Raw genomic sequence first — 72,089 nt, 5'->3', positions numbered from 1 at the left:
ATAATTCAGGGTTTTTTTTGGTGACTTAAGTGTATTGGTGCCTTTTATGTTCTCTACCAATTGGCAGCGAGCTGTTGGTTAATGAATCCAAGCAGAAGAGGTTAGTTTATTTCTTGCCTGGCAAACGCATAGTTGTCCCGAGCCAACACAAAATCGTTTTCGCTGGAAACTCCACTAAACTAGGATAGATATTAGCTGTTCTTATATCATTTCTAGCACAAGAGTGACATGAGATTCTGAGTTTAACTAAGCCTACAAATATAAGCACTGTCTTCAGAACAAGGTATATACAACACTCAGGCTTCCTTCCTCCAGGCCTCACAACCTGGTTTTAAGCCTCAGAAAACCCTATACTCAGAGAAGATAGGAAACGTGAAAATATTACTAACTCGATAAGTGAGGTGATCTACAGCTGCTATTAAAAGATACTTTTCAAGCTTTATCTCTATTTTAACTTTTCACATGAAAGGTTTTTTTTTTATTGTTTAACCTTGGCAAACATGCATCGGGCCCACCTCCTTTTCTGCACAGCTGTCAGACTGCAGCAGTCCCTCTCACTCCACAACACTTTACTGGTTCCATTGTGTGGAAAAATTTAGGAACCACCCAGCAAAGGACATGCACGTAGCATCAAAAAATGAGCAGTATCGTTAACTTCAACAGGCAACCTGTGTGCTTGGACATAGGCGTGCATACGTTGCAGGATAAGACCACCAGTTTACTACCATCATTGTATTAGCAACCCCACAAGGCAAAGAGCAAAAAAACTGCACTACTGAATGTATTAAAGACACTTTTTACATAGCAATACTGGTAGGCTTCACTTCAGTGAAGATCCAAGAAATTCATGTACCTGTTTACCTTCCTAAATTAAAGCATTTTCATAATGATTTTTCTCCAGAAATGGGATTAGTTAAGTAATTAGTTCAGTAATTTAACATCAGGTTCATTCTCTTAGAAAATGCACGCATAAGGTACATCTAGTACTTCATCCTTGCTCTGTTTACACATGCACTCAATTATCTCCCACAATCAAGAATTACAGAACATTAGCAGGGTACTCTACTGTGCTGCGCATACTGCATAGTTTATCGCTTCACAGTTCACTCACTGGAAAGATGCTTTTGGGCATGTTTATTCCTTCCATCTATTCATTTACTTATGTACCAACATCACAGGCTTTACAAGAGAGACTTTAAATATCACAGGAAATCTGGTCAGTGACTTTCGCCTCAAAGAAGCCCCAAAAGCAGAGGCAGTGGGACACGCTGCTTGAGAAACTGCTCCCAGGTTGCACCAGAGAAAAAGACCCAAACCTGCAGCAGAATGCAGAACGACAGTAGATGCTCCATGGACAGTAATCTGATAACAGATATTCTATTAAACAAACAGAAACCAAATCCAGCTTTAGACATCCTAGAGCCACAATGGTTAGCAGGTGGGAGAATATTCTGTAAAATAATCATTATACGCTTGCGCTAGTCTTCTATTCTTCCCAAAGCTCTTTCTTCTAGCCACTGTTCGTGGCGGGGCAGGGGGAAGGAGGAGATGAGCTAGACACAGTCTCTGTACTGATATGTAGGTATTGCGTAATACAGTATTGTTACGCACGAACAAGACACTAATTTTAAGATCCCAACTTCTAGTAATAGGATACGGGGGTTTTGCCTTACACTATTAAAAAAAAAACAAAAACAAAAAAAACAAAAAAACAAAAAAAAAGGACCTCACACTACCTCACACTAGACTCTTTATTTAAAGTTGATAGAAAAAAATATAAACTGAATGTGAAACGAATAAAATCCAGAAGAAACAATGTAGTTTACACAGGTCTGACAGAAGCCAGAAGAAGATAAATATTTACTGGCTCTAAGATCAGGTATTCAGGCTAAAATTCAGCCCAAAGCAAGGTTTTTCAGCAAAGTTCGACCCTTCAGAAAGGGGTTTTATTGTTGAGAATTGCTGAAATAACCTAACCTACAGCTTTATAAATGGTGTTTCTGCAATCATCTTCTACCTCTGAAGGAAGTCCTATTGTACTACTAAACTTCAGAGCTATCTACTTCAACATCCCCTTCACTCCTGTAATTCCCTTGCATTTGAACAGTGCTCAGGGACTCTAAACCTAGCAGTGATTCTACCATCACAGTGAGTACTTGATGAAGGCTGTAGGAGGTAGGTAATGATTCAGGATATGCAAGTTCATTATTTGATTACTTCACATTTAGCTTCTATAGGCAATTCTACCCACATGCTGAGCCAGGGCAGTAATTTTCTAAGCAATCACTTTTGTAAGTGAAAGCTTTTGTATTTTCAAAACAGCCTTGTCTTGTTTTCTTTTCTTTTTTAAATAATTTTCTCTTAAAGGAAAAAACATACCCTGCAGAAAATTGTTTCTTCTTCTAAAAACTATTTCCAGCTGTGAGGATTTGAAAGGAAGTATAATTTCACTAATACAGCTAAACAAGCAAATACCATCCTCTAAATTCTTTCCAGTCACATTTTAAAATCTATTCTTTGTAGGTGCCTTCCAATTTATCTCCATCGCTCATGTTCCCTACTATTAAAAAAAGATTGTCCAGGTAAATATCTTTGTGTTATGGAAAAAAACTCATCCAAGTTTTAAGTCCAAGTCCAACCTTCTTTTGGCAGTTCAGTAAGAGCACAGCAGAGCAGAGAAAAATTTTTCTAAGTTCTCTTTAATGTATATAAATGTATAACACTATATTCCCAGGAAACACCATAATAGATCAATATTGGCAAAGTTTTCACCAAAATTAAAAATATATACGTATGTCCTGTAGGCTATTTTGACTTCTGCTTTTTAAATCCAGCTTTGATAATTTTGAAAATATCTTTCTGAGGAATTCCAAGATTGACTTCTTATGAGAGCTTGAGATGAAGCTGTATTTCAAGACTTTGGAATTTATAAAGAATTGAAATAGTACATTTCCATCAGGTCCACCTTTCCAGCATCCTGGCAGGCTCTTCTGAGCTATCATTCAAAATACCCTGCCTTTAATTGTCACTCATTTTATTCTGAAAAAAGCAGCCAGAACCTAGAGAAACTCACCTGGTTGAAGTCACAGAAAAAAAAAATGTTTGCATGTCTAAGCTGTCAGCATATTGATAGACAGGTAGAATATTTCTAAATTTTAGAAGTTACAAATACATTCTCGTAATGCAGACCTTCATCTGACACAGAAAGCAACTGAACATGGACATTTTACTGAGTTATTGTGCTAATCGAGTTTTTCAAATCAATCTGAAAAGTTTTGCCATTTCAGAATACTTTAAAGGTGGAGCTTCCCAATCTCCACTGAAGAATCAAAATTTGTCATGCTCTTAATATAGAGAAGCATCTGAGATTACAAGCAAAGTATTAAAAACTTAAATGGCAATTACAGTATATTCAACTTTGAGCAAAAATTAATATAAAACAGTGCAGTCTGGAAGGAAGTCTAGGTCTGGTATTTTTCCCTATTTAACATCAAAGTTGTCTCCATTTTTCGTATGAGTAAAGCTTAGTATCCTTGGTGAAGGAAGAAAAGTACCTTGCAGTCCCATGTATTCACAGGCAATCTAAGAAAAAAAGAAAATGTATAAGAAGTGCTGCAATACAGTGTGCCAGCAATATTAACTTAAATCAAGAGAGTAAAGGAAAGTGCCAATAGGAGAGAGTTCCAAGAGGAATTCATAATATTATGTGAAAGGCAATAAGACAGCAGATAACTAACAGAATGATGAAACAATTTAGATTGGAAGGAACCTCTGGAGATCATCCAATCCAGCTCCACACTCACAGCAGGGCCAGGCAGATCAGGCTGGTCAAGGACTTGCCCAGTTGAGTATCTCAACATAATTTCACAACCAGTTTGGACAACCTATTCAAATGTTTGACTACCTCATTGTGAAAAAAATCGTCTTATACTGAATTTGAATGTCCCGCATTTCAGTTTGGGACTGTTGCCTCCCCTCCTATCACTGAACACCTACAAGAAAAGGTACTGGCTCTGTCTCCTCTATATCTTCCAAGTAGATAGCTGAAGACAGCAAATAAGTCCTCCCCTGAGCCTCTTCTTCAGGCTGAACTAGCCCTATTCTCTCAGCCTTTCCCTTGTAACATCATGTGCTGCAGCCCCTGACCACCTCGGTGGCTTTTTGCTGGGTTTGCTTTAATATGTCAGTATGTATTTCAGACTGGGGAGCTCAAAACTGGGCACGGTACTCCAGATACAGTCTCACAAGTGCAAAATAGAGGGGATAATCACTTCCCTCAGCCTGCTGGCCATAGGCTTGCAAATGCAACGCAATACATGGTTCTGCTTTCTTCACCACAAGGCATGTTCCTGACTTAGTGTATACACTCAGTGCAAAGTGAGACACATAAGAAAAGTTATGCATACACAGTTACAAGCTCTGAACCAGTTTCACTCAGAAATGAGTTAGCTGCAGCAGAATCCATGTTTTCTATGAAAATATCAGCCCAATTCTTTCTGGCAATAAAATAAAAGCAAGCAAGTCAGACTAGCTTCTGATAGGGAGCTGAGAGATAACCACAAAATTGTGAATAGCATGAGTATAGTCTTCTTCAGCGCAGGAAATCTCATCATAAAATGAAATTAGCAGATGGCAAGTGCAGAAACAAATAAAGGAGATACCACTTCAGACATTGTGTAATTCAGCTGTGGAGCTTCTTGCTCCAAGATATTGTGGACCCTGAGAATCTGCATTCAATCAAAAACACAGTAGACAAACTCATGGTGGTGGGAGGGAGGAATATGTCCCATTTGGACTAGTAAATACAAAGACATCCACCTCTGTCTCAAGAAATGCCCAAATGCCCAATCAATGAAGCTTTGAAGAGTCTTGCTGAGAAGTATCATCAAACATTTGCCTTATTCTTAAAAACCTTACATAGGCATTTGGTATAAACAGTCTCAGACAGAATAACGGACATATGAAACTCTGGACACAACACTGATTTGCAAATATATATCTATATAAAGGATACCTCCTGATATATCTATCTTAAATACAGGTCTTAATCTGACAGTGCACAAGCACAGACAGGCTTGTGAGCTTGTGGCTACAAGGGAAATAGTGCTAAACTAGGAAGGACAGGAAAGGAGTAGAGGAAAAAAAATCTTAATCCAAGAGCAGCCTAGGACAACCATACACAACTGAGATATGTTCCATTTTTCTGTAACTCTGTCTAGTTTTTATAACCATTTGAATTCTTAATAAGAAAGGAGATGGAAAAGTTATCTGAGGAACAGAGAACATTGTGGATAAGCAGTTTGTGGACAGAGGACACACATGAAAAGTTATTTCAAAGGTTCAGTGAAGAAAGTAACCGTGACAGAACGATCTAAAATCGGAAGAGAACAGTCATCTAATGAAGTAATGGGAAAGAGAAACACTTTCAATGCAACTGAATGGAATAGCCACAGAGAAGGAAACCAGGAAAGACTTTTGGGAGAACAAGCTGGCTTACCTGAGAGATGAGAGAACGGGGGGCCCTGACTACTGCAGGAAAAGATATGTACATAAGACTGAGGAAAGAGATGGAAGTAGAGCAGGGAGAAGAACAGCACACTACCAGGACCACCATGCCATTTCTCTTCATCCTGTAGGATCCTGAAAACCAGATGATGTCAGTTTGCATGGACTGGGGTTTCAGAGAACTTCCAGTCCAGATAAGAGATTGCAAATATTTCTAGAGGTGGCTGCAAAAAGAATAATGCGACAGAAGCAAGTAGTTGTTTGAAGCGTTCGTTGTTAGAACAGCACAGATCACAGCTGGAGTTAAAATATGAGGGATACCTTAATATGCATAACTTCAGTACTTCTGTACATTATAAAAACTCAGGAATTCAATGATCTAATACTTTGTTTTCCCCAATCAACTGAGACAGAAAATTTTTTTTCTCCCTTCATCAGTATAATCTACATTGCCCTAAGTAATGATATGTCCATGCCACCTTACATATTTTATATTCAAGTTACTCTATTCTGATAATTAGCATCATCTAAAAATTATTGATGAGAAAAGTCATGTTGCATAAATAATAAACTGGCTCAGAAATCATAATTTCTAGAATTAGAACACTATTTTTTAAGACTAAAGTTCTGCCTTGCACTGGATATGGTTGAGTCCAAAACTATAACAATTTCATCTTAATTTGTTCATCTTGTTACAGAGGGAAAAATCGTCTTCAAACAGACCTTCATTGATGATACTCAGCAAGAAGTTCTGTTTGTTAAATGTGAGAATGGTATAAGCAAGCAGGATGATATTATCAGAAACTGAAAATTCAATCCCTACCAAGAACACTGAATAAGACTCCACTTGCATATAATGAAGATAATGCAGGGACACATTTCAATAGTGAGAAAAAATTTCTCATTCTGCAGGAAGATTCTGCTGAGGCCATAACATCTGACAGAGAAGGTCAGAGACTTCATGAAATAATTAGGCCTCAAGATGGAAATAATTTACAACACAAAAAATTGTATAATGAGTTATAAAACTGTGTAATAAGGTACTTCGTGAAGTCATAATCAATTCTTTTACATCAGAAAGTCATAATCCATCAATAGCATCAAAATGACAGATTGAAATTTATTTTGAGACTATTCAGATGTCAGCTTCCTAGGCGTGCTGGGAATTGTAGTATAAAACACCCCTCGGCTAAAGTATTAAAGCTGAGGTGAAAGTAAGAATGAAAGTCACCCTGAACACATGAATAAGTGCTATTAATGTGAAGAGGATTGCACAACAATCTTTAATTGGAGTTACTTCTCATATGGCCATCTGCATTCTAATAGGCTTCACAAACACTTCTGCCTGGAACACATATACTAATGAACATTTCCACAAATCCATTCTTTGTTTCCAACTTTTACAAAATAAAAATGACAAAACAGGAAACAAAAATTTATCTGCCTCCTGCCTCCATGAATCTACCACTATCTGCAACTAGGACCTAATCCTATAAGGTATTAGTCACTAAGAGAATCTGCCTAGATGAGGAAGTAAAGTAATGCCAAATTAAGCCAACCTAGAAGGGAATTTGCACCTATTCCACAGAAAGTAGCTTGAGTTGTAGATACCCTTAGGATGGTCTCTTTCTTTATGGATGATTAAGCACATTTGCTTTAAGATTTCTGTGGGCATTGCACTGATACTTCATTATTCTGTAAGTGAGTGAGAGAAGTTCAAAATGTAGTTAGGCTGTTGCAACCTACCTGCTTTGACCTGGATGTCAGCAGCCAATTTAGTTTTTTTGAGATACAAGAATTTCACTCCCTACTTCTGCTAAAATACTCATTTTAATTTGAGAGAAATATTGACCATGCAAATAGAGGGTAACAATACAAGTGATAAGAAAAGATTAGCAGAGTTGATGTCACGTACATCCTACTAGACATAGTAGATGTCACAGTAGGCAGGATTTTTATTTCCCTTCCAAGTAAGACTTCATAGAATCAATTCATCTCACCAGGAGAGTATTTGAAAGCCTTAATGAAGCTGATTTACTTCTATTATAGTATTTTTCTATTCTGGTTGCTCACATTTTACAGCTCATCTTTTGCCAGGTAGGGAAAAGACTACAAATGTATCTTCCTAGGGGTCCTTCTCTCCTTTAGATTCACTATGCATTCACATAGTAAGGAAGGAAAGGACTGCTCAGGAGATTTATTTTATACAGCTATGATTATTTACTCTGTAACAGTTATTTTGACTGAAAGATCATTATATTTCTCTTCAGTTATCCCATTAGCTTAGATGATGTTTTTTGTGTCCCCCGCCTGCTCTGCAAATACACCTTTTCGCTGCTGGCCAGAGATAAAACTGCAGCACACAACAGAGTATCTTTATTCCCATGAGTTACGATGCCTGACAACAGGGTTCGCAGACAATAACATCTACAAGATTTATGTAGTACAGATAATTAGAAAGACTTTACACTGCCTGTACCTATCCATTTATTCAAATACATACCAAAACTAACAGGATGCAGTAAAGAGCTCCAACTGAGTCTACAATAAAAATGCTGTTCTACATCCCCTAGAAGGAACATCTACTGCTGTGAATAATTCAAAGCTTTTAAATGCCATCAGCATGCAAGAAAATAGAAGATTACAGGTCAATTTACACCACAGACTCAAGTGCACTTTCCAGCTGTTATAATAAATTATTATTTTATGCATAACAAAGAGCATTTGAAGCAAACTATGTCCTGCAAATGCCTGATTAAAACCATCTCGGTTGAGTATAACGTACAGCATGCAACAAGTTCCAAACACTGGAACATCAAATGTCATTTGACGAGAAGCATTATGGCACAGAATGACCATAATTATTGCAATTTTCCTTCACCTTTTCTACTAAAAAAAAATTAAAGTTTACAAACCATTTGGCAGCAACAGCATTTTCCAGAACACAATAATGAATTTCCCCAGTTTCGATCTTACTAGAAGTTAGCTGCTGTAATGCACAACTTTCTTGACTCAGAGAAGTCTGTATTTCCCACTCTTCACTAGAATCATCTTTCAGCCGTCATGGTGGCACTGCATGTCAGGTCAAATTACTTACTACAAACAACAGCTACTTGCCATGTAATTCATACTGGCCGTGCATCTTCAACACAGGCTGAACTACCCTTGTCCATCAGATATTAGAAATGTTGTAGGGTCTCTATTACAGTTGTGTCTCATTTAACCTCATCCCACACAAAACAGACTGGCTCTTGGCTACCTTAGGATACTGCACATCAATTCCAGAAGCACTGCGCCCTGTAGATTTAATTTGTTTTATTTAAATTTATTTTATTTTAAATCAGGAGAAGGACTGTCTAACAATTGAGAACCTTCACAGACAGATTTTCAGCCTTGGAGCTGCTTTTTCTTTCTTTAATTAAAATATTTAACATTTTGTTGTGTGCTGTGCAGCAGCACTCAGAAAAATATTCAAACTAATACTATAGCTTCCAGTTCCAGAACTATCAACACAGCCCTACCTCAACACATTAGCCCTGTGTTGCTGTAGCTACTCTATTCTTTGAACCTGCACAAGGATTTCTGAATGTCCTTGCTCACTGCAGTTTTAATACCTATCTCAGAGTCATCTTTTGCATTGCATTGCCAAAAGCAGTAATGTATCACATGGTGCTAACGTCTTAAGGCAGATTTCTTTCTCTACCGCACAGTTACAACACAAGAATAGTGAATAAAGGATACACTGATGGTAAAAGATGTAGAACAGTTATTCATACTAAATCTCTAAATATAACTTCTCAGACATTTTTAGATAGTCAGTTCTCACAATCAAGATAAAAAAAATTGTCTATATAGAAGCACTTATCTTTTCTATAGACCCTGGCACTCCTTAGGATACCATTATACCTTGAAGAGATCTTAGGCTGTTTATTTGTTTTACTAACTGGTTAAATAAATGCAGCCAAGGTAAGGACATCTTCAATTATTTTCAGTTTCTAAAGTTTGGCACTTCAGCAGCTTTCACACATTACTTCATCATAAATAATAAGAAATAGTCCTAGACTTTTCTAAGATGCTGCCATTTGTACTGGCAGCCTGTTGACTCTCAACAGCTAACTGAAATTCCAGGTCAACTTTTAGGCAAGAGGGAAACAAGGTCATCACCTCCAAAACTAAGCACACGAAATGATTTTTCCAACAGTGACTGTGTAGCATCTCAATGAGCTACAATAGGCTTTGGAAATGAAACACAGGAAAAACACGAAATAGCAGAATGGAACAGATGAACCTGGAACAGGGCTTTAAAACACCAAAACTGCAACACTGTCAAAGGTATAAACACAAATGACCTGATCTTTTAAACTCTACATTAAAAATAATACAGGATTACTCCCTAAGAACTTTGCTGTTTGAGGTTTTTTGTTAAAAATGGAACATTTTCTGAATCTTTGCTACTTGAAACTGAGCAGTTCTAAGGGAGCAATGGACAATGACAGAAATTATTGCAAATTGTTATGATAGTAAAGTCAAATAGCTGTTTGTATAGTGTGGGTGACAGGTTTGAGATCTATACAGACTGTTGGGTCTCAGTTCCTCAATCAAAGGCTGCTGGCATAAGAAACTTACTTCAAAGCAATCTCCTGTTTCAGCTTAGATGAAGAGTTATGTTTTCAACAATAGAAATTAACCAAGAGGAACTGAACTATAATCCATTTTTAACGTATAACTTAGGAAAGTCCATCTGTGACCTCGTTTGCACGCTGTATGGTGGAACCTTCCTAGCTCTTCCATCCAAGAAAAGTGACTTTCTATGCACTATAGAAGTTAAAGCTGCAACGTATAGAGAGACTGGGATGGATGCAGGTATGATGAATACAAGGAGCCTGGAACATAATTCAGAGGAGAGACTGGAATTGCTAGATAGTAGCTAGAGTGCTACTGAAGAAACATTAAAACAAAACGTGCAGAAGCCCAGTGGCAAACGAGTATGACCTAGGACTGCACATTCAGTAGCTTTTCAATGCTTGACTCTAGGGCAGTGATAACCAAGCACATTAATCAAATTAATCCTGACCTACAAACTAAAGATTGCTAATCAGCATAACTACATGGGGAGAGCAGTTACGAGGAATGGATATTTGTGTGACTATCCCTAAACTTACTGCAACAGTTTCAAGATATGTTGGCTGGAGGGAGAAAAACAGAAAGGAAAGGACACAAACTTCATTCTGCTCGGTTAGGTCAGCAAAAGTGGCTCCATACTCCAGCTAGCTTGGAATTCTTTTCAACACCCTTTCAAATCATTTGTCAACCTTCACTTTTCAGAATAAATAGTTTTTGAGAGAGAGAGAAACTCACAAAATTATCCGTCACAGTAACCTGATTATGAACCATTCCAAGGAAATGCATTTTAGCGTTACATTTTAAAGTGCCTGCATGTTCTTTAACACAAGAACACTGCTTCTCATATAGTGCTGGAAAGACACAGAAAGAAATATTCAAGTGAGTGCACTGGATAGGAATAAACCTTCTCATAAAGTCAATGAGGGAAATGTGAATGCAAAAAGCAAATGATGCAGCGACAGAGATTTGGACTTTCTAATGCACGCTCACATGTTTAACTACTGTTGCCACCTAAGCCCTGCTGGTACCCAACCCCTTCCCACAGATAAACTTCTGTCAACATTCTCACTGAAAAATACAGGACTACAGGAGAAACAGGTGGTGATTTGATTCTCAAAAAGCCAAGGTGTATGTATGTATAGATACTTTAGATGAGATTTTGTAGTAAAAAGTATGTTTCAAGTCTGGTTAAAATTCAGTGAAAGGAATTCAGCATAGCCTTCTTCCATTATCAGATAAACTATGCTACCTTGTAGTTATTCCAAAATAGCAGATTACCATCAGCCACATAACTGGAAAGCAGGCAGCACGAATATAAACTGCTTGCATATTAAAACCTTTTTCTCCCCAGTTACTGAAGATTAACCTAATTGGTGAGTTTATCCCATTTCAGGATAGAATTGATGAATGATGATAATGCTAGCTCGTGGCATTATCCTGAGCATTTCTAGAGGCAGCAAAGCTGAAAGGACACGATGGCTGAGCTACTTGTGCATGCCCTGAGGCGACATTCCCAGAGTGCAGCTGCTGAGGGAACTCAGTGCCATCCATGCTGTGCCATTCTTGGTCTACTTAGAACGTCTCTGCCTCAAGGAAGCACTTTCCACAGCCTTAAATCCACTTAAAATGCAAACTAGGAAAAGTATTGCCTATAACATCAACATGAACTTTTTAAACTTAATGGATAAGATTAACCAATTTCAGGGCAAATTACAAAATTCTTTTCAGTTAAACTAACTCATTGACCTCCATTACATGCTAACATTTTTCTGGCTAAATATGCAATTTCTACTATTGAATCAGAAAGCCATACTATAAGTTTAGCTAAATATATCTACCAAAGCTCCCTCTCTTTTCCCCATTCCCCATTTTACATACTGAAGATGCTACCAGCTGGGACAGATCTCACATCTTTGCAATTTCTCTCACCACATGTCACAAGAGTGTAATGTGAAAATAAACATTAATGGAAGTGGTAGGGAAAGGTGCCGATTTATGATTTATGACCTTTACAGAATAGATGGCTAGAAAGTTCACTAAGTCCCTGTTTCCAGATTGCAGCTAACATACCTAGTATATATTAAATTCATGCTTCAGTTCACATTTTCCTTTCAAATAGCTGAAATCTGTTCCATAACCTGTTCTGTTTCTGCCCATAGTAAGTAGATGCTACCAGTGTTGATATATTTTGTATAAACCCTGCTGTTTTACAAGTTTGTATTATAGCTGGAATCCTCTGTCTCTGAATTGCTTTGACCTCTGGACTACTGGACAGTTACTGTTATTTTCACCAATGACATCAGGAATTGCCCACAGTATTATAAAATACCCAGTTCCATAATTGTGGGAAGAGATCAGACAGGATTTTTTGGAAACATTATTTGGTAATACCATTTGCCTGATACTGATGGAGCTAAGGGTCCTGGCAGTTCCCAGCAGCAGACTTGCAGATAAATGAAAGACAGACATCCCTCTAGTCCCCTCTGTGGTTTCCACTGGGGTTAAAAAAAGACAAAGGCAGTGCCAGAGGGTGAAAAGCATGGCAAGAAACAGGTAAAACAGAAGTTATATGACAAACAAAAGAAATAAGACAGAGGTTGAAGCCTGAAGTACAGAACTTCTTTTTTCACCTTCAACTCCTCCCCCTGCCTACCTTATTATGTACACTAACCTGTTTCTACTTCTACTTACAGTCTCCTGGTGCTGTCTCCAAGGAGGAAGATTACTATTTGTTGGCTGGATTTGCTGCACCAAACTTGCACTGCATTTCCTGAGTCCTCAGCAGTGGTCCACACCACAGGAGACTAGTAACACCACTAAAACAAATCACAGAAAGACCAGTCACAACGCCGGTTGTGACTGCCAGCTCACGAGTAAACTGTGCATTCTGAGAGATTTCCTGAAAATAAAAGAATTCACCTATGCGTAAGGATTACAGCTAACCAGCAGGTTCCATGGGCCATCCAAACCTACTTTCTGCTTCCTCCCCCAAACCATCTCTCTTTTGGGACTACTCATGACAATGTCTTTGACAAAGAAGATCCATGTTCTATCTTGATGCAAAGAGTATATGGACTCAAAGGCCTAGATTTGTCTCACCTGTTTCTATGCACCTAACTGAGGCATCTCGGGTTGAAATCTTGTTCCTGCAGCCTCTCACCACCTCCAGCAGCAGGAAGAGCAGAGGGAGGACACCACTTCATTTTCCTCCACAGCAGAACTCAGCACTGCTCTCCAGTTTCTGTGGATTTGAGACTTAGCCTTTGCCGTATGTGGCAAACAGCAGTAGTGACCAGTTCCTGAAAGTTACTGTTTTTGCCTGTCCTGTGCCCCTTAATATTAAACAAGTTCCCCCACCCCCTGTACAAAAACCTCTATGAGAAACACATACAGCAGGAGAAGGAAGGAGTGGAGAGAGCAGGTAAGCATATAAAAGACAGAATCATTCAATGGAAACTGATTACAAGGGCAGCCTGACTGCCAGTTATTTTGGTGCTTTGTGAAAAAGCAACCTAATTGCAGGCGAAAAAAAAAACCCACACACAACAAAGAAAGCTTAACAGCAGGTGACCTGGCACAAATTCCAGCTGCTGCCCACGCGAGAAATAGAATGAGCTATCATGGGCCATTCACTATGGACAAGACTTTGTGTGTGCTCCAGTTAGTGTGTGTTATTTTATACATTACACTGAAATGAGAAAAGGAAATGAAAGGAGTAAGATTGCTCTACACATGACCTGTCTGGAATGCCAAATGCACACAAAGGTTAGTAAAAGGTGATGTGTTCTGTGGAGCTGGAAAAAAAATTAAAAGGGATAAAATGAGAAACTGCCCTGTCTGATATCTGCTATAATGCTTGTGGTATAGGAATCAAGAAAAAAATTTGACATCAGGTCCTTAAAATCCTCTTTAGTCTTTTTGTTTCTAAACCTTTTTTTTCAAAAAGCTCAGTCCTTGGAAAAACATTCAAGTCATAAATTTAAAGGCGGCAGCATGTTATAACTCCAGCTAGTCATCATACATTTTCTATCTGGGAATAAATAAGTTTGCACACACACGCACACTTTCTACCTAGGTAAGTGTGTCTACATTATAATCTCAGGAATGTAATGAAATCCCTGCAAAAATTCTTAAGAAAAGAGGAAAGGGGTAAATCAACTTCCATTATTCTCATCCCTAAAGGAGAAGACATTACTGAATCTCAGAGGAACAAGTAGCTGCTAAGGCAGTCAAACCATTGCATTATTTTCAGTTAGATTAAACAGTCATATATTTGGTGCAGCCTAGTAAAGTCTGAGAATTAGTTTCAGTATAAATTTCTGGGAAAAATGCAAGAATGAAAACTGCTTTTATGCTATTCCCAGGCATTAGCTGTAGCCTGAGGTTATTTGATTAAACCAGATTTTTAACAGTCACGGCAAAACTATCAATATGAATCACAAAGCTTAAATTTTCTTCTTCCTCTAACTGAATTTACTTCTGCCCAGTGCCACTGCTAAAAAAATTACTGCAATTCTTGTAGAGATACTTTATAAGTGACATTTACATTGTAAATTGTTACTGCTGAATTAGTAAGAATGAACATAAAGAAATGAGCCAGATTAGAGTAAACCATCATAGACAAACTCCGGTTTTAATAAATCCTGGAATAAATGTCCTGTGTAACACAAATACAGGTGTGTACCCTGCTTTGCTGAAGGGTCTCTATTTGGACTTTAAATATGGAGAAATTTGATTGCTTTGCACCCAAATTTTATTGCACACAATTACCACAGGTGCAAAATTAGGGGCCAAGGCACAGTAGGAGAAGAGTTTCAGAGAGAGCTCTGTGACAGTGAATTAAAATTCCACCTACGAGCATTCCTCTATCATATCAGTAACTTACATGGAAAGCACCTCATCCATTTGAGATTATATTATACGTGCAAGCAGTCATTGTGGGAAGATGCAGCAAAAAAGTCTTTTTCTCTCAAGAGCAACCAGCTCTGCAGCAGTGGTTTTTTATTTCTGGTTTTGTTTGTTGGAAATGAGACAATGCATGAACATCCTCATCGGCAATGGATAAGTCTTTGCATTCATGCTTTTGAGAACGAACCCACTGTCTGGAAATTGGCTTTTAAAGGGATAGAGCTGCATAAAAAAATGCAAGCTTTTTTCACATACAGATGGGTTAACCAGCTCTTCAGTTCCAAAAAATATCTTAAACCAATCCCATACATAAAGGTCTTTGCCTGCACAAAACTGGAGCCCAGGGAGCTTTGGTCCCATGGGAATGCTGAGTAAGCTGGGCTGGAGTCCTTGTGCTCCACAAACCTACTGATACCAAAATTAATTTACAGTCCAAAATAACTGCCTTTTCCTCATGCTTTGCTGATGTCAAAGTCTGTTACCTAAATTTCATCTTTGGGTAACTAACTGCTGTGTCAGCCCCTCACCCCAATCCCACACCTTGCGCAATCTTTTATATTACACTAATCTCAAACTTCCCTTCCAGCAGGCTCAGACAAGTCACATGCCTATTTCCAATTAGCTCAACCAATTATTTCACATCACCTGAATCTTAATTCTGCAACAGTGTTGCAGATCTTTAACTGGGCCTGTGACTGGGAATATACTTATATGATTGATTTCTTCAGGAAGCTCCATAACAACCTACTGTGGAGAGAGAAATGGAACAGGAAAAGGATTGTTAACATCAGGACATCACCTGCTTAACATGCCACAGGAGGCAAGATTCAGACATAAATCTGTGGGTCTCATAGCAAGGCGTAGCTCAAGTTCGGTAACTTAAAGGCCTCTCCATGTAATTCGTACCATCTTTTTTTAACTTCAGAATGTATACAAGATGGCAAACTGAAATGCTGAGGAAAAAAGACAGCAGGATATCATTTTACTTGTGCTAGTTAGACTGTATTTCAAATTCAGCCTTCACCTTATGTCCTGCAATATGTGAAAGCAGATTCAAAGTTTAAAATAAAAAATTAATAATTGTATTATCTTATTACTTATTCATGAAATCACTTTTCAGTATAGCATAACAGTAACATTACATGCTACATAGTTCTTTTTCCTCACACACAAATACTCCATTCTTTTATTAAAAAAACCTCCTCTACAATAAAACTAAAAATAAGAAATTGTAAGATCCTTATACATTTGAAGAAAAATAAAATATGCTGGACATATAATTACTACAATATAGTTTTTCTCATAATGACATCATTTTACTTACCACACTTCATCAACAGCAAACTTTGAATATAATGACCTCATTTCAGAGTACCTTACCTCTCTTAAGGTTTTTGTCACACATTTTCACTCAGTATGCATGTATGTGTGTGTGCACACACACAAACACCATTTGCACATTTCTAACAGAAGAAAAATAAGGGAAACTATGATTCAAGGTCTTATAAAACAAATGAAACAACAATGAACAGAAGACCGTTGATAATCATGGAACAGAAAACTGACTTGACTCATTATTTCCAGATTTTTCACAGAATCACAGAATGGTTAAGGTTAGAAGGGACCTCTGGAGATCATCTAGTCCAACACCTCTGCTCAAACACAGTCACCTAGGGCATGTTGTCCAGGACACTGTCCAGACGGCTTTTGAATATCTCCAAGGATGGAGACTCCACAACCTCTCTGGGCAACCTGTGCCAGGGCTCAGTCACCCTCACAGTAAAGTTGTTCTTTCTCGTGTTCAGACGAAACTGCCTCTGTCTCAGTTTGTGCTCATTGCCTCTCATCCTGTTGCTGGGCACCACTGAGAAGAGTCTGGCCCCATCCTCTCTACACTCTCCCTTCAGATACTCATACACATTGATAAGATTCCCCCCTCAGTCTTCTCTCCTGCAGGCTGAACAGGCCCAGCTCTCCCAGCCTCTCCTCATAGGACAGATGCTCCAGTCCCTTCAACATCTTAGTAGCCTTTCACTGGACTCTATCCAGTAGCTCCATGTCTCTCTTGTATTGGGGAGCCCAGACCTGGACCCAGCACTCCAGATATGGCCTCACCAGGACTGAGTAGAGAGGGAGGATCACCTCCCTCAGCCTGCTCTTCCTAATGCAGCCCAGGATTCCATTGTGGCCTTCTTGGCCACAGGGGCACACTGCTGGCTCATGGTCAACATGTTGTCCCCCAGGACTCCCAGGTCCTTCCCCGCAGAGCTGCTTTCCAGCAGGTCATCCCCCAGCCTGCTCTGGTGCATGGGGTTATTCCTCCCTAGGTGCAGGACCCTGCACTTCCCTGCGGGAGATTAACGGACAGCACGCCAATCAATATGATTAAATGCTGACACTTTATTGAGCTCAAATAGCGTCTTTTATATGCCTTAACCGTGATCACATGAATCAAACTGTACAGTGATTGGTACATGTTCATTTAGCACGCACATCTGAACAGTATGTGATTGGATAGTATGTACTGTCCACGAGGAGGCAAAGAAACTCCCCTAAGCCCGTAAGTTTTTCACTGAACATCTGGGAGTTGTTTTTCTCGTTCCAAGGACAGTTTCTCACCACATTGCATGCCCTCTAGTAACCTTACCGGTAGGCCGCAAAACCTACTTTCACACTCTTGCTATTAGCATTAGGGCTGGATTACTCACATGTCTGTTTTCCTCTAGAAAATCCTCCACACTTCCCTTTGTTGAACTTCATGAGGTTCCTCTCTGCCCGTCTCTCCAGCCTGTCAAGGTCCCTCTGAACAGCAGCACAGGCTGCTGGTTTATCAGCCACTCTTCCCGGTTTGGTATCAGCAGCAAACTTGCTGAGGGTGCACTCTGTCCCTTCATCCAGGTCACTGATGAGTAAGTTGAACAAGACTGGAGCCAGTATTGACCCCCTGGGGGATACCGCTAGCTACAGGCCTCCAACTAGACTTTGCACCACTGATCACAACCCTCTGAGCTCTGCCTTTCAGCCAGTTCTCAGTCCACCTCACTGCTCATCTATCCTGCACTTCCTGAGCTTGCTTAGGAGGATGTTATGGGAGACAGTGTCAGAAGCCTTCCTGAAGTCAAGGTAGACAACATCCACTGCTCTCCCTTCATCTACCCAGCCAGTCATCCCATGAGAGAAGGCTATCAGGTTGGTTAAGCATGATTTCCCCTTTGTGAATTCATGCTGACTACTCCTGATCACTTTTCCATCCTTCACATGCATGGAGATGGCCTTGAGGATGAGCTGGTCCATCACCTTTCCAGGGATTTTTCGAAACAGTGAGAGTGTTTTTGTGTTTCTAAAAATTTAATTTTTATCTTTGGTAAGGAAAAAATAGACAGTACTGAACTCTGGTAAGCTAAGCATTTGGCCTTAGCTCAAGGGGTTTGTGGACATTTTTTTGTTTAATAAATACTTTCCTAGCCCTGAGGACTAAACTGATTTACGGTATTTCACCATTCAGGGAATAAATGGAACATTACCTAGCTATTACACATTCTTCCCTGTCTTGCATTTATTTGAATAAGATTTCATCAAGGCAGCTGAATTTAACTTTGTGCATGACTGATTCAGAGCAGAAAAAATTATTTTTGTGCATTAGAAATGGTCTGGATGCAGAACAAAAATAATCCTACTCGCTAACATATGATCAATAACTAACTCATAAGTGCATTTCCCTCTAAAGGTTCATAGGTCTGGTAAAGAGAACACGCTCTTGGGAGATAAACAACTTAAAATCAAATATAGAAAGCATAACTCTTCCATTTCAATTTTCTTCAATGTGTTTAAAAGTCTTATACTTTTCTACTTTATTATAATCACTTCTTTAATTTAAGCAGCAAGAAGTACAAACTAACATTACTCCTTTTTCACAGACATTTCAGAAAAGTCACAGCACGAGAAAGACTCCTAAACGGGCTTAAAGCTTGAGAGTAAGAACAGAATACGCGATGCTTTGACATTCAGTACATTCTTCCTCGTCACATACAGCTCACTGCAGCCATTCATGTCACCACCATCTCCCATTTTGATTCATGGCAAGAGCCATGAAACCAGCTGATGGCGTTTAACATGCCATCTCAATGTACTTCCAACCCACCACAAACAAACAGAGATTGAAGCGCATAGCTTGTTCTCATTATGATTTGTAGAAACACTGTTTTATTTGAGCAGTTTCTAAGGCAGTTATATTTGAGCTCAGATTCAGTCACCCTAGTGAATCACCACCTGTCAACTGAGTTGTAGTAATGTGCCAGACATGCAGAAAAACAAATGCTTTCGCCTGAATCTCCTGATCATTCGAATGTGTTGGAACACCCAGCCAATGCAAGGCAAGCTACTGCATGTTTGTTGTTGTGCAGTAACTTATGCAGATATAGTAATTTGATTATTCGTCTAAACCCTTAGTCTGAAATAATAGTAATCCATTTCAGCTTATGCTAATCTTAGTATACTATATTTTTTCCTTTTTCTGAGTACTCAGTCACGAGCATCAGACAGCCACGTAACTCTCTGAACAACAAAAAAGAGGCAGTCCTTGTCTCAAGCAGCATGCATAAAATGATACTGGGAGCAGTTTCACCAAAATTGAGACCATACGTAGATGAATGACGGATGAATCCAAATCAAAACCTGTCTGCTAAGTAGAGAGAGAGCTGTGATGAGGCTGTGTATCATAGAACTGCTTTATGCATACAATCAGATGTACCAAAAACACATGTGCAACAGAAATGCATTATGAAAGCGGAGCTGGTTCTCTATTAGCAATGGCAAAAGCTACGTAGAAAAAGCAAAACAACTGTAAGACCAGTTTGAGAAAGAAATACCACAATTACTAGCCTATACTACAAAGATTTCAGAAATATACAGCTGCTAATAGTTCCCCACTAAAGGAAAGTGACTGTTGTAAAGAGCACCATTCCCAGAGTGGCAGTATTACAATTAAAGACAATTCTTCAGATGATATAAATCAATATAGTTCCAATTCATATCAATGGAAGATCATGTTAAGAGTCCAAGAATATTAATGAATTATTTAAAAGGTTTGCCATTGCAAGGATCTCTTCCCCCCCCAAAACAAAACCAAAAAAAACCCCACAAGAACACAGAATAAAAAAGCATTTGTGTACATAGTAAACATCTAGCAAAGCAATGACAAATGGGAGAATTAACATTTTGATGTAGTTCCATTAAAAAAAGAACACTCCTCCACTGCTGGAATAAATTCAGAAAAAGCTCTTTCATTAAATCAGTCTTTCATACTAACAGATTCCTTCTCAATGCAATTTAAGCTCATTATGTTAAATGAACACTATTTTATGTGCAATAAAATAAACATAAGTATTATTTTTATGCTTGTCTACCAGGTAAATCACCCTTTTAAAGATCTTACAGTTCTATCTGATGCAGAGTAGATAAACATACATGTTTAAGAGTTGTTGGTCATTCCTCTCTTTTCACTTTGATGAGTTGGTCCCTGAAGCGTACACAAATTAAAAAACTAACTTTCACATTTCTTTCACTTACAAGTGCTTATACTCTTGAACACAGAAATTGTCCTAGTATTTGGCTAAATGATGCTATTAGGACCTAAGTCCTGTCTTCAGTATGGAATATTTACAAAATCATTAAAAGCAGCTGTAAGAAACCCTGAAATAGTTGGACAATAATATCGTGAAGGGCATAGTGTCACAGTTATGCATTTTGATCAATTTCAACTGGTATCTACTATTTTCCCTGTTTCCCCCTCCCCCCCCCCCCCCCCCCCCCCCGCTTACAGTCATTTGTTCACTTATTTTTTACACAGCAAAACTGTGAAAACACAGAGTGCAATCTATTCTACCCCATTTTATACCAGGTATATAAAATGAGGCTTTGACAGGGAAGAGTAGCTAGTAAAGACACTTGTCAAGACATGTGGGTTTTCTGGCATAGATGATATTTTCTGTTATTAAAAATGCCAGTGCAGTTACCCAACATCATTCCTTTTCTCAGTGCAGATTTAGCATATGTTTTCACTTACACAAAGCAAGACAGATACGGGCTGAAGAGATGGAAGTTCAAATGAAGCTGGAAATAACTTTACAGGTTCCAGATCCCAAAAGCTGTAACTACTGAATTTGTTTCTGCAGTGCAAGTTCAGAAAAACTGTCAGCTGAAATTAAAGCAGTGTACGCATGGCATAAAGCTACAGCAGATTTAGGTCAATCTTAGGTCTAAGTGGAGAGATGAAAATAGATTTTTTTAATCTTTGTATGTTCAGAGAGGACAAGACTATGATCCTGTACAAGAGCAGCTCTGCAACAGTCATGACATTTTTCAAACATGGTCAGAACTGCCATTTGTTTAGGTCTGCTGCATATGCACATTCTTGTTTGTGAACAGCGGAAATGACGAGTTAGCAATATATCCTGAGGAGAATTTGTTATACCTTGTATCACATTTTAGGTTGACAATATTGTTAAAGATTTATCCTATTTCTCATTAACCCAAGTAAACTTGCAGGCTGCTAGATTCCAGTGCTGGAGACAAGGACAGCATATTTTCTTGGTTCATTTCTAATAGCGACACAATTAATTTGTTATAATGCCGTTCAATCGTTGATACAGTCAAATGCTTTAGGACTTGAAATTGCTTTTTTTGTTTTTTTTTAAAAAAAAGGGAAGAACTTTTTTTAAAAAAAAACATTGGAAATGTAATGAAAATTCTGCTGGAGCGAGCAGCAACACTTACCATCGTATAGTTGCTGAGTGGCCAATAACATTGGTGGTTTCATAGCAGATCAGAGAACATACTTGGACATTACAAAGTGTAAATGCAGCTAGAACAATTCTACACCTTAGTTTACACGCTTGACAGTGAAGACAAAGACTGAGAGGGCCTTGGGACTGAACTACTACCATTTCCTTGCTAAAGACGGTCCCTTAAAGTCAGACTTCTGGCAAAAGAAAATATTGACTGGCTGCTTCATACACTGCACCTCTCTGTGCAGCATGAACTTCAGCATCTATTGTTCATCACAAATTTATCACACACACACACACACACACACACACACACACACACACCCCACACTTACTAAAATATTTACATTACTCTAAGGGATCACAGTAACCATCAGCAGTCAGGAAGAAAGGAGACAGAATGAAGCTAGTCATGCTTGTTACACTGGCTAGCCATCAAAAATAGAAATGTTTTTATTTCTTCGTTAAGCAAGATTATAAGTCAAACTGGAACTTTATCATCTTTGAAAGTTACATTAAGAAATAATCCATATCAAGTGCTTACACATAGACATTGTTTACATGAATGAATCAATCTACTTAAACAAATGAAAGAGAACACACACAAATTATCAAAAGGAAATCACTTTTGTAATACAGTCACAGAAAGCAACAACATAGTTGTGCTTTTTTTCTTAACAGCATACTGTGAAACTGCACAGATTTACCCTGGTTTGTAACACACCACAGAAACGAAACTGTCATTACTTTTTTTCATCTGGGAGTAGATTAGGTCCTAAAATTACTTTAAGCAACCAGAAAAATTAGGCATGTAAGCCCATTGTTTCTATGAATACCTGTTGTCAGATAAACCGTATCAGATAATTCATTGCTTCTGAAGCAACTGAATGTCAGCTAGGTTCAGGAGGACCAGATGTCAGCTCAGCCCTTCTGATAATCAGGACAATTATTCAAGGGCCAACACATGAGGCAAGTGCCTAAGTTTGAATTGGAGAGAAGGTCAGAACAAGGGAAAACAAACACAGCAAACAGAAATTTAAACAATTCACAAGAGATATTACACAAGAGATTTTCTTGACAAATGCCTTACTGCCCTATTATTCAGATCTGTGAGTTCTAGTCTACCTTTTAAATGCTCTACTATAACGTATTAAAGAATCTGTACTTTAAAAACATAGTATTTCTGCATTTACCAACAGCAGTCATTTATCAAAAATAGTTTAATGAATCAGAAGGGAACAGCACACATGCTGTTTTACTCCTTTAGGCGTAAAGTTCAGCGTTCTCAAAAACGGTGTAGCTTACATAAGGATAAGGCTTCTTCACAGTATGGTACTCAGAAGAAATTTATTCACATATATTCGAAAGTATCTATAAAAACAATTATTCCTAAAATAATTTGTATTATGTCCAGTACCAGAAACAGACTAACCACATGGTGTTCAACACGGAAGAAAACCATTAAACTATTAATTTATATAAACATCTCAATTCCATTCCTCCAATGCCAATTAAAATAAATATATGCAACTGTACTTCTGTTACTGAAAATCTGAAAGGCACAAAACTTGTGGCAGCAGTATTACTAATTAATATCAGTTTTAATCATCAAAAATTTAGCTTTTTTTTAAGCAGGGAAATTAACTACCCAATTAAATCAGTAATTTGTTCCATACCAGCTGTTAACCTTTTTGGTGCTTATGTAAAGAACCAGATTGACTACATAATATTCCTTGGTTTCTTCCAACCATACTAAGTCAACACTGACTTTACCCTCTGAATCTGCATACTCTGTGGTATAGATATGACCCATGTAGTCATAAAGGCCAGATGTCTTGCAAGACAGTTGCATGTAGACTGGGGCACTGAAACACCAGAAGGGCTTTCGGGTTTCATCCAAAACAGTAACATCCATCAAGTAACAGTCCTACAAGCACAAGCAGAATAGATTAATTTCCTATACCATGGCACAGTCAAGCAGATCTGTTACTGATTTTAGAAGAAATACTAGGGGTTCAACATACAGCAAATTTTGGTATGAAGGCTAAAAATTCAAAATGCTCCATAATGCTCCACTGACTACTGCAATGCAATAGATATTTACTTAGAAGTTTCCAATAGACTTCAAAAAATTGCAGCCCAAAGACAAAAAAAAAAAAAAAAAAAAAAAAAAGTGTCTTGTCAAACTGAAAGTGGCATTGCCAGTCTAGATCAGATGTTATTTCTAGAAGACTAAGCCTTGAAAAAAATCTGTATTTCTAAATAATTATTTACCTTACCATTGAAGTAATGATAGTCCTTTCAATACGAGTAAGAAAGCTAGGTTTAAACCCAGGTGCCAAGCTTCTACAAATGCAGCAATGCTTCAAAGAGATTCAGAGACCACCTCCACAGCAGCAGCAAAGAGATAAGCGTACGTATGCGCAGACAACAACTGCCCTTAAATACTAGCTGTAAGTGCATACAGCACTTTCTGAACTGACGTAGGCTTCAGCTCCCCAAAAGATAATATCAATACAGGTCTCCCCTCCAAGTAATTCTTCTTGACAAAAATTCTTTGCAATACTTCTTTAAATGACTACACAATGACATCATTTTATAATACTAAAGTCAGGCTGCCAATTCTAGGGCACTGCAACATAAAGGTTTCAAATATAAATATACAAGCTATGCACCATTGTTAACACCAGCTGTTACCTATTCTCATGAGTTCTGAGTCATTAAAAGAATAAAACTTAATTATGTTGTATATATGCATTATTCTCAGGAGTATCACTTGTTCCAAAGGTGTAAACTAACCAACATTGCACATTATATGCCAAAATATTAATTTAGAATATTTTATATCACTGTATTATAACTGTGCTTCTGTTGCTTTAACAATTCTTTCAATATTACTGTACTTCAGTCAATTAATACAAAGCACAAACAAAAGGTTATGAGATATAGTTTTCACAAATTTGATACTGTAGATTGCTGAAAATATGAAATTCAAATCAAACCTGTAGTTGAGCATAATAATTTATATGAGCTATAAATTAATTCATAACAAGAAAAAAAACCTACTATTCTCTGGTCTGACATCTTTTATAACAAAGGTCAATTATGAAAAGTAAAGCATGGCCTTGACTGAAGAGGGTTCTCTCTTCCCACATATCCCAGATTACCTGTACTTCAACAGTTAACTTTCATTAAAAAAATCCAGAATTACCAGAGGAAGTTTTTGGGTTGTTTGTTTGTTTGTTTGTTTGTTTTTAAGTATCAGCAAAATCCCAGGCCTTTTTATTTTTTATACATTATAAATTCAAAGTATTGGTATATTTTGCTGCTGTTGCTGATTTCCTTTGGCCTCTAGATGTGTTAAGAGGTTGATAGAGATTTATGTTAAAAGCTAAATTGAGCTCTACCTATAGCTATTTGTTGACATGCACAATCTTTCACCAAAACACAAGAGTTCAAAAAAAATGATATTGTTTATACTGAATACTTGTTTTGGGAAAAAATAAACAGCTTACAGGACAGAGATAAACTAAAGACTGCTGCCTTAGCACTGTTTCCTCTGACAGGTAATTTCTCAGATTTTTATGTGGTACTCATAATTATTTTCACAGAAGAAAAAAAAAATTCTGGCCAACCAACTGTCAATCACATAATTTTCTGATATCTACCTAGCACTGCAGCAAGTTTTCTTATCTCCTATTGTATTTTTTCAACTAAATGAAGCACTTTCTCTAGTTATGTGCTAATATCCTATTAACTTTAAGCACATGAGTAGTTCTTCTGATATTAATGAATGCAAAATAAATAAATAGCTCTGTATGAACTCTATTGACAAATAAAGCATCATTCTGCATTTTTTCCCTAAGTATTCACAGAAATAACAAAAGATTTCAAATGATTGTCTTTAAAAGGAATTCAGGCTAACAACAAAACAACACTTTACTCTGCAACACATGATATTTTTATTGACATGCATAGAGGAAGGATTTGTTCTTTTGAAAACAAACACCTAACTCAAAAAAAAAAAAAGTTTAGCACAGTTGAGAAAAAATGCAAACAAACTAGATTGTTCATAGCATTTTTTTCTTCAAATTCCCCTTGTTTACATAGAGACGATTATAAATGGAGGACTAAATGGGAATTGTAATTTGAGCTCAACTGTAAGTAATGTTCCCAACAGAAACAATAGTAGGTTACTAAGCTTTAAGATGAATTTTATATCCCCTGTTGCACAGGAACGCTAACCGATACTGTAAACCTTAAAGCAAGCATATTAATGTCACCGAACAAAATACTATGTTATTAAACATTATTTTGTTTTGCAGTTATACAAGATTATCAGAAAGGCAGTTCTATTAATTGTGTTTTTTTTTCCCCCCCAAAGTATTTTCAAAATGTCAAAGTTGAAAGCAACTCTAACAAAAACATTTTTCAGTAGGGCTTAAATTATGCTTATCAGATTTTTTTGATAGTTTTGAAGCATGCATGAAGCTGAAGTACATTTAAAAATATTCACTTTCAACACTACTGAAAATATTCCTGCAGATTTTACAATCTCTTAATCATTCTTGTAGGAACTTGATAAAAGAGAATGAATGAGCAGTTCTCTAGAATACGAACACTCAAATGGGACAGTGAATTTAGCTGTCCCATTTGCATGGCCCAGAGATAGCTGCTGACTGCAAGAACATGGGCCATAGTTTCTGCCCATGCCCACTGGCATTTTAATATTCTCCAGCAGTCCCCTGAGTTTCATTGCACATATACACTACAACAGAAATGCACAGTATTTCCCTGGGATTCAAGAATTATTGCCTGCACCAGAACAAAAAGCATATCTGCAGTACATTTTTTGTCCAGCATTTCCAAGAAGTGTTGGTCACACACAACATCTCTGATGAGCAGAAAGCACTACAGTCATCATGCATGCATGGGGGGGTCTATCATGCAATCTATCCTCTAAGAGAAAAAGGGCAGACACTACCGTTCTAGAAATTCACATTGTTTTAGCAATATTTGAATTTTAAGAGATTTTTCTGGTACATATACTTTCTCAAAGAAAAACAGTTAGAAAAATTTGCATAGTTAGGATGCATAAACATAATTCCATTTTGAGATAAGCATTTCAAGAAACAAAAAAAATTACTGACTGACCTTTACATTGCCTTTAAACACATCTGTTTTCCAGTATAAGCCAACTGTCCCAATAATAGGCAAATGTTTTGCATTATCCGTTACGCTTACAACCATTAGCCTCAAATATCCATTTTGAATGTCACCTGAAAATATTAACAATATACAGCATTACACTACTACAAATCAAACTAAGCCAATACACTCCGAATGTTCTGTCTGCTTTGCTGCCCATCTTCAGGTGCCTCACACTCGCCAACAAGGAATTCTGACATACACCAACAGCTAGGTATCCAGCACATTATTGAGAATTTGAGTCACTGTTCAGGGCTTTGATTTTGTGATCCACAGTAGAAGCAACAGCTAAAAAGAACTTGTTAGACTTGAGTACCAAAGTCTGGAGCCCACCGAGAAGACTTATACAAGGATGCAAGGAGTAGGTTCCATGTTTAATATTTCGATCCCATGCCACCAGTGGTTCCATCAATCACAAAAGTCAAACTCAACACACAACACATGAAAGAAAAGGAAGGATCCTTCACCTCCTCCCTGGTTTTTTTAATAATCTTTCTGCTCCGTCTAATAAGTCAAATAACCCTACACTCTAAACAATCAGTCCTCCCTAGAAAGTCTAATGATTCATTTAAATTGATAAGCAGTAAGTCCTGATTTGAATCAAGGTTTTAAATTGCAGATTTGTTGATTTTTTTTTAAAGTTTCCCAAAGAATCATTTTCATTTTTGGACATAATTATTAGAACTTCTTTGTTACTTCTTTACTGAACAACCTTCTTTGTTTGGTATGTCCTTCTCTCCTCCCAAAGGAGACCAATTTTTTTAATTGCTATTTTTTTCCTCTCCTACTGGATAAAGAAAATTAAACAGGGAATCCAAAGGTCTAATTATAAGTTGGGGTACATCAAAATAAACTAGATCGCTGACTACAAAAAAACCCCACCATATGATGACAGCAGCATGTTTCTTAATAGGACATTCCATAAACAAATTCCTTGACAAAAGATACTAACTCTCTTTAAAGGCAGAAAGAAGGCACTAGAGACGTGGAAGTGAAAGAGGACCAGAATTAAATATCTAGTGCTTGCAGGAAGCAGGTAGGAAAGGACAGAAGGAATTCCTCACAAAAATACAGCTTGCTAGGATCTAGTAGCAGGCCCTGGAGGATAACTTAAGGAGTTTGTAGAGTAAGGTGGTTTAAGATGCAAAAGTGAGTAAGAGAGAAATAGTTTGCTTCTGGTTCTCCTTCAATCTTCAGCAGCAAGAGACTGAAGGCAGATCAAGAGCAGAAGGGCTGGCTTGTTGTCTTCTTTTTGCTAAAAAGCTAAAGCCTACATGAAGGAGCAGCAAAACCTTTGCACAGCAGCTGCTGAAGGCAGCCAGCCAGAGGCAAAGTGCCACAGAAAGACCTAGCATGAAGCCTGCCATGGAAGCCAGAGGCTTCTCTGAATGGGCGCTGTGGGACTAAGCGGCACCCACAAGAGGCACACACCAGCACCAGGAAAGCATCACTCACAAGTAGGGGTCAAAAGAGCATTTGTTGTGTGAAGCAAGAGGGACGGGGGCGGGGGGGGGCCAGCACAGTGTTTGGAACAGGAGCATGAGTATAGCGGAAGACACTCAGCTGTAGCTAGGGAATATTTTGTATGGTTGAAGGAAAAACGTATCACTCGAGACAGTGATATTCAGTATCTTTGCCACAGTGTCCCAGAGAACTCAAGGAAAAAAAGAAGAAAATGCAAGCAGAATTCACATCCAGAATCCAGCTCAAAGTGCACTGATACTTTACCAGTGGCTAAGCATCAAACCTCAGTAAATTAAATCCAATGACAAGATTTCATTCAAGATAATAGATTTTAGATAAACAGTCAAGCTTTACTGAATGAATATTAAGAGCTTCCAAACAGAAGCAGCTATTGTTCTCACTCGCTCAAAATAAATGAAAATTTTAATCGAATTAAAAAAAACAGAGAGAGAGAGAGAGAGAGAGAGAGAGAGAGAGAGAGGGGGAGAGAGAGAGAGAGAGAGAGAGAGAGAGAGAGAGAGAGAGAGAGAGAGAGAGAGAGAGAGAGAGAGATTGGAAAAAAATACTGCTAATAAATTAAAGCAGCCCAGGACATCACCATTATTGCAAGATGTTAATAACATCAGCTACCACATTGCTAGATGGGCCGCCTGGCTAAGGTGCAAGTTATAAATCCCCTTTTGCAGTTACTTGTCAGCTTCAAGTTGGAAAGAGGTGACAGAACCAGGAACCTGAAGGCTAACTATTCATCCATTAACCTCATCTTTAAAACTTTCTTAAACATAAAAGCTCCATCCCAGTCCTAATACACAGAAGAAATGAAGGATGTATCTAGTAGTAACAAGTCAAAGTGCTGTGTAGGTAAGTACTGGGATCTCCCCTCCTCTTCTTAGTCTGAAAGCAATCAGAAATGAAAGGACAGAGCAAGCTATATTAAAAATACCAAGGGAAACATGGAGAGAGCAATCCAGCCAGGGCTCTCTTCAGCCTGACCTAGAATTTGCTTCATTAGCCCTATTATGATATTTACAGTTCAGAGCTTCTGCAAGACAGCAAAGAAGCCCTTTAATCAGTATTGTTTATAGGGAACAGGTATTTCCAAACAAAGGGAGTGCCAGTAAAGAAGATCACGTAGCCAAACTTCAGGGGAAAGAAACAAATAGTGCAATAGTTCAAAGGTACCAATTTATGCTATAAGCTTGATTTGCTAACCAAGGCTTTGTTGTAAGTTATAATTTGATTGTTATTTTCACAGGGAACGCTGTGGTTAACACTAATTCTGGCTGGCAATAACCAACCCTTCCATGATGAAATGAGTCTCAAATTTAAATGTCCAATCTTCAAAGTCAAACAAAAACATTTCAACTACACATGTGATATTTTGAAAACAGACAAAAGTCATCCTGCTACATTTTGCTAGCATAAACACATCAATTTATACTAATCAGGAATAACACTGGAAAGCTTAGACTACTATACAGCTATAAAGCTATGTTTAAGAAGTTAAGAAACTGGATAAACACATTTCAAGAATGTTTATTAAAAAGCTAGATGCAGTGTCCATTACTTTTGCATGAGTTGTATGAACAGCCTGCCACAGTTTCCTAAAAACAAGAAAAGTTTTCTAATAAATACATTCAATTTGAAAGTATTTAGCATATTCATCCTACATTATCTGCAAACAAAATATCACCAATTCTATTTAAATGGAAGGAAGCAAAAAAGAAAAAAAAATGCTAAAAACCTCAGCCAAAACAGAGTGCCAAAACAACTAGTTACAATATGCAAGTATTAATAACAACAACAAAAAAAAAGATATGAAGTCATAAATATTCTCTCTACTTGGTTCAATGAAGTGTGATATAGCTTCTTTCTAATTTAATGTTATGGATTTTGCAGAAAGAAATGAAAACAGAGCAGTAAGAGTGAAGCATAGTATTCATGAAGACTAATGAAAAACCAGACAAAAAACTAACTGATTTGTTTGTTTGCATTTATTTTTTTCTGGAGAGTAACATATGGCAATCCCCTAGTGACCTTGGAGTGTCTGAAGCTTTTTAATGTAAATAAATAACCCAGTGTGAAAGCTGACAACTGATCTGTGAAACAGGTGGTGAAACCTGCTAGTGGCACGTCACATTCATAATTTAAAACAAATCTGGATTGGGTAGAGTTTTAAGAAATAGCAAGGCTTCTCACTCCATGCTCAGAGAGCCTTGGAGAGTGGGACATGGAATGCTGTTAGAATGGAAACTAAAAGCAAAGCATAAACTAGCAAAACAACCACCTTGGGCAAATCCACCCTGTTGGCCACATTCAGAAATGCCCCATCTACAAGAAAGCAAACTGAGTGAACCAAAATGCAGAACTAAAATAACTTACTGCAAAGCTGTGCAACAGCAGACTGCCATCAAGTGCCTCACTACATCATTTTTGAACAGAAATTAAGGAGGAAAATGAGCATTTTCCAAAAGGGATTCTTAGGTAAGTACACGGGAGAGAAGAGATGATGAATGAGCTGATTGCCTGAAGAAACCATGGTCCAGACAGCTGACATCCTGTGAAGGAGAACCCCAGTGTGGTGACACACAGTTGAAGCACTCAAAATCAAGGCAGTTCAGCAAATGCTTGTGATCATAGAACAGATTCTCTATCATTCAGAGTGAGATGGCTTTACAACTTTACCTACTGAACATCTGCTTTAACAATCTGCCTAAAGATCAGCTTCATCTTTAACAGAAATAGCTTTTCAGTGGCAAAAAAGTGATATGGGCAAAGAAAAATGTGCCACGTATTGCCTTCTCTTGTACAGCTGTATTACTAGAAGCACAAAATTTTCATTTTAGAAAATAAACCATAAAATTCATCCTCTCTTCAAGCCCCCAAACAAGAATGCAACCCTCTGGCAATTCACAGCAAAAATGAGTTTGAGTGTATGAAGGGGGCTCCTGTATTGACTAATGCCTCAGGGGAGATCTCTATGGCTACAGCGGCAGAATTTCATTGAAGTTTTATCCTTGTGAGTGCTCCTCTATTTCAAGCTTGGAGGTTTTTTGAGAATCTGAAACATGTATGTTTCAAGTTCATGGGACTACAACACTCCACACTGAGCACAGATCTAGTCTAAATGACAGTTAGGGGAGTCAAGTACAGATGTTTAAAAAAAAAAAAAAAAAAAAAAAAAAAAAAAAAAAAAAAAAAAAAAAAAAAAAAGCAGCCTCAAGCTATGGAAAAATTGTTTCTAAACACAGGAAAACATTCAAGCCTGATAACAGTGCCCTCTGCTGTCTTCATCAAAAACAGCATTTTCTAAAATGAACAGATGGCTCATCAGTACTCTTACTAGAAAAACAGTGGAAAGCAATAATTGATTTATGATGTTTAAGATATAAGATTTGTAACAAACTATTTTTAAAACTTGAATAAATAACTATTTTCTGTGTTCTGTATAAATGCATTCAACACCTGTGCTGGGGAAAAGGCAAGATTTGGAGGGCTTACTTTTTAAAATAATGTATTCACAGAAATTGTCAAATTTAAACAATAAACCAATAAAATTTAAGTTTTCTAAAGCGTTTTATTGTTATTGTAATTTTAATTGTCTTGGGGCATTAAATTTTTAGGTGGGCATATTATGCTTTTAAAGCTCAGCTTTTAACTGTTACTATATTTACTTACAAACATGTACGTATCAAGACTTTGCATTAATCAGCATCTCTAGCCAGATCTTGACAAGTTTTTGGCATAGTTGTATCAGCATAAAATACAGCATGAAAAAGGATAAATACAAACCAACCCTGCCACCATGTCAATAGTGCCATGCTGGCAAAACTGCTGTCATGAATGTAGGATGCCAGCAGAAAAGATCTTTGTTGCTTAAACTTGTTCCGGATTACAACAGTTACTCCAGCAGAACTCCTGTTCCAAGACCACCACTTATATCCTCGGAGTCTTTGCTGCCATAAAGAGGGTTATGTAGTTTGAACTTAAGTTGAAAGAAAATCACTTAGTCCTAGTAGAATTAAGTTGAGTTGTACATGAACGATAAAGATGACTAATCATGTCTTACTAAAAGAGATGCCAAGAACTAGAGGAGAAAGGGGAAAAAAAAGGCAGTACAGCTAAAAACAATCCCTGAAATTGTTTAATAAACAATAAAAAGTGTCAGAATAGATGACCATAAGTTAACCTAAATAAAATCTATAAATCTTGAAGCTCACAGTATTTTGTATAAATATATTTAAATATTCAAACTGTCAATGTACCACAAGACCACAAGTATACCTCAGAAGAATTCTAAAAAAAAAAACCAAACCAAAAAAAAAACCCCACACAACACCACACACCCAGTGCCCAGAAGAGTACAAGGAAAAACTCACTCCCCCTTACAATGCTACAAATGGGAGGACATCAACCTGCCCCATGAGCTGTACCACTGTGTTATTAACTTAGCACTGAACCAAATGAAAATATCCTGACCATATGCATAACTGATAGCTGAGGTTTGATACTACATTAATGTAATAACAAATGTTTTTGACAGACTTTATATATAGTAAGCTTATGATACCTCATGATATATCATGCAGATATTTACTGAATAATGCAAAAATTAAAAACATAGCTTACTCTTTAAAAAAAAAAAAATATATATATATATATATCAGTTTCTCCCCTTAAAAGAGAAAATAGGTAACAGCAGGGATCATTCTAAGAACAGACATGACAGTTCTGTCAACTCTACCTTTTCTGCAGAAGAGGTTCTTGAATGTTCCACACATGCAAGTATGACTTCCACTGTGCATATCGAGATGTAGATTGTAGTCATGCAGTCCATATTCTGGGTCAACATCATCCAGTGTAGGTTTATTAGGTGAAAGAACATATTGTCTTTAAACAAAAAAATTATAGAATTAAGAAAGGGAAAATGACTTAACAGAAAGAGATATGGTAAGTAGCCAACACTAAGAAGATCATTTTAGAAGAGGCTACGAGATGGCAAAAATCATTAGAACACACCATTTATTCTTTACTAATGTTTTTGAAAATCAAACATCCCTAGGTGTCATACTATCTTTTTATAGCTCACAAATAAGCTGTCTAGCCTAGCCAAAGGCAGAAAAAATGACGGTCAACTTGTACATCTGTAGAACTCCAAAATATGGCCACATTTGCACTAATAAAAAAAAATACATCATCTTAACTACAAATCTAAAAGCCAACTAGCCACAGGTTTCTTTGGAATAGCAATTATTGAATATTTTTGCCTGTGCCTAACCTACCAGAGAAACTATTGCACATAAATGACCAAAAGAGTCCAAATTCCAGAGGCAATGAGCAATTCCTACAGAGGCTCCTATTTGCTATTAAGTGAGATGGTATTCACTTTTATCTTCTGTGTGAAAAGGGCCATACTGAGTGACAGCAGGCAAATGAAAGACTACGGGCACATACAACACTGTCTGATCAGAAAGTGCGGGGAAAGACGAGGGAGAATAAATCCCAGAAATCATCCTCTAAAGCTTAAAAAAAAAAAGTTTACTGTGTGTAAGGAAAAATGGGTACTATATTATACAAAGGAAGACAAATGCTTGGTAGGAAATACAGTCAGCTTTTCAACAGGACTGAAAGATAAAAGAGGCACTGTATTCATTTACTAGATTTTTTTCTCCCCTATTATACTACTAAAAGTTATTTTCCTATGTCCTAAAATGCCTTCCTTTTCTTCAGATCTTTCAGATAGGAAGAAGGAATAAAAGGACTGGCCGTGAAAAGGAAGGAAGGAAGGAAGGAAGGAAGGAAGGACGGAAGTACTTTAAAGGACAGTACATATCTGTCTTTCTCAGTACAGCCAGCACTTGTAAGACTTGTATGATCAAATTACCTCCTTAATAGCATAACAATGGCAACATTTTAGTATGAAAATACTTCCACTACAACTCAGTATATAGTTATCCTAATTCTTACTTAGACTGAACAGCAAAGGCTAACTATTGCCTAAATATTAACCACTTACCAGCACTCATTTTCAACTCTAAAACTCAAAGCCTTACTCAAGAGATTATCTTTACCACCCACAAAGAAAACCCCAAACTTACACAGTAGCAGAACCCAAAGTGCTTCTCTCAAGAAGTTGATGATAATGAAGACTCGCCATAACAAAAGCAATTTCATTTTTTCCCTGAAAAGTTAATCAAAGTAGATGCATTTTCATCTGGAATATTTAAGGGTTTTTCTTCCACAAGGTCTTCTGAGCATTAAAGTTTACAGATAAATGTTCCCGCTTATTATTCTGACACGTTACAATAAGGTTGATAATGGCTTGTTTCAATAGATACACAAATGTTCTTAAAACCACTATTATCCTTTCACCAGAGTGTAGAATGTATGTGAAAGACCACAGCATTTCCATACAATGGGGGAAAGGGGGGAAACTAGCCACGCCACAGAAAAATTACCAGCAACAATCCATGGATCTTACTTCTCTAGTTTCTAGTTACCATCTGAAACAGGATAACTAAGAAGAATCAAGTGGACCTTACTCTCAGCTGCTAAAGACCTAAGCATCAAGCTTATTTAGATATTTAATGAAGTGTTTACAAAGAGAGCTAACATCAGTGAGGAACACACAGCTATTCACTAAAAGAAAGAGTAGCGAAGTTAAGATCCTAGGTGTCTTCACCAGATAATGTACTCTTGGCAAAGTGATAAGACATACCTCCTATAGGCCTATATAGCTCAAAGAAAACTTTTGAGATCAATATCAGAACTAAACAAAGCCAAAGATATCTACTTATTCCACGATCACAAAATGCTTGGATTCCAGCTCTTTCTTTATAAAAGAAAAATGCATTTCTAACTCCTATATTTCCAAACGCATAAGCCAATATGGAAACTATTCACTGTCAGCAATCTGTTAGAGTCCTGTAAAGTGGGAAACTATTTTTTCCATCTCACTAGGTTACTAAATAGAAAATGAACCCGCCACCACCCTCTTCCCCCCCACCCCCCAAAAAAATCTTGGGTATTCCACTACTTTTGTGGTGCGAAGTAAGAGATATAATGACGTAGATAGATGGATTTATCAGTCATACAGTGACTCAGTCTTTCTCTATCCAAATACCAGAAGGCCTACCTAACCCATCCTTGGCTGTCAAGACTACTAGCACAAACATTTTCTGTTAGGCAGCTAAGCTACATGTAAAGAACAAGCCGTCTAGCGTTTATGATTATTACGCTCATCTACAGTTAACTGCCTAATGTTACTCTGCCCACATAGGGAGGAAAAACACCTGTTCAAAAAAGTAAGCAGGAAAGATATCCTAAAGTGAGACATTCAGTGGTTAACAACCTTGTGAAAATTAATTATAACTGAACTATTTCCAAATGCTGAAAGAGTTACTATTTCCAAGCACAGGAAGAGTTAACACTGCTATCGAGACCAAGGGGACAGAACCACAAGAACATCAATCTACTCAATTTCTGATGATACAAAGAAATGGCTTGTTCAGTTGTCAAGCTTTTCATGACTTTTCCAGAGTTAGAGAACCCGTAACAGGCTTGCACAGGTCAGCCACTCCCAAGATTTCCAGGTAATGCACATCTTCGAGTAAGATTCAAGCACATATTCCTCCCATGGTTTTAAACAATTCCTCTGGTCATTGTGCACAGTAGAGGTAATAAGTGTTTTTAGCCAGAAAGAAGCAAAAGCTTTCAGCAACTCTTCACAGATTCCCTGAGGCAAGTTCCTTGCCCATGCCAAATAATATGATTAAGTCTACCACATTGACACGCTGGGGGAGCAAGAAAGGGCTGCCACCCTTGAATTCAATCCAAGGGCAGAACCCTTGAGATAGACTGCAAAGGGCTCTAAGCCAGGTTTTCACACTTACTATGCAACTTCAGGCAGACTTCTAGGCCCCACTGTATTCAGTGCAAAGATAGATTTCTTCGGAGCAGAAGTCTACTTCACATGTTCTGCACTGCTCTCTAAAGCTGTCCATCCCTATACACAGCTTACAGAAACTAATCTCTTACCTTCGATACTTCAGTTAACTACTTAATACCAGCAATCAAATATGCCCTAAAGGGCACCAGCTACAGCGTTCCTATCAATGGAATAGGATATGATTACATGGTGACATAGACTAAAGGAAACAACTAGCAAAGTTGCCCTGTGGGAACTTAGCACTTAGTGCTGTGGACAGGGGAAAGGGAGAAGGAGCACATTTCTCCTCAAACTGAGCTATTTAAAACATCTCTGGAATATCAAACATTGACACATGAAGACTCCAGAACAAATACAGTACCATATCTACTATATTATGATATACAACTGATCTTTTAGAGTTTTTTGTTTGGAAAGCACAGACACTCAAACTATAGCTTTTTAGGATACAATAAATCAAAAAGCTTTCCCCACCTGTATTTTCTGTCCTTAGAGTTTAGACGAGCTCTTTTAAAAATCTTAAGGAAAAGGAAGATACAAAAAAAGTACAAGGCAAAGGAACCATTTTCGTCAAATCAGCCATAATAAAGTATTGAATCGAAATGTCATCTTACCTTCCAAAGTCCTAGTAAGAGTCCTGGATTCAGACCAAAGAGTTGGACAAGCTTATCAGCACCAACTGCTACACTGGTTTTAGTCAGGTTAGAAAGGCTGTATTTAGCCATCAGGGAACGTCGACGAGGTCTTTGAAAGGAACATACAGAATATAAAAACAAGACTATGGCTCCTTATTTAGGTAAAAAGTTTCACCCACATTTCATTTTGATCAACAGCACATAATTAAAACTATTTTGAAAGTATTCAGCATGCAAAGACATGAATTTTACTTCCAGACAAATGCAACACTGGCAGGATCGTGTCACCTAACAGGAAGAGAAACAAAAGCCACCACAGGATAGCCTCATGTACTTCTGGGAGGAAAAAACAAAAAACAAAACAAAACAAAAAAAAACCCAAAAAGGATAAACTGATATGCTTGCCCAATTTTTAAAGACATTTGCAGAATTACTTTAGTAACATACATTTCTTTATAATGTGTGTTGGTACCATATGGAATCATGGAATATTTATCAGTATGAAGTAGGCTACTTAGAAGGTAAATTCTTCCCCCACAGAAATGAAATTTCACAGAAAGGATCAAACTGTGAGTATAGTTAACTAACAGGCTTCTATTAGAGGAAACTTTCATTTTTGAGGAAATTACTTCTAGATTTTGCCCTGTATTCAAGTGATTTTGCTCCATAAACACCCTTTTATTCAAATTCATATTTTACAGGCATTCCTATTGGCTAAGGAGGCATAAAAAACAGCAGAAAGAAGAGTCTGCATTACCTATTCAGAATGGAGAATCAACTCTTTCTAAAACACTTCACGGATTTTGTCTATTGTATTCAAAACCATTCCTAGATTACCCAACATTATCAGGGCAGTATCACCTACCACTATGTACTGCTAGCATAGCAGCAGTAGATAGAGACTTCTTAACATTATCTCAATAACTGTGTGATTTGGGGCAGAGAACGACACTAGCCGTTTCCATCTTTAAGTTGGTCAGGTTGGGATAAATACAGAAACTTTCCCAAAGTCTCTGCATTACCTCTTATCATTCGCTTGTGTGGGACTTTATTGTATGACAAGCTCTCTCAAACTTCTCATGTTCATTAAAAGAAAACGGCAGATGCTGGCAAAATAAAAAATATCAGATGTAATTCCCTCCCAGCCTAGAAGCTTTACCTTCACTATACTTCGGTTCTCAGACTGTTTGGTAGCCAGCTGCAATCTGAAATGAATCCCTTGCCTTAAGCCCTGAGCAAAGAGTTCAGACTCCAGACAAGTTCAGAAGCTTCTCCACCAAGCAGTCAGTTGCAAGAGCACTGTATACTGTGCATGCTGCAGTTGGGCTGCCCTCCTTAAAAGCTTTAAACACTTGCCTAACAGCATCACCCATAGAAGAGCTTTTCTCTCTCAGTACATCGTTTAGATGACTTTCTACACAGCATTTCTCCCTAACAGCCTAATGTCACACAGACGTGAAAATCACCATCAGCAACAACTCTGCGTTACCAATAGGCCATACTAATATAATAGCATAGTAAATCCCTTTCTGATCAGGGCTCTTTTAGTGGTTGGTTGGGTTTTCATTTTAAAACTGTGGACACTAAGGAAAAGAACGATTATTGTCTTTCTACAGGGCCTATCAAGAGGTCAAAAGAATATCCTTCACTTTAACTAACTTGTAATGAATATTGCCTTCTTGAAATTTTGAAGCATTATAATCTTGTTCTTAACATTCTGAGAGCCTTTGTGAAATCAGTATCCTCATGCATACTCAAAATCTCTAACATCTCATGATTATGTTAAATAAATACATCAACTGCCTGAAACTTTTCTTTTACTACATTCTTACATATGAATCATCGTCTTTGTGGAAAGAAACTTTCCACACAATTAGACTGCAAGACTTCTGTCTAGGCTGGGCTGCCTAGCTGACTTCACACAGCAGGCTTATTTTTCTCATTCTTAGGCAAAGATCCTCCTTCTCTATGAGGAACCTTGTTTCCTGTAGGTAAAAACAAAACTGTCTTTTCACAGGTGCACTACTAGTTCTTTGAGGTGCACTGTGTAGGACATGTGGCTCATACCGCATGCTAACAGCGGACACAACACAGACGTGGAGAACTCCTTGACAACAACCAAATACATACATACTTCAGCTACACACTTACAGCTACATGCACGTATTCAGATGTACACACACAACTGAAGACCAAGTTCTCTAGATTCACACACACACTTATCAGCCTAAGTAAACATTATTAACAATCTATTAAACAATATGCTAGATTATTATATACACGCAAACACTGACGAACTGTTCCAATCTAAATCTCTCACATTAAATTTCCCTAGATTTGCATTTTTCATTCATTCTCATTGGTATGTCTGCTTTAGATTTAGCCTTCCAAGGCAGGACCTATCTGTTAGTCTGACTCTTGTATGCCAGTAGCTACAGGAACATATGAATTGATGTCATAGCTGGCTAGATTATATCTGTTTTTTGTTAAAAAGCTCTACCAGTGAAGAATAGGACATAGGTTTTAGAAGAAATATTAGAGAGGCTTTCTAAGAAACAATTTACTTATTAAGTCAAATCAAATTCATATAGCTCCTGCAGAGGCATTATCAAGCAGTAACATCAAAAAAAATCCCTCAAAAATCCCGTGCTAAGACTCACCCGTTCTTGCTGGCAGCTCTGCTTTGGTCAGGAAGCAGTGGCGTCACTCCACATAGTTCTAGGGTTGATAAGACATTTAAGCATGGCCAACTTGTACTATACCAGAGTATAGTAACAGATGTGTCCTTAAATGATAGATCTGCCTGCTCCATTACATATTCCTTTCCATTCCTGTCCTTCAGAACAATGACCCAACTCAAGCCAGATGCTCTGTTATTTAGGAATTGACCAGGGGTGAGGAGTTAAAAATAAAAATAAGAAATAAAAAGTTAAATTCCTATTAACTGTTATTTATATTTCTTGGACTAGATCAGGCTATATTCATATCTTCCCATCACAATATGCATTTATAGCTCTACTTCCCCATCCCCTCAGCTCTTCCAAAGCCATTAATATTCTCTATGTAGTTCTTAAGTAAGCATCTTCTGTGACAAGGCATTGCTTACCTTATAGCTTCTCTGTTTTTACATGGAAGACCTGTATGAGGATCTACAGGTTTAACAAGTTGCATTACTCTAGTTTTGACAGCAGCTATTTGTCTGAAGATGTATTCTTTCTTCCAGTATCCAGGCTTTGTATCCTGTACAGCAGCACAGTCCAAGGAAACAGCTTCTGTCTCAGAATTCATTTTCCAAATTGTTCTTTTTGGTAGAAAATGACTGGAGTATATTTTCAGCCAGATTCCACTGAAAATTATTAGAATAAAGAGGAAAACAATATAAATATCAAGAGAAGTTACTTAATTAAAAGCACAGACCAAAGCATTAAATTACTTCACCAGTATAATAGAAAGTAAACTTGGTATGTGGGTCTTGGGTACCATAAACATTATGTTAATGGGAAAATAAAGTCCAAGTTTATCAGCAAATGGGGTTTGATCTAAGACTAAGTTTATAGAGGGCCAGAATGCCCTGCTAGGTACTAGTCAAGAAAACAAAGGCACAGTTTGCATAGCTTCTTCCATTCTGATGTTCAGACAGCTCACATCAGCTCAGTTCCTTGCAGCAAGCATGAAGGCTCAGGAACCAAGACATGCTAGATCTCAACATTCCTCACGGGCTACTGTATACTATGTTATCTCAAAGAATATGGACTCTCTCAATATATTTCTTCTTCCGGAGTACATGTACCAAATGAGATTCACTTACGACTTTCTGTTCCACTATGGCAAAAGATAAGTAATTCAATTAATTTCTACAAAACGCCAGTGAGGCTGATAAATATAACTATATATACAGAAAATGTTCAACCAGTACTCCATCAAGTAGGATCATTAGATCTTGGGAACTTCCCACCATTTTATGCCTCTCAATAGCACATTGATTACATGATTTTTAAAAAGCCTTCCTCCTCCTTATGCTAATTACATCCTTCAGAGACTACCCCTTAAACACACTGAAGCAGAGTAGAGAAAAAACAAGCAACAGGAAAAAAATGCAAGACTCGTCTGTCTTTCAGAAAATGCTGAGTCTAGGATGAAGCTAAGAGATGCTCAGAGTTGGCCTAGACATGCTGACAGGGAGTTAAATGAAAACTAAGCACGCTTAAGCAGTTACTTTTGAAAATTCCAGCCTGAAACAGTAATGCAACCTCCTCATACAGGATTAGCTAGTCAAAAAAGTATTTTAATACCTCTGACTTGACAATCAGGACCCCTCAAGTTTCTCACACAGATCCAACTGAAAATCAGGTGGAGGAGGACTGCTAGAATTACTTATGTTTGGTGGAGGTACCACTGTCACATCAAACCCCTTCTGTCTTCCTCTTTTGAAGAGCTCTGGATACAACGTTCAAAGAAATATCCGACAAGAATAGTGGGCTTAGCATTTTCATGTTAGGAAAAATGAAGTCACATTCCCCCTCCCCTTAAAAAAAGTCTTCAGGAAAGTTCAGAGAAGAACACTGAATACAAGAAGGTACAAGAACTCAAAGAATAAGCTTTGAATAAAGAGGAGAGATGTCTTTGTCAGGCTGTCATCAAGTGGAACTGAGCTATCATCCAGCCAGTCTTATTCAGCCCAAACAGTCCAATAAGCATGTACCTCTGTAACCCTCTGCTGTTAACCAGTACCCCTCTCCCAAGAGAGACATTGTCTTTTTAACAGAGAGATATATTCAGCATCTGGCTGCATGATGCACTTAGCAGTAGGCATTTCCCACATTCTCTGGCAGAATGAGTCAAATGACTCGTTTTGGTTTGACACTAGTGTTTACCACTCTTCTCACTCTCAGCTACATTATCCTTCTTCCACGTAACGGTACTGTGCAAGCATACAGGAAGCCCATAAATCAACTCACGGCAGAGAGGGAGAGGAAAAAAAGAGGGCTACTTGGAATCACAACTGTTTGTGGAGGTGTCATCATTCTGTCAACCTCCTTCTACCCTCAACTTCTGAAGAATTCAGGGCAGGCAGATCAAAAAGGCATCCAACAGGGAAGCGTGGATTCCTTCCTTTCACAGCAGAATACCTGCCACTTTTGCCCCACAGAGCTAAGTTTAAGACTCATCTCAAGGCCTCTTATTGGACTTTGTTACAATGAAACAAGTGCCAGAATCAGATGAAGTTATTTGCAGCCTGAGCCTCTGACAAGCAATCACAGTGCTCAAGGCATTGCCACCGTCAGTCGTCACCTGACCACAACAGTAAAAAGATCTGGGCAAGGCCAAAAGATGCTCCCCTGTGCTCTAGCTTCTCAGGTCTCCTGTTATACAAGCACTTTCTGCCAGTAAGCAAAATCCTGGGGCTTTCAGATCATCTATGTGAACTTCCCACGTTGCATGACAGGAAGGCTAGAATAACATTACATGCTGAGGCAGAGGAGAAGGTGACGGGGAGGCAAAAAGGGGGTCAGAAACATTTCCCTGCCCTCAGTTATATTGAGGACATCAGTCCCAAGGAACAGTTAAAGTGCAGACATATTTGAAAAGCCCAAAGACAAAGCATACATAGCACTAGGAGTCAAATATACACACTGAAAGACTGTCAGTCCTGTTGAATCAAGAGCCTTTGAACCTGATGACAGTAACTACTTTCAGAACAGCAGAATTAGCCCCAAGAAGATACTCTCTGCCTAAAAACAAGACCAGATCTGTCACAGAGATATCCAGGGACTTCGATAAAGACTTCTGTTGATTCACCAAAAGATGCAGGGACTCCGGGAGGTCCAGGAGATCCAGAGGGAAGAAATGGCCCGCTGCACTGAATCAGTATGTCTCATAAATAATAGAAGGTATCTCTTCTTCAGATCATATTTGTGCATATACAATAATCTCTCTCCAGATCAGAAAATGGAAATGCACATGATTGAGATGCATACATATGAATCACTTTCCCTTGAACAGCTTCAATGATTTTAGTCTATCTCGCTATCCTGAACTGGAGAAAGCATATTAAGATAAATAATCTGCATCAACGATGCAATTTTATCTACATGCACTTGCTGACAGAGTCAAAAAATAAATCTGGACTATGGCCTTCCCCTTAAATTCATCACTTCTAAAGGTGTCAACATTAATACTAACTAGTTCACTGTTCAAATTTTGGCAAATGAGTGAGAAATGGACAAGTAGCAGACAGCAACTATACAGGAAGAGACTGTCTCATTTAAATGCCAATGTAACAGGAACCTGGGGGGGGGGGGGGGGGGGAGCAATATCCAGAGATTCCAGTTATTCTCATATAAGCCAGGCTCTCTCCTCTTGATCCTTTCACAAAACTTACCATGATATTGGTGGGAGCTTTCTGTGAACCCTGTACACAAAACCACTTATAATAAAAGGCGACAATACTTTTCTATGTCCTTTCTGCCTTCATTTAAAAGTCACCACAGGAAGAGGCAAAACAGCTAAAATCCATCAGTGAATCACTTGACTAAATCAAATCCCCTGCAAAAAATCTGAAAAAAGCTAAAGAAGTAGAACTTCAAAAGTTATGAGAGCTATGATAATCCCAACAAAGCTACTAGCTACACCTGCCACTAAGGATTGCTTGAACCAAGTAGCCCGTGCTGGTGCACGTGAACTACAAAGAGAAATATATGCAAATTTTATATCAAAATAAATGCTAATAACAACATTTCAAGGCAGTGTATTTAATTTTCACTACGTAACTCCTATTAACTTTAATTGGGTTTGCACAGCTAGAACTCCATGCAACACATTGCACTGTGAGCTATGCAGTACATTTTCAGAGTAATTGCCAGGAGGTACTTGCATCGATGCTCTGACATCAATGAAGCTAAATTAGAAAGGCTCATAACTTGGGGAAGCTCAACTGCTGTGAAACTAAGACTAACACTTATGCTCTCCTTTTCCTTACTTGTCATTGGCCAGATCATAGAACCGCTTATTTGCACAACCAGCATACAACAGGGACACAGCATCCAAATAGGAAAATATCTTCAGCAGCATTTCTGATGGCATGCTCAAAGAAAAAAAGAAATGTTATTAGACTTACCTGCAAACTACAGAAATGACAACAGCTAGGAATTTCAACCCCAAACTACAACAAAAGTGATACAGATTATGAGTTCGTGAGTTCACAAATCAAACCTTAAGAATTAATTTGCAGAGTTTTGATTCTAAGTTGTTTCTTTGACCTAAAGCATTTGCTTAAAACAATTCACCACAACTTATTCAAGTGACCCACGACATTATATAAAAGTTACCGTTTTGCACTTTCGTTATAACTTTGTTAACTTTAACCCAGTTTGACATGAAACTACCTCGTTCAACTTCAGTCTCTCAGTGCTTGTATCATGATTTTACTACCTAGTCACTAACCACCAGCCTTTACCAGAACTGTGGCATCAGGATGCATCAGCACAGAAATGTCATAGTCAGACAGTGGGATTGTGGTATACCTCATCAAATCCTCAATCCATTTGTGCTCAGCGGTATTGCACAGTTTACATTTATGTCAACAGAAAGACGTAAACTTCAAAATAAGAGTTGTGTGGCACCTTAAGAATAATTGAATATTTCTCTGCATCTGTCTGACTGCAGGTGCCAGTGCCACCTGTGAAATCCCACCGCTACTATTTCTTCACAGTCAAAGTGTATAATGCGCAGCATAACCTGGAGTTGAGTCAGTATGATTTCTGTATTAACAGACAGAAACCTCATACCCTTAGAACAGTATCTGGTAACTGCACAGAGGGGTTTTTTTTGGGGTTTTTTTTTGGTTTTTTAAGTATTTCATACTCCAATTTTTTGGAGCATGGTAGCACGCTAACATCAAAATTGCCATTGAAAATATAAGTTGCTGTGAAAATCAGTATCTCAGCCCAGTCTCTCTCTTCCATTTAAAACTGGGTCATTTACAACATTTGCTGCTTTGTATCAATACTTTACGCCAAAAGCACATACCTTTCAAATATAAAATACTGCCAACACTCCACAGTTCACATTAAAACTCAGGATGTCAGTTGCACTAACAGATAGGCAACCATGCCAAAACTTCCATTGTTAGCATGTGAAATTATTCAAACACCATAAACCCAAAGCGGATAGTGCATTTATTCCAGACAGAATTTAGAAGTAATCGACCACTTGAAAAGTTGCAAATAGGATAAAATATAATGCTTGATCTAGAATTTTCAACAGTAGTTTTCACAACCATACTATTATTTTGTTGCTGAAGGGAAGTAACAGAAAGGAGGATTTTTTTTCTTCTCTCTCTTGTCTGCTCAAGTCTTCCACACAAAACTAACAGCATAAGTCATTGAACTGGCCTTAAAAATGGAAAACAGAAAAATGACTTACACAGAAAGTTACCAAAAGTTACAAATATTCCTTTTTCTATCCAGAAAAGAAAATTAATCTTTCATGCAAAGCAATCTTTAAGTAAAAAAAATTTCAGATTAAAAAAAAACCACAATTCACAACTATTTTGAAAGTGCCCTTTCACTGTCAACACATACCTTGCAGCAAATGAGCAGCAACCACTTTATTCCTCCCCCTCATCCCACTCCACCATTCTAAGCCTCCCTATACAAAGCAACAAGTATCAAGAGAAACATCAGAAAGTTTATTTGAAATTGGCTTTTCTTGAAGTAATACAATAACGATTTTGATTTTTAAAGAACAACATAGCTCATGACTTGCAAAGGAGTTGCTGAAGGTCTTGTACAACTTGGAAAACTACTACAAGAGGTGAGGGAAACCCATGCCTGAAAACTTCAGCGGCTCAACACAAGACCACAAGGTAGGCCAGGAAAGCAAATCTTTTCTTTTGAACGGAGAACATGTGATATGGAAATATCCAAGATACGAACATATATGGACCTATCTTTCAAAAAATACATAACCTAAAAACTACAAGTGCTCTTCCATTCTTGTCTTAAACTAAAGACACTCTTACCTCTCAATGCACACATTAGGTTTCTGTTTTACGAAAGTTGTCCAATACTGACTTTTAACGTCTGCATTTTCGGTTCCAGAAAATTCCACGGGCCTGGCAGCAAAGCTCCTTGATCTACTTCTAGAAAAGAAAAGCTGTTAGGAGTTAAATCATCATAAAATGAAGAAAAATGTACATTGTGCACACCTAGACACCATGTGTCAACTGAGACGAGATTCAGGGGATACACTACGTGATAACTCATTATTAGCAGTTCACAAATTTGAGCGATTATCACCAAGTTCAAATACCTGACATCAAGAAAAAGTTAAACTCGGGTCTCTCTTCCATGATCATTCTCTCATGATAGCCAGAAGTGAACGGCATCATCACCAAATCAGTTTGACACTGGTGGAGAGATCTATTCCCATTACAGACAACCGCACCACTCTGGCCACCATAATCAAGCTCCACAGAGGTCCCTGCAAGAACTCAAACTCACTGTGTTAATCTTCTGTTTCACGACATGACTAGAGACATTTTTTGAACTGTCCAATACGGCCAAGCCACTAAAAAATATCAAATAAAATAATACATCAAAACCCAATTAGTTAGTCCAATTGGAAAGATGAGTATTGATGTTTTTATTTACTCATTAATACATAACTATTTGGATCCAGATTACTTTTTCTTACCAAAGTAACTTTGCATATTCCTAAAACAAATAAAATCATACAAGCTAATTTGCCACACATTTTCCAAGGTTTTCCTCATAGAAATAACCTTTTAAGCTGTAATTACAAATACTATCTTCAAACCACACACAAACTTCTAGATGGAGTTTCAATCTGAATCAAATCCTGGCACTTAACACCCACTGTTCTGCTGTGATACCGCAGGGCAGGCAGAGCTCTATTAGTGCTACATGGTTTGTATTGCCAGCTGGCTTTAAAACACCTGGTCAATCCAGCTCTGGGTTTCTAAGCAACCAATTGATTTTGGCAAAAAAGAAATCTAAATTGGAAGTACGTGCACACCGTGCACATTTAATACATCCATGTACCCTTAATAAACACTATTCTTAAGATTATTTTATGCTCAAGAAAAAATAAAATTCAGAAAAAAAAAGAATAACTCTGGCCTACAATGTCAAATGTGTTATGTTAGAATCCCTGAAGTTTTACTGGGAATTGTTGTAAGCACCTATCCTCCTCACACAGAAAGACATATAAATATTTCAGTTCAGGTGCTAACCTAAAATAGGCGAACAAAATTAATAGCGAGAAGAAAGTAACTGTAGGTCAAATACAACCCTGAAGGTCAACCAAATGTTTTACTGGTGTGTATTATTTTCAACAAGTACACTAAGAAAATCAGATGAAATACCAGTTTGAATGAGTCAGTAACAAACGGCATTTTTCAAAAGCCATTAAAGGAATTCAGAGGCACAAGTCTTGTTCAAGAGTGGAACTAGCTTATCTGTATCTGCTGGGGCAACACATCCCAGACTATTCCACCGTTATCTACACTCAAAGCACAAAGATACCTCGTTTGGGCATACCCGACAGTGATGTACCTACACAGATTCTAGCTAGCTCCAGGACTAATTCAGATTGGGAGTTAGATCACGGATTTTGCACTACATTTTTTTACCTGGTATAAGCATATCCTGCATCACCTGTATTCAGTCCTTCTTGCTCTCATTTTAACGACCCCTTGCATATCCCTCTTTCCCTCCCCAGGAAGGGATCTCTGAAGTATGGGAAGTTGTCTTCAGGTGCCTTGGAAACTTCCACTTCATTTCTACACCTTTTCTAAGCTTCATTTTTTCAAGTACTGAATTTTTCATTTTCCAAAATGAAAATATTCTCAGGATATGAAGAAACAAAATCAGAAGCGCTTGTGAATACGATTAAATAACCAGCCTTTGAACTGCAGTAGGGTCAACTAAATTAAAAGCACAGAACGAAAAATCAAAGAAGCCACTGTATACTGAACCACAAGACACAAGAATCAGAATGGCAAATCCGTTACATAAACTCAGTTTCACAAATACTGCATACGTAAGTTTTGAATGAAACAAAATGCTTTCATGCCACACAGACAAAGCTAACCTGCCCATGTTAAAAATCACTGACAGCTATTACCCCCCTCTTTAGAGATTTCTTCAAGTAACAATTGAGACGCTCTAGCTTCAAGGCACAACAGCATCAATTGCTACTTCGTTAGCTTTCAATTTGTGGCACACAGTTTCGTAGCAGTATATTCACTGTGAGATGTCAATGTTGCTTTTTTGCTGGTCAGGGAAAAAATCTATTTCAAAGAATGCATAGCAAGTCATACGTAGTGACAAAATTTGGCTCCTTTTCTAAATTTAAGACATACCTACAGATAAACAGAAATGATGGTAATATTTTAACATCTCTCTTTTAACTCAACTAACAATTTCAAAGTCTTTTAAAAGGGGGGGTATTATCCATTTCTTCTGTAAGTTAATAAAAGAGGAATGACACAGCTGTGAAACCAAAGGTCATACAAAAGGATTACTAGAAGAACCTGCTTTCTCAACTCTGCTTCTAAAACCGGTGATCTACACTTCTGGAAACTGAACCTCTACCAGAAAAACTAAGCTAATCACAGCTTTCACAATGAAATCCTTCCACGCATTGTAAGGCCTGGCTACCTTGGACATATATACCTTAGCCACTAAGCCAGCTAGCCCTTGGACAGGTTTATGACGCTACCTACTCTGAACTCAAACACTCACCTGGGTTTTAGTCCCACTATTCAAATAGAAAGCCTAAAAAAATAATGTGCTAAAGCTACGCTTTCTTGCACACCTGGGCATGCAGGCTGGAGTCCAGGTTTCATTTAACCATGCCCAGCTTTTTACAGTGAAACCACCACCACAGCCCACACTGTGCACCTAGGGGCGCACCACCGCTCCAGGGAGGCACCACAAACCCACCGCAGGGCCGAGGCACAGCGAACGCAGCACCCAGAGCTCGAACCAAAGCCCTAGACCGGCAGCGGGCCTGGGGCTGGAAACCAGAACAGCGGGGCTGGGCGAGGTGGTTCGCCGAGGAACCACAGCAGGGAAGTAAAAAACACCAGCAGGACTCGCGGGCAAGGCGGCACCGGAGGAGGCCCTGGGGCCGCGCACGGAGACGGTTACCTGGACCCGGGGGCGAGGGAGGGCGGCGCGGCCTCGGCGGCACCAGGGGGGGCCGCCCGCGCCCGGCCGCGGCTGTAGCACCGCAGGACCCAGCCACGACCCGTCGCCATAGCGAGCTGCTTCGTCGCCGCACCAGCACCGCGGGGAGAGTGGCAGAGAGGCGCAGAGGCTGCGCGGGGGCGGGGCCGCCTCTAAGATGGCCGTTAGGTAGTGTTAACGCGTTCAAAAAACAGCAATTAATCGCTCCCTGAGCTGCGGGCCGCTTTAGGACCTCCGACAAGTGCGAGTTACCAGGCAGCGCCTGGGTTTGCCGTAGAGTAAGCCGTTATTTAAGTATTTCTTGCAGTTGCTCCACAGAACAGTGACTCCACGGTAATACGTGAGCTCCACCTTGCCCGTTACATTAACACCCGTTTTCCGCTAATGATTCCTAAATTCCTTGTCAATGTGAACTTCCTTAGGAAGTTGCAGCAAAGTCTCGTCAGGTATTCAAACCCACATGTGTTTGCCAAGTGAAATTTTAAATATGTATTGTATACGTGGTTTATAGTTCAGCACGCAGAATCTTGCGATGCCTGTGTTTCTGAAAAACAGGATTCAACAGGGGTACCAAGAAAGATTGACGCATAGGATTTGCTCTAACAGGTGGTTGGCTACATGCTGCCGGGACACGTACAGATTCTGAGTAACGGGATTTTATTTCGATCAGGTTCCACATCAGAAAACTGCACTTGCAAAGGGGATTAACTAAGTGAACAAAATGATACAATGGTTAGTTTGAGTGTTCCTTAAAAAGGAAAAAAAATGTACACCATTAGTTTATTTATATCGGGCATCACTGACAAATCTTAATACCTATTAAAGAAGAAAGGGAATTTAAAAAAAAAAAGAAAAAGAAAGAAAGAAAAAAGCAACGGCCGCCCCAGCGCGCTCTCGCAGTCCCTGACGGCTAACGGCCGGCAGGAGGTGGGGCGCGGCTTGGTCCGCGCCGCCTCTCTCGGCGCCGGGCCGGGCCGGGCCGGGCCGTCGGCGCTTTGCATGGCGGTCGCTGTAGTTACTTTCCAGTGCGTCGTTTTGAGTAGCGGGCGCAAGCGGGAGTCTCTGTAAACTACGGTTCCCAGGGGCGACTGCTACTTTTCGTTTTCCGAAAGATTTCCGCAAGAGCAATGGCGAGTCGCAGCTGTCGGCGGAGAGGGTGCCGTGAACTTCTGAAGTGAAGCACAAAGTGCAGGCCAAAATTCAGAGCAGGAGGCCGCCCCGATTCTTCTTTAAGGGCGCTGTCCTGCGGCTCCCCCTGCTTTAGAGGCGAGGACCCCGGGAAGACTGGTGGCACGCAGGAGAAACTTTTAGTTTAGCATAAATCACGCTTCGGCAGTAGCACTCTGAAGCCGTCTCTTTTGCCTCAGCATGTTTTGTGCCTCGCTTGTGCGAGCTCGGCAGTGCAGCGAGAAGCTGCAGATCTCGCCAGGGAGGTGGCTGCTTGCGCCCTCGGGAAGGGCGCTGTCGGGGACCTGGCCGTGCCCGAGGTGGGGGCACCAGCCCCCCCGCAGGGAGCCCACCTCGCGCCCTGCTGTGCTTTTGCAGGGTGCGAAACAAAGTCTCTGGACGCAAGCGGGGGGTCTGAGAGCTGGAAAATCTGGCGATAGTAGCAAACACGTATCTGTGCCAAGGGATCAAAAAGAAGAAACTCTACTGTCGGCTGCTCAGAAAGGTAAGACGGCCCATAGTCGCTACTGAGTGGGAATAGTGTGCAATGCTTGAAGAGGCTAACCCCTAGGAAACTAGACACCGTGTTGTAGTTGAGATTTTAAAGCCCCAAAACTCTGGAGTTGAAAAATCACAATTCTTGGAAAACCCACAAGTTGACCCCTTTTCTTTTTACATTATAGTGTTTCCAGCAATTGACACACTTTAGGGGGTGTATTACACAAGCATAATAGAAATTCTGTGGCTTCTTCCAAATAGCTTGTTACTGTTTAAGTCAGGAATCTGCCATATCAGGGATAAGATATAGTAGCCTCCCATTTCCATTTTGTAAAGGAAGACCTGTCACACACAATCCGTCTTTTTTACTTCTGGTAAAATTGGCAAAACTCTTTGTTATTGGAAATGTTTCTATTGTAAATGAGATTTTTACTAGGTGACAAGTAATTCTCCATTTTACTCAACATTGGCTATTGCATTTTTTTTCACTCTTTTGCTTCCCATCTCGCCTGTTCATCAAGTTAACTAGTCTGCTTAGAACTGCATGCTGCCTGGGTAATTTGCTTCCAGTTCCAAAGGCAACTCATACAGAGTTTACACTATACTTGTAATATTAGCACAGTGAGATTGAACTTAGCATTCATTTCCAATGGAAAAATAAATAACAGATGAATGCATTATACAAAGAATTTATATACTAGACTAGCCAACAAATGGTTCAGCACTCTGAATAGCTAATGTACAGGAAGCTGATTCCCTGTAAGATCTGCAACAATCAGCTAATGTTTCTATATGAACAGTACTGGTAGACGTCTGCTTGGTCATCCAGTTTAGTCCTCTGCTATCAGAGGTATTCCTGTTTTTGTTTTGTTTTTAATGAGCTCTGCAGGCTAACCTTAAAATTAGCTACAGTTCTTAACTTGTTAATACATTTCTTTTTCCTGAGGATTAAAATCTTTTGTCTTTAACATTAGTAATACAAAGGGCCAGTTTTTAAACTGTGAACAGAAACAGTTTGCTGCTGAAATGTTACTGTTCTTTCTACTCTTCTGTAATGTCATACTATACCAGTAGATGATGTAACCTGCCCTCTGGCATGTGACAAACCTTTACATTTCAGCTAGTAGTCTTTAGGCTAATAACTTGTGTTTGACACAAATCACCCAGAAAACTACAAAACTCGACTGATCTGGTATCACTAGCAATTTATTTAATTCACAGATTATTCTGGAGGGCTATGGGGAAAGAGAGGATAAGATAACCGGTAAGTTGTTCTGAGCGCTTGAATGGTGCCCACAGGATGTTGTGGTGGCCTAGTCTGGACATTAAGTAGAGAGTTGAAACTCTTCATTTTACATCTCTGCGCAATACTAAACTAAAAATGGTTTCGGAGATGCGTACAGCGGATATCATGATTTCATCAATCTGGTACATGTCAAAATATAATTAAGTTGCTTTTTGTACATTGATACTTAGTTTTCTAAAATCTGTTCCACTTCATCATCTTTAGTGCAGCTGCAGTTGAAACAAAACTTTGTGTTTGGGGATGAAGAGGGATGAAGAAGAGAAATTTCTTGTAGATTATAGTAGTTCACTCTGATATTTATAATTTTCTTTCTCTGGTAATTGGGTAGTTTGTGACATTAGACATTAGTTATAGGATGCCTGTCATTTCGGTTCTTCTCATTCATTTCAGCAAAAAGTGGTTGCTACATAATTAGGTTCAGAAATTCTAAGTGCTTTGAAAAGGTTTGTGAAAAACTTCAACTGATGGGAAGGCTGCTGGAAAAAGGGTTATTAAAGTTTTCTCAGTAATTTGCACTTTGCTAAAAGGTGTACTACTACTTAAATCAATAGTTTCCTCCTCAAAGAATATTTTATAACAGAGACTCTCATATTTTTTTCAGCGTGTATACTGACACTTTTACTAGTATGTTAGAACAAATTACATTGTAAACTACAGTTGATTTTCTCAATAAATACATATTTTGGTGTGATAATCCTCCTTTTTATTGCTCACTTGATTGAGAATTCATAAAATCAATTATTTTCAATCAGTTTGTTCAATTTATAAGCTTACACCATTCTTTACTTTTGCTTTTCACCTCTCTTTCCTTGCTATAAGTATGGATTTATATGGTAGCTTGAATACAGTGACGCTAAATACCTAGTTACTACTTTTGAAAAACTACTTTTAATGTCAGCATGAGAGCTGTAGCAAATTTTACTCTGGATCTTGAAAACACCTAGTAGGAGATCAGGAAAATAATAAGGCCTAATATAGAAATATAAATATTCCATGCAAAATAGAGACATTCTGTGATCTCTCTCTTAGTGCTGAAGTATTATGGAAGCTGTTAGTGGAGATTTTTCTTCTGCATATATGAAGTCTACCAAAATGTTGTTTGAACTGTAGACTAATAGAAGATAATTTATATAATAAAGCTATTCAAGTTTTATTATCCAAGGTTGTAACTCCCACGTTATTTTCTGTCTATTTCAGTGAAAGAAGCTGGAAGAGACTTCACCTATTTTATAGTGGTGCTTGTTGGAATTAGTGTTACAGGTTTGTTTGTTTTTTAATTATATTCTTTTCAGAAGAAACTTCTCATGAATTCCATCTGGTTTGATTAGTTTTCATTTCAGCAGACGACTTCTTTTTCTGTTCCAGGTGGTTTGTTTTATGTGATTTTTAAAGAGCTGTTCTCTTCTTCCAGTCCAAGTAAGATTTATGGAGATGCCTTGGAGAAATGCAGATCTCACCCTGAGGTTGGTTTTTGAACCTTAGTCATAAGGGTTTTTTTCTCCCTAACTATTGTCTCTCTTGAGTCAAAAGTTTGCACCAGAATTCTCACAACAAAGGTACAGGAATGTCCACAGGGCACTTAGCAAGCAAACAGGAGCAAGATCTGCCTATGTATTTAGCTGGCCAGAGGAGGGTCAGCTCCAAATCAGAACCAGTACTACTAGGTCAAGTTAATCCAAGCACTGTACCTAAGTGAATTAGCCTGCTAAAAGGCAAGTGTATTGAGTGTACCACAGCACAGCACACTGATGCATCTACAGAGCATCTGACCATTCAGAGCATGTGCTTTTGTCTCTGTACAGAAAATCCTATAGACATACCTGAATGCCTACTAAATATGGGTACTTGCAGAATTCTCCAGATCAGGAAGGCAACTGCTCCCACTTGGGAGCTGTTGTCTTTCCTTAACAGTTATTCTGTTCTGACAGTTCCCTAGGGTACTGTCATTGTGCAAAGCTTTGCATAAAGAGCCAGGAATTTAAACTCTTAATTTGAAACAGATTAGCATATCACCGTGGGTAAAAGGAGAAGAGAAAGATGGCAGTCATATGGTCACGTAGTCATGTAACATAGCTGGATATAAACAAAAATCACTCTAAAACTAGACCCTAAAAAGTCACTACTTCAGGAAAAAAACAGTGACTGCATGAAATAACTTTCCAGACAAGGTTGCCACCGAGGATAACCTAGAAATGAAGTGACAAGTTGTCACTAGAAAAATAAAGCTTTGGAACAAGTTGTTACAAATGAGACTTCTCTCCAATACTTAAACCATAAAATCATCCTTCCTTTATAACCAACTTTAAAGTAAGTCTAAAGCTAGGTTAATTAGCTATAGTTTTATGGATATGAAATATATGTATTTTTTAAACAGTAGTGTTTTTTCTTACTAGATTACATGAGGGGGGAGCTTATTTACATTTTAAACTTTGAAACAGTCAGATATCCTCTTAGAGGAGACATGAGCAAACATTTTGTGGTTTTTTTCTCCCCCTTCTACGCAATATGTCTGCAAAGTGTGATGTATACAGTAAGAATGGAGATTAAAATGGCATAATCTCATAGGGTTGTACATGTGGAAGATAACAGTAGGATTTATTGTATTTATATGCCTGTAAAGAAATCCACTGAAATACAGAAATCAAACTGAGGAATTTTTGACACACGATTCTCTTTCATAAACTTTTGCCGTCTCCTTGACATATCAGACTCACAAGGGGCATTTTGTTGAAAGAAAATACACTCACAGCAGGGACATGAGCTGATACTAGAATGTCTGTTTGAATGTGTTACCTTCTGACAACTCATACCTCTTTTCTCTTGTAGGTAATTGCCGTTTTTGGTGAACCCATTAAAGGTTATGGCGAGGCAACACGACGAGGAAGACGACAGCTTGTCAGGTGTCCTTTGGTATTTGACCTGTAGAGACACTAGTTTTTGCACAGCAAAGACACTTTAGGTTACATTGTAATTTAGATCTAGATTACTGACCTGACAGAGTATGTGACATACCTTGTCACTTCTGAATGGAAATCAATGGAATATTTTTGTGGGACCTCTTGTGTGGCAGATAACCCACATTTAAAAAATATTTGGGCATAGTTTTTAGGTGAAAGAGTTTTTGTTTGGGCTGTCTGAGGTTGTAGAATTAGAGACTGTACTTGCAAGCACTGTTAGTGTTGACATGTTGACATCACCCCAGAGTTAGTCTTAACAAAATCCAAATGCTAGGCTCTTGTTTAGTGAGAGATTAGCTAGCGCTATTACCTGAACTGCTAACCTTATATTTACAGGACAGGAAAACAAGCTGGAAAGGGATGTTGAAAGTGAGAGAAGTCAGCCAAAGTGAGGCTTATGTCATAAGTGTAAAGAGGTAGAAAGGGACATGGTCACTATAATGATGTCTGATCTCTAGGCCTTTGACTGTTAGAGGTGGATTTCACCACAGAGTTAGACATCTGAACTATATACTAAATGCAGTGCATATACAGTATAAAATTCCAATTCTGGGTGCCTCAGAACAAGGAATGGCCAGTATGCTACAGGGAGAGCTGCTCTCTCCAAAAAATAGGACAAGTTTTAATAGATTAGCACTTAGGCCCAGGCATGCATCATGGAACAGGGAGACACCCAGATCAGACTGAAGTTTATAGCTTGAAACACTCTAATAAAACTGAAATTGTTCTTTGAAGAACAGTGGAGGGATTTTTCTCCTTCTGAAACAATAGTTCTTTATCAGGCCAGAAAGAACAAGAGAGATGCTGACTTTCAGGCTTTCACAATCCAAGCTGGTCAGTTTAAAGCAGATTGGATTTGGCCACACAGGTTACAGTCACTGCAGTGACTATATGTCCCCAGTTGATATGCAGCATTGACTGCCCATTGCTTTTATTACTTTCTGGTACTTGAGGCTACAGGTCTATTGTGTATTTAACAGAACAGCTCTCACCTAAACCTTTTGTGAGTGTGTCTATTTATTGCTCTCCTGATGAGGTAAAAAACAGAACTAATTCTTATAAAACATAGATCTTCCCTGCCCTATAGCCCAATAGGGACTTTGTCATTACTGGGTTCTTTGACTTGAATTTATTCAAGCAGGTTTCGTATAGTATGGGATACATAAGCCCAAATATAAAATTGGAACCATGAAATTGAGATTTTAGGAGAAGATTGATTTTTTTACTTTGAACTGAAAATTTATCTTTTCATCAGACTGCGTAAAATGGTGGTGTTCAAAGTTGAACTGCTAAACAAAAAGAATACAAACAATAGTTTTAAGCATCTGTCTGTGAAACAAACTATTTGGAAAACTGAATGTACAGTCAGTGTTTTCCTAGTATTTGATGTCCATCTTTTTGAAAGTCTGTTTTAAATAGCTTTTTGAGCCAGTGACTTGGTAAGGTGGTAGAGCTCATGTCTGTGATATGAACATGACTTTAGATGTCCCAAAATATGTGCAGATTTATTGCATGTTTACATCTTGAACATATTTGTTCCCTGTAACCTTCCATATCACCTTAAACTGCATTGAAAGTTTATTTCACAGTGTGTATTTAGGTGTGACTAATGGAGAGAAGAGCTTGGTAGTATGCAGCAGTTAGTAATTTCAGTAGGAAACCTAAACTGGCACAGAATTCTAGTCTGAGCATTAGTTTCTGGAAGTGGTCATCTAGAAAGTGACCTGACCTTTCTGTTTATCTAGTAATTGGCTGTAACTTAAATACCAGCAGTTGGGCTGGAGGTCTGATATGAGTGCCAACATTATACAACTTCTGTAAAACAAAGTTATTGCCAAAATAAGTAAAGCTCATAGTAAATTGCTTGATGTGACTTAATTAACCCAATAACTACATTGATTAATAGAGTTCTTTTTGCATGTTTTGACTTGGTAACTTAGTTTAAATGCCTAAAGAAACCTGCCAGTCTTGGTGATTTCTTTTCTCAAGGTCAGGTTCTGAATCTAAGGGTTATTTAGAATAAATAAAGGAAAATTCCAGAATTGCCAACTGTCAGATTGTTGTTGAGTTTTGAGGGGAGGACTTGCATATCAGTTTCTTTCAGTAAGCAGTGAGGACATGTAAGCACCTCATCTGTTAACCATTTCTCTGACCAGTCTAACCTGTCTAACTATCTCTGCTTAACCAATGCTCTTTTCTAACTCTCTGCTGCTCCCCATATGCCTACAGTAAAGCTTGAGAAGATAAATGGAGAAGGAAGGAACCCATGGTAGCATGTAGACTGTAGGATATGCATTGGAATACACTTTCTCCTGAAGTAGTTCAGCAATTCCTCTAGATAAGAAGTTGAAATTTGAAATTTAACTAGCATATAATATGTAGCCTTGTCTGGTGGGTTGAGTTTTTGTTTTACTATTTTTAGTCACATTGAATACATAAAGGATGGACTGAAACATATGCGTTTGAAGTTCTATATTGAGGGCTCAGAACCAGGAAAGCGGGGAACAGTCCATGTGGAGGTCAAAGAGGTATGTTTATTTGCTGGATATAGCTGACAAGCTTAATCTCACGTGTACTACCGAAGAGAAAAACAGAGCCTGAAATGTATTTCCTCATTACAGAATCCTGACAGAGGAAGATTTGAGGTGCGCTACATATTTGTGGATGTTGACACCTTTCCTAGAAGAACCATTATCATTGAAGACAACAGATAGCCAAAGATCAAAGTTGACCAAGTTGCTGTTTCATCTCCCTGAGTACCGGATGCGTAGCCTGTATACACATGAACTGTGTAGTGTTCTCAAGGATATCTTGAAGCATTGGGGTTGTGCTGCAGGATGTACTCTCTAAGGGCCTCCATTAAGGTCTTTCCTAATAACAGATACAGGGCTTGAGGTCAAGGAAATGAAAAATAGAGCCATCACTTATGGCAACTACTTTTGACATAGGAAAATAATGGCACATAAGGAACTGTTTAATGCTGGCTAATATATCTGCACACCCAAAAGCTAAGTCTTCCGAGGTTTGAGATCTGGGGAGGTTTTTGTCTTCCTTTGTTTGGATTTTCCGCTAGCCTTGCAATAAATAAATTGATACTGAAAAGTGTAGACAGACTCACTGTTTTCATTCTGGATGCCTTTGTGTAGATAAGATAAAATAAGAACATGTGTTTACTGATGCAACAGAGGTCTAGTCCAGGTGAATCTAAGCATATGAATTGTGGAGACTCATAGCGGGTGACTAGAGATAAAGAATATTCAATATTAATATCTTCTAAATAAATTAACAGCACACACATACTATCTACTCCTTCCAAGGTTTGCCACTCTGCTCCACTAACTATGACAGAGTGGTGTAGCTGCTCTCCATGGTCCACAATTTTTCCATTAACTCTTAGCTAATCTACATCTTACAGGAATCAGATTCATATAGTTTTACCCAAACTCAAAAGCTCAACTTAAGACTAAATTTATAACCTGGGTTTCTTAATTATTTCAACAGGGCAGACAGCAAACATAACTCTGTGTATTAATCAGACAGACTCAGTGGTATCCACCTGTCAAGCAGGACCGTCCAAAAAACTTGAAGCTTTAGCTTCATTCTTGGTAACCATTTTCTTAAACACAAACTAATGTGTTATCCAGTAGTTATCTCCCATATGTCATGAGCTTTTTAGTTCACTAGTTTTTTATCTCTGCATTAAGCATACCCTAACATTCAGTTATCAACCCTTCTTACCAGTTCATTTAATGGTACATTTGGATTGTTTTGAACTGCAGACAGTATTTCGTCATACAGTAAAACAAATATCATTAGCAGACCTTTAGTGATACTTTGCTTGACTTTAGCCATCCTGTTTTTTTGCCTAATATTTAACTGCTTATCAGTGTCTCCATTATCTCATTTGCATTGTAAAATAATTGGACATAATTTTTTTTAGACTTGGATAGCTTTGCTTTATATAAAGCAGTACAATCTTAGCTTCAGGCAGACACTCATATTGTCCAAGAGTATTCGGTGAAGAGGAATTGCATTCTTCCCAATTCTATAAGCACGGTAGAGAACAGTAGCATACATACAGCAGAGCAGCTGCCAGTGTTGATCTGAATGATTAACTACAAGGTATTTTGGAGCTTCTACACTGTATGTAATATAACTGACTTGTACTGTGCAGGCCAAAGGGATTTTACAAAGCTCCTTAAATCAATTGAGACTGACCAAAGCAATTTCACATTCAGTAATTCCAGCAGAGTGATAGATTTACCTGATTTCTTTTATGCCTTCATGGTTGCACGTCAAAACTAGCAAGCCTACAATTCTATCCATAGTCAAAAGCTATGAAAGTCAAGGTTTGCACTCTATCTGTGATTCCCTATTGTAAGTGTGGGAAATCACTGTGGTACTTGGTATCACCATGAAGTAACTCTGATAAGCTTATATTTTTGCCTATAGTTACTGAAATCATTAGTGCCAGTCTGGAAGGGTGTCTTTAGAAAACCGTTGATTCCAAGTGTTCCTGTCATTTACTTGAAAGCAGAAGAGTCAATAACACCTTTTGATGACACTTGTGACTTCCTAATTCTTAGCATTATACTTTGCCAAAACTTTTGTTTCAGAAGTAATTTTCAAACCAATCTGATGCTTCGTAACACAGTACGAAAAAGAAAAGCAGGGGTCCTGATTGTACCATTAAAAACTGCTGCATTACTGATTGATAGCATTACATACCATGATTCGCTGCCCCCACTTATGTCCAGTTACTATAAGCATGTGTCATACTACGGCAGTTACTGAAAACTTCTGCAAGAGATTTATCATGAATGCAAGACAGAGCAGGTTAGTCAGTGCATCTTAAAATACTGCAATCTATAATAAATTTTATAATTTAATATTAAGCTTAGTAGTGATACTACTTTTGCTCTTCTTCTATAGAAGAGTTTTTCCCATATCAAGCTGCCTGAAAGCTGTTGTAAAATTCTATGTCAACAATAGAAGTGACAGGCTAGATTTTTTTCTGTATCTGTGTTTCAGTTTTGCTCTCTTATTAATCTGTCTGCGGCTTGTTTTCAGTGTTTCCCTGCTGGAAAGAGGAGTACTTCCTAAAGCAAGATGTAAAAAACATTTCTTATAGTAAATGGTACAGTAAAAACACTGTGCCAAATCCAGTCCTTGAGGGGGAAAAAAAAGTCATGAGTCAGGGCTCAAAAGACATTTAAAAAAAGATAACCCAGCTATTAGGTTTACTTTTGTCTTGTTTTAGAGCCTTGTTTGCACTGAGGAAAGCAACTGTTGGGGCTAGAACTGTCTCTGGGAAGGGAAGGATGTTAACCTCACGTAATGACACTTTTTCAACAGTGCAAGTAAGTAGTATGTCAGGCTTGTGGTAAAATAGCAAGAATTGGCTGTTGGGGTTAATTTTTATGTTTGCCTTCAGCTTGAGAAAATGGACTAGGAATTTGATTCTTTATTTGCACCTAGATTCCTTCACACTGTTTCCAGTAGCAAAGAATTCCTAACATACACAGAAATACAGTGTTTTTCAAGGGTTGTGTAAAAGAACTGTGTAAATCAGAACGCGATCTTTCAGCTTCTGGTCACTGAGAGGCAGACATCAGAGCAGAAGCTTTCAAAGTTGTCTGTATGGCTCTCAGTACCACAGTTCAACAGGTACAATTACTACACAAAATTGCACTAAGTGCCCCCCTCATTACTTTGGCATTTGTGTCAGACCTCAGTCTCTTGCTCTGTAGCTGGGAGTGAATGCTGCAGTTACAGGTGTCAGAAAAAGTCTTAGTGTAGTCAGCATAACAGTTCTGTCTGGCTCTTTGGCAACCAGTCCAGACCCAGATGAGAATATGGAGACACAGCATAACTGATTGTCTAAGTAATAACGAAGAGACATAAGTTTAAAAGACACCGATGGAGGTACGGTTGTCTATAGAGCAACTGACCTTCATGATTTTTTCCATGCTGCTCTGAGTGTCTAAAAGCAAAGCATGAACCTCTATAATGCACTGCAAGGAACTGGAGAATTCAGAGAAACAAAGTGAGATTACTTCCAGACTATTTTTGGTCAGAAGTAGCCCCAATATGACAGGGTTGTAAATAAATTTTTTCTCATCCTTACTCATGTAGTACACTTGTCATTTCTGTAACTCATCTTTCTTATGTGAAGCTGCAGGAAAGCAGGCAGCTGAGCACACTTGCTCGAAGCAGGAGGGCATGCAGCCGCTGTGGCACTCTCCATACACTTTGTAACAAGCAAGACGTATCTCAGGCTGCAAAGAAGCTGCAGTGGAGGAATGCATTATATATAAAGCATCTTCATACCTCTTCCTGCGTTGCACCTAGCAGAACACTAGAGAGACAGGACAACATTCTGCTTCTAAGAAGCAGAAAAATAAAAAAGCACATGTAAATTGGTAATTACCATCAGGAACTGCTACTCACTTTTCCTTAATTAAAGCTTAACCGACCTTAATTTTGTTGGAGTCTAAGGAACAGAACAAGTCAATCAATCCCTGTCCTGGTGGAAGGGGTACAGAGCCCTCTCAGTGTACCTTCAGTCATATTCTCTGCTGAAGCTAAAGTTGCATTACATGCCCTGTCATGGGTAGGACGAAAAGTTATTCACAGACTAGTAGAACTACAAGTCTTGTGGCCATGTACCCAGCAGTCTCCTTTCCCCTTGGCCCCTTCCATCAACCTCCCCACACCCCACAGAAAAAAAGGGAGAAAGACCATGTTATCTATAATTAACTTCTGACTTTCGAACATTTATAACTGGTTAGATTGGCTGTGCCCCTGGATGAACTGTTACACAGATCATCTTCTTACGCATTATTCCACTTGAGTGGGTGAAGTGGGATATGCCTCACCATAGGGTATTGGTCACACCTACAGAGGTGCTTCCTCTACTGTAATGCCAGAGCACCTCATAAGACTGAATGTGCCTTACAATGATGATGGCCGGAGAAAAGATGGCCGTTCAGTGCAAGATTGCTTTCCAGTGCTAGTTACTTTCCTGTTGGCAAAAGGCCATGTAAGTAGAGGGCATTCTTAGCTCTAGGAAGTGTTATTTCAGGAGAACATTTCAGTATTTCCTTTAAAGCTGCCTTTTTTTGTGGAATAACCAGTGTCTAAGAAGCACAGTGCTCCATCGATGTACTTGGCTTTCAAGCCCTGTTACTGAAGTGCTAGCTAAATTGAGCAGTATGAGAGACAGGCATGCATCTACAAAATGGCCATGGGGACCAAGTAATAGTGAGATCTTCAGTATATCTCTCTTTCAGAAAACTATCTAGCCCTAAATGCTATTGTCATTGCCATTTCAAAATGTTTTGAAAGACTCAATATTCCTTTTAAACTTCTCTCCTCCCCATTTTTTGTCTATGTCTGAAAGCACTATGTATCAGCAAGTAGCCTCAGTTCTTAAAGTGCTCTTAAAAAAAAAAAAAACTGTCTTACATCACCTCACTAGTTAAACTGATGATATACAAGGGTGTTTTTCTTTACATTTCTGGAATGGAGGGGCATGTCTCTAAAAGAAATCACTTTTCCTGCTCTTTGAAAAAGCTGATAACATGCTTGGTAAAATGAAAGCAAATTAAAAGAAGTATCAAAAGCAATACGTCTTTACCTAGGTTCTAGATATGTTAGTATTTTTAATTTGGACAAATGACAAGTACAAGGCTCTCAAATGCTTTCAGATCTCAGTGGAGGAAAGCTTTTGGGAATCATTTTTCAGTAAAATCTCTTCAGTGGAAAAAAAAGGAACTTCATAGCTTAATTTATTGTCCTCCTTCTAGCAAAATACACATCACCAGCAAGATAATTTAAGCTCCATGAGATTTCAGGGATATTAAGAATGTGTACGTATGTAGCTTAGCTCCAAAAAATAAGCTGGGTTCTTGCTATCATAGAAGTCTTACAAGAGCTAGTTCTTTCATCCCATGTTTCTTGTGAAAATGAAGTAACTAATAAAAATCCCACAGGCAAAGCCTTTGGCTCTTCTCATTATTGTGGTTAATGATGATGCATTGCTTTTTGCAAGACTGCCAATATCCAGTGTTTCATACAGCAGCTCTTTAGTGGAAGAAAGTAGGGCAATGATCATGAAACCAAAGACTTCTGGCGTCCACAAATCTGGGGCCATAATAGCCTATTTTTATGAGCTTAGCTCCCAGAGTGGAATCCAGAAGCCAATCTTACATGCCCAAGGTCTGAATGCATACAGTGGAAAGGGGTGACAGTCCCAAAAGCCTGCTCAGGCAGAAGCATAGAGCATGAAATCCTCTCCGCATCTGTGACGCTTAGGGCCACCAAAGTGGTTAGGCTGTTCAGACCCCGTGAAGACCCTGCCCTGTCAATGCAAAGTACATTCACTCACACAGCAGCGGTAATAAGAATGAGATTGCATTCTCACTTTAGTTTAGTCCTAGTGGTTAGAGTATTCACCCAGGAAATAAATGAGATCAGTGCTATCCAGAAGCTCTGCCCATATGCCGAAATGAGCTTGGGAATCATGCAGGGAGGGAAAAAGACAAATATATTGTATAACTGTAGTGTAGTGTTTAATATACACTCCTGGAAACAGAGACGCCTTCATTCAGACTGCTCCTCACAGAACTGTTTCTGTATTTTATTGCTGACATTTATAAGACAAGACACAAATCGTCCTGAGAAGTGGGACTGGAGTGCAACATCTTACGTGTTCCTCAGCTGTCCTGAGCACTCAGCTATGCAGCAATACTCCCTCTTTCTGGTCCCTGGCAAGAGTTATTTCTGGAGGAGCTGGTGGAGCGTTCCCCAGGCAGCCCAGTCTTTTAACAGTGTGTGAAAACTCTTTCTGGAGAGACAGAAAATGAACAATTGAACTCCTTGAGCCTGGGAAAAAGATAAGCCTCGGTCTCCAACTTACCTACCCTCTAGGCTATGATATGAAGGTAGACACTACTGTCAGCTCTGCTGCTTTGAAAAGAAAGCAGCCACAGCAGCCCTTTGTGAGGAGCCTGTCCATGCACGAGTGGGCTCCATGACCTCCACATCAACTCGTGCTCTTTTCAAGTATTCCTCTGCCATGCAAAACCTGAGCAGGCAAAGGCAACTTACTGGCACCAGCCTGGCCAAAGAGTGGCAGCCCAGGACTTCTGAAAATGCAATGTTTGCAACTCTTTTTTCTCAGAAAAAAGATTCTTTATTCTGTCAGTTTGTATGGACCAAGCTTGGATTCATGTTTAAAAATGATTTTCTCAAGCCTTGTTTCAAGCAGACAAATATATATGGGGACCTTCATCAAAGTTTGGTGAAGACGACTAGTCCAGCAAATCATCCAGTTCAGAAAACACTGATCTATTCTGCAACACCACTTTCCCTGGTGGTAGTTTTGCAATGAAGGAGAACAAATATATTCACTGATTTTTAAAGTAATATTTTAGAACATCCTGTTGTAATTTTGAAGAATGTTACCTTAGATTGTTCCTTAAAAAGTTCTTTCTGCTTCACTGGATCATTGCGCTAACAGTAGGTGTTACAGAGCTCCTTCTGCATGGCAGACAGCTCAGAGTGCTCAGTTCTCTCCCTGAGCAGTGCTTGGCTAGAGAGAAAACAAAATAACTGGGAGGTTCAGTTTTACATTTCAGTCCAGACATGATGGAGTCAACCTACACAAGCAATAAATATTTCAGTGTTTCCTTTTCAGACATCTTTCCTCTCTTTCTCTAGGAAAACACAAAATTATAGCTTATGCCAGTTACTTTCTGATGCAAAACTGTCATGTTATTGTTACTAAAGCTATGGAACCAAAAAAAAAAAAAAAAAGACTGCCAGGAAGTCAGAGTCAAAACAATGACATTTTCATGGAAATGAAACACATTTTCCCAAGCTGGTTTTGATTGTTGCAGAACTAAATATATATATTTATTATATTCAAAACACTTTTCTCCTTTAGGAGAACATGTCACTTACCAGTGAAATGCTGTTTTTCCAGAAATGCTGTATGATAGTCCGTACACAATTTATTTGAGGTAGGTGTGCAACTTTTAGTCTTAATGCAACTTTCATGTCTGTGCCCTTATTTTTGTGTATGCCAAAACTCGTGTTTAGGCAACTTGTGTCTGGTCTAGGCAGTCAACATTCTTAAAGTTGGCTTGTGGAAATAATAAAGTTACTCTGACATCTAGATGGTCACTATTTGAGTGTAGGTCCTCTGTATATATGTTTAGTGTATTGTGACTAAAAGAAAGATGCCTTCAGGGAGTTAATTTTGTTAAAACTTTAAAACCTTAAAAGATGGCTACCTGACTATTCTTTTATTATGCTTCAGTAAGCAGAAGTTCAGGTACACAATTTAGAATTTTAGATTGGGATAGAAAAATGTTGTTGTGCATGACTAATTTGATTGAGTTTTGAAATGACCCGGATACATAAATAACTCAAGCATAGAAATCAAGTTGCAACAACCTATTTAGGCAACAAACTCATGATGTGGGGATGCTTACAAATGAATATACAATTGATACAAGAAACTTCAACAGACTCACCTAACAACAGCAGAGAAGGCCTAATCCTAAGATGGTCACTTGCTCAGTGCAGAGAATAATAAAACTCCAGTGCACATCTCCCTAGGCAGCTGGGTATATGTAGCATTATGACATGATAAATCAAGGATTATGAAACATCAGTTTCAAATGAGGCTGTAAATAACTGAACAGTAGATGTCTTTATTGAATTTTCTTAGTAAGTTCTCAGGTTTTTTTTTATTCTGCATGTCTTATATAGAAAATTCTATGGGAATTGTAAAAGAACATGAATTAATACCTTCCCATGCATAAGCACAGTATATTAATGATTTCTGAAGAATGGTACATAGTTTAAAATTGAACAATATAGCACAAATGCTTTGCAAGAAAAATGATAAAGAAAACCTTGTTTGGCAGTCTTCTGGTTGTCCTAGGAGGAATACATCCCACACAGGTCAGCAAGGAACTGTTGGACTTCTAAAAGTATAAGAAATAAGTGCATTTATGTGTTTCAAGAAAGTTCAGTTTGGAATGCCTCTGTTTGCTGTGAGTCATATAAAGGTTTATATTCTCTGTGTTCAGTATCGAACTACATTTCAATTTAATATCCACATAAAAAGTAAGACCAGTTATGGAAATAACATACTAAGTAAGCTTATAATTATCTGCATAAAGGAGATGACACAGTACTTCTAAAAAACAATATGTCAGGGAACTTACTTAAACTGATAGAAATGGTCAGATTTAATTGTCATATATGGCAAGTATAAATATTTACCCACATATATAAAAGAGTTCAGTTAGTTGTATCTACTCTGAAGCTGGCTTTTGCCTGACCTGGAGGCGAGGGGAGAGCACAGGCATCCATTCACTCCTTGTCCTTCTGGCTGAGGTTGTGATGCCCTCGCCTACCCCAGAGCACAGAGCCATGGTAGTGAGGGGCCTCGCAGCTCTGCCATCTGCTGCACAACCAACCTCCAGGCATCAGCAACATTGGGATCTACCACAGAGCCCAGAAGAAGCTCCAGACCTGACTGAATCCTGGTTCTCACTTCTGTCTTAGCTTAAGACATACCTGAGAGTCTCTCCTAACTTACTTTCTAGCTACACACAAAAATATTTAGCTGAAATCCAACAGCACTTAAAACTTGAGCTGCTTGGCCCCAGAGGCTGATGGATGAACTCAATACCCTGGGGACCTTGCTGCAGCATGCTGCAGATGCAAGGGTTGTTGCGTGTTTGCAGCACCGCATTCTCATGCCAGTAGGCTATTTCCAGAAGCGTTAACTCCAGTATAGATAACTTGCACTAACTTTGCAATGACAGAATACCCACAGAGACTATTTCTGATGACTGTCTAATTCCAGGTCACGTATATGTGTCTGCTTCTACGTCTTAAAACTTCCTGTCACTGTGCTGAGAAACCTTTACAGCATAATCGTGTTTATCCAATCTCCATTTAATTACAAATCCTCTTTATCTGAATCATAATTAAGTTCTCTAGCATGATTTGCCTTCTTGTCTTGCTCCCCACAATTAACTCCATTAACCTTCATTTATCCAAGTGTGTTTTCTTTGCAATTTTTATATGGACAGGATTGTTTTGCAATTTCAATCCTAATTGCTTTTTCCATGAAAAACATAATAATTTCAGCCATAACAATGTCTTATTACAGCTCTTATACACACACTAAATATATGGCTGCGTTCTCTAAGATCTGTGGGGCTTAGAGAAGCTAGAAGTGAATTGGTATTTTGTGTGCTGTCTGGGGTCATCCATTATCCTACATTTAATAACACCAAACCAAACCCCAGTGGAGTGGAGTGTGCAGATTTTCAGAATGTCAGTAACTGCTTTTCACCATCATAGTTACCAAGTTCTGTGCACCTCATCCTCTTTTGTATGGCTGCAAAATCACCATCTTGAATTGTGTGAGACTGATAAGGATAAAAGTGGCAGAGAAAAATAGCTGAGGCATTTCAAGATTTGCAATAGGGAGTAGCCTTCTATCAACCATTATGGGCACAAAAACCCCATAATAAGCCACAACTATTTTTCTTAGAAAACATCCATCAAAGGTGTCCTACTTCACTCTTTTTTTTATATTCTTCCCCCTTCTTTTCCCTGAATTTTTCTTTTCACACTGTTTCAGAAGTACTGCCAAGCTTTTCATATTTTCATCTTTTTCTTCAAAATGTTTTGTCTAACTTCCATGTCTGCATTTCTCTTCTTTACCTGTATTTAATTTAGTAGAATGAAAGCTGAGGAAGAAATATTACACCTTCAGTATCCAAGGTTTCTGGAGCTGGCAGCTTTTCTCCTGTGGCTTTCTCCAACTCTTCCATCATGCTGACTCACTGAAAAGGTGGTGTGAAGTCAGTTTCTGCAGCCTGTCTTTCAGGGCCTTTTGGATGATAAGTAATCTTATAGCCACCAGTCAAATACTTTACCACAACTTAAGGTAAAATATAGTGAAATGATTTCAGGGAAATCATTTTAATTTGACTGAATGTCTGATTTTTACATAAAACAGCAGCACATTATGCTAACATGCAACACATCATTGCCTGTTAAGATTTGGAGGTATGATTATATCAATTTACAATAGGATATACAATGTTTTATATCCAAAATGAAAGTCAGGGGATTCAGCCCTGTTACATCAAATACTAAACAATAAATCCCAAAGAATGAGGTCATACAAACAAGCCCTTCTGCTTCATTCTGCAACGACCTGCATTTTCATTTGGCATATGGATATATATAAATACACATGTACAAGTTCTATATATGTTCTTGACCTCATCTTCATGTAATATCAAAGTAACCCAGCTTCTGAGGCCATTCAGAAATAGACACCTACCATTACTGATCAAGTCATAACTGAGAGCAGATCTCCAGTGCTGTTCCTGAGATCACTGTGATCTGCATAAGCAATGCAGAATTCACACGTGGTGAATTCTGGAGGATGGAGCAGATCAGTCCCTTCTGAAGTGAATTTCTGAAGTGTTGTCCAACACCCCATCCAGAGCTCCAACCACTAACATCTCAAAAAGATCCACACATCCCCCAGTGGCAAACACTGCAAAGGGAGTTTAAAAGAAGAATTCAGATAGGCATTACAAGCGTGTAACTTTTGTTAAGGTTAAAGCTAGTCAACTTTAATCTTTTCTCCTGGGTTGAGTGAATCATGATGGCAGTTCCTCCTTCATAATCCCACACGCCATCCTGCATTGCAATGATAAAGGCCAGAAAACTATTGCTTCATTTGCTGGAGGTTGTCAGCCTTTGGGATGGAATACCAATGTGAAAGCATTTGGATTTAAATTGTGTGTTCCTGTAGAAACATACATTTTTCATGCTGAAAGTATTAATTATAAACAAACTGCAGATGTCACAGTCAGCTCAGGAGAGCCATCATGCTGTACCACTGACATGAGAGATATGATATAATGACTTCCTTTTCATAGAGAACTGACATTGTGTTTCCTAAGTGAAATGTTGCTACATGTCATCTCCAAAATAATTATCAACCACTGGTAGCACAATAGAGATATATACACACCCAAGACCAAAAAATCCCTAATACTCTAACAATAGAAACCTCACAATGCCAATAAAATGAATATGTACGCCACAGTGAAGTACATGTTTTTTACATCTAACACATTTCTGTGAAGATTGTCAGGCCAAGCTATAATCCTTCTCTGGGAGAGCATTAGTTTTGTTATATACATAATCTGATAAGATTGTACTTTGTGATAGAGTTTGGGAGTAACCACCACATACAGATCCGTCTTGAAGTCATTGTTATTAGTTATAAATGGCTTTGCTTCTGCATCTGCTGGTATCATACCGATCATGGCAGTATCCACCTTTAAAAAGGCAGACATTAGATGGCTTTCTAAAAATCATATTTTATACAATCAAGAACTCTTGATCTTGGAGCTCTGGTGCAGTTTCCTGGCTTGGTCACATGAAAGGCTATGCTTAGGCTCTCTTCTGGCCTAAAACCTACAAAACCAAGGAATTCCCTTATATTATGTCCAAAAGATAAGGGTTGGATAATACAGTGAGAGTTTGAATAAGAAAGAATTATGTGCATAATGCCAAGAAATATGTTCATGTTTATAAGTACAGTGGAGTACAGTAACCTGAGTTACACAAAAAGATTCTTGCCACTGATTCGCAGCACATCTGAACTAGCTCATATCCTTCCCTTTAAAAAGGTATTATTAGCCCTGAAAATCATTGCTCTTGTTGAAACATAAATGCAAATCTATCCTTTTCCTTTCTTTTCCTCCCTTTTTTTTCCCCCACAGTGTTGAATTTGTGACTAGCACAGAGATAAAATTTTTAATTGATTACAATTTGCAAATGCTTAGTGAGTAAAGGTTTCTGGTTTCTACTCCAGAATCCTACTGCAGAAGATGGAGGACCCCCAGACAGAATACCCACAACTCAAACAGTACTGCCAAATTCGGCTTTGCACAGTGAGTCGAGATGGAAAGCAGCACCTTTTCATCACAGCACTTCCCCAAAACCCACAGTATTAAAAAGGCCTGTGAGATGCTCTGATCTGACTGTCCTATGATCAAAACAAAGACTTGACAGTGGGTAACTTTTTCAAAAGCAATCAGCTAACTTTGGACTAGACCATGCTGGAAATTCTCAGACGGAACATTTTTTTCCTGTTAAAAAAAGACCATTTCATGTAACTTAAGGTTTTTCACACAGCCAGCTGTTGTTTGCGACTGACCTTGCTTGCCAGCCCAGATTGCACTGGGAAGCCCCTTGGCAGTCCTGCTGGGGAGCTGCTCGGGAGTTTGGCTCTTTGACAAGCCAGATGGGGAATCGAGGTGAAGTTCACGGCTTAGAAATCCTCACTCGCAAGCTTCCTAGGCCACGAAGCAACACCAGTTCTTGAACATCTGAGAGCTGCTGTTACCATCTGCAAAATGCAACAAGAGTCAAACGGGCCCTGGGAGCAGCTTCTAAGCTTACGGTTTGTCTCTACACACGGCTTTGGAGATTCATAGTTCGGGGGAAAGGGGGTAGGAGTCCCAAGAACCAAAAAAAAAACCAACACTTTTTTTTTAAATGAACAACTCAAATGCAGAGGTTGTCCTATGTACTATTAGCCAAGCAGGGAACACAGGAGCTACATAAATATCTTTAAAGATCTTTACTATAAAGTGGAAATAACCTAGTAAGATGAGGAAATGAGTATCAAATTTATGGGGTGCCCTGTTTCCCAGGCTCCTAAATAAATTGTGCACATCTCACTGTACTGGAAGAGTAAGCAATCAGATCAACAAGAATTCCTGCATCTTTGACATTCATCTTCCTAAGAAGCATCAGCATCCTAAAATGAAACAGTTTCCTCTGACTCTAAGATTGCTAGCAAGAACTTAGCAAACAAGAAGTTTTGAATTCTACAATAAAAGTGTGATAGTTTCATTTTGAACAGAATGTCCTGGGTTGTTTTCCAGTGTGCTGTGTTACAAGAAAAATTAGAATTCCACAAGAACACATAGGCAGTTAAAAGTTAAAAAAACTTGCAACTGAACACATCCTAAAAGAATTTATAGATAAGCACTCACTGCAACTTCATAAGTATATACAAAGTTTTAGACACAGATTCAGATACACATGTAAACACGCCTACAGATTAAGCTGACAGTATGTAAACTTAGTGGTTAACTTAATATACCAGCAACTTCCTAGCTGCTGGAAGACTAACCCTGGGCTTTTCACTCTGGTCTAAACTATAGTCAGTGAGAGATTTGTGTAAACAAAGAATTTGAACTTAATGACTTCACTTAATGACTTAATCATTTCTTTGCCTGTCTGTTCATCTCTCCTCTGTGAACACAAGTTAGGTTGCTGGAGGCCAGTGGCGGGCTCCGTTTCAGATCTCTGTGGACCACTCGCGTTCCTCAGGCCTCACTTGCTGCAGCCATCCGCTGTGTGACTCTGTGCAAATCTCGGTGGGATTTTAAAGACAAGATATACCATGAATATTTTTGGAACTACATGAGAAGCACACTTTCACATTGAAATATTTTACTTGATAGAAATAAGGACTTGTCAATAATGATTGATACAGATATTTTCTGCATCACATAAGACAGTTATTAAGCAGAGGGCTGGCACTCAGGAAATACTGATTCTAAACTAAATCCTGTCATTCACCCATTCTGTGGTTCTGGAATGAATATTTTCATCTCTCCTTGCTACAATAATCACCTGCCTCAAATGAGTGTTGTAAGACTCAGTTAATGAATTCAAGCTTCACAGAGCTTGAATACACAGGTAGAAGTCTACAAATCAGAATAATGAGTTTAGG

The 72,089-nt window shown here is 38.5% G+C and overlaps 2 protein-coding genes across 6 annotated transcripts; one reads left to right on the top strand and one right to left on the bottom strand.

Annotated features, from left to right (window-relative positions):
* Positions 1-22,250: 22,250 nt before the first annotated feature.
* Positions 22,251-49,468, bottom strand: FBXO15 (F-box protein 15). 5 transcript variants are annotated; one of them, XM_026112905.2, is made up of 10 exons: positions 49,253-49,465; positions 46,099-46,218; positions 44,056-44,160; positions 40,183-40,422; positions 39,737-39,946; positions 37,056-37,185; positions 34,592-34,674; positions 33,238-33,383; positions 26,976-27,100; positions 22,251-23,748 (listed from the first exon to the last, which is right to left on the bottom strand). In XM_026112905.2, exons 1-10 carry the CDS (start codon positions 49,360-49,362, stop codon positions 23,479-23,481), a joined length of 1,539 nt encoding a protein of 512 aa, XP_025968690.2. In that variant the 5' UTR covers positions 49,363-49,465; the 3' UTR covers positions 22,251-23,478. The 5 variants fall into 5 exon arrangements, with proteins under 5 accessions (XP_025968690.2, XP_025968691.2, XP_025968693.2 ...); XM_026112906.2 differs by lacking the exon at positions 44,056-44,160 and adding an exon at positions 44,194-44,238 and having other exon boundaries at positions 49,253-49,464; XM_026112908.2 differs by lacking the exon at positions 49,253-49,465 and adding an exon at positions 46,389-49,219.
* Positions 49,469-50,273: 805 nt separating this feature from the next.
* Positions 50,274-58,326, top strand: TIMM21 (translocase of inner mitochondrial membrane 21). Its single transcript, XM_026112913.2, has 6 exons — positions 50,274-50,963; positions 53,460-53,522; positions 53,628-53,725; positions 55,089-55,162; positions 57,642-57,747; positions 57,841-58,326. The coding sequence occupies exons 1-6, from the start codon at positions 50,660-50,662 to the stop codon at positions 57,931-57,933; spliced, it is 738 nt and encodes a 245-aa protein (XP_025968698.1). The 5' UTR covers positions 50,274-50,659; the 3' UTR covers positions 57,934-58,326.
* Positions 58,327-72,089: the final 13,763 nt, after the last annotated feature.

This window comes from Dromaius novaehollandiae, chromosome 2, assembly GCF_036370855.1.
Source record: "Dromaius novaehollandiae isolate bDroNov1 chromosome 2, bDroNov1.hap1, whole genome shotgun sequence".
In the NCBI taxonomy this organism is placed as follows: domain Eukaryota; kingdom Metazoa; phylum Chordata; class Aves; order Casuariiformes; family Dromaiidae; genus Dromaius; species Dromaius novaehollandiae.
The sequence above is the reverse complement of the archived record's forward strand: the minus strand, read 5'-3'. Positions and strand labels throughout refer to the sequence as shown.

What these genes read in the sequence shown, in the direction of transcription:
- FBXO15 (XM_026112905.2), bottom strand. Translation starts at nt 49,362, where the DNA reads ATGGCGACGGGTCGTGGCTGGGTCCTGCGGTGCTACAGCCGCGGCCGG. An exon ending in TCTTACTAGGACTTTGGAAG is followed by an intron (nt 34,675 to 37,055) that starts GTAAGATGACAT and finishes TTAACTTTTCAG; the next exon opens with GGAAAAAATGAAATTGCTTT. An exon ending in TGTTTAAAGGCAATGTAAAG is followed by an intron (nt 23,749 to 26,975) that starts GTCAGTCAGTAA and finishes TTGTGCTTGTAG; the next exon opens with GACTGTTACTTGATGGATGT.
- TIMM21 (XM_026112913.2), top strand. Translation starts at nt 50,660, where the DNA reads ATGTTTTGTGCCTCGCTTGTGCGAGCTCGGCAGTGCAGCGAGAAGCTG. An exon ending in ACTGTCGGCTGCTCAGAAAG is followed by an intron (nt 50,964 to 53,459) that starts GTAAGACGGCCC and finishes TGTCTATTTCAG; the next exon opens with TGAAAGAAGCTGGAAGAGAC. An exon ending in GGAAGACGACAGCTTGTCAG is followed by an intron (nt 55,163 to 57,641) that starts GTGTCCTTTGGT and finishes TACTATTTTTAG; the next exon opens with TCACATTGAATACATAAAGG.